Below are 68,574 nucleotides of genomic sequence, written 5' to 3'. Positions count from 1 at the left end.
CCAGCCAACAAACACATGAAGAAATGCTCAACCTCACTAATCATCAGGGAGATGCAAATCAAAACCACACTGAGATACCACCTAACTCCAGTCAGAATGGCAATTATCAACAACTCAAAAAATAACAGCTGCTGGAGAGGGTGTGGTGAAAAGGGAACACTTCTACACTGTTGGTGGGAGTGTAAACTAGTGCAACCTCTGTGGAAAGCAGTGTGGCGATTCCTAAAAGCTCTAAAAATTGACCTTCCATATGACCCTGCAATCCCCCTACTGGGAATATACCCTGAAGAACACAAATCACTCTATAAAAAAGATACCTGCACACGTATGTTTATCGCAGCATTGTTCACAATAGCAAGAACCTGGAAACAACCATGCTGCCCATCAAAAGAGGACTGGATTAAAAAAATGTGGTACATATACACGATGGAATACTACGCAGCCATAAAAAAGAACAAAATCATGAATTTCGCTGCAACCTGGATGGAACTAGAGTCTATAATACTGAGTGACCTCTCACAAAAACAAAAATCCGAATATCACATGTTCTCACTCATATAATGGACCTTGAACATCCAATGCAATACTATGAGAAAATGACGGATGGTACTGGGAAACTATGGGGGGGAGGGGGATGGGATTAACAGTAGCAAATATCTGTCGGGGGATGGGAAAACACTTCTTATCTACAGGGTGCCTGAATGAAACATCATTGTACTCCTACCCTTAACTGTACCCCACAAAACCATAAAAAAAACTACTGATTAATGAAAAAAAAAAAAAAAAGAATTAAAAAACCTTGATAATAAGCATCAGTTAAACAATTTGTGAGAATACAATTTTGACAAGATATTGAATACACATTATTGTGGTGATTAATTTTTATAGTGTGATATTCATTCCATACAAGAAAAGCATAAGGGGATTGTAAGCAAGTTCTTAATTTATAGGTATAAATTCCCCCACATGGTTGGACTAAAACAATGGTTTTACGGCAGCATGGGCCCTCCATAAGTAATGTTGAACAATTTGTTTATTCCCGATAGTAGTTGTTAATATCAGGGGTACCCATCCAATAATATGCCACCTAGTGGGGGATTGAGTGGAAGTAGTTGAGTAGGGTCGTAAATTTAGACCCCAGTCACTAATATATAGTTTTTCACCAGGTATGGAATTGTCCACTTTAGATTCTTAAGCGCATTCTCTCCACTTTGGATACCCAGTTTCTTGTTGGATGAGTATCCAGTCCTTCTCAGTATTATTTGGAGAGCAGATGGGTATATTAGATGGTGGTGAAGTTCTTGTAGCTAAACTGGGATCAACTCCTCCAGGCATCAGCATTTCAATTCACCAATATTCTCTATTATTGCTCTTGGTTGAACTATTAGTGATTAAAGACTTTAAAGTAGACATTAAACAAGAGGCTCTATAATTTTTGAAAACTGAATTATCATAAAAACATATGGGAAGTGAACAAGAATGTCCTTCATAAGAAAAATTATTATTAATAACATGTTTTGTTTGAGTATAAAGTAAAGTAGGTCCTCCCATCAATTGAGAAGAGTCAGAACATACATTAATAACCTCATTATCCCAAGTGACAGGTTGAAATGTTGGAGGGTTAGGCATATAAGCCCAGTAAGTCTTATTAGCCACAGCTGCAGAGGCTGGAGCTATTTGACTCAACATAAGAGCAATCATAGCTAAAAACAGAGTTACCGACTTGGTGGGGGTTTGTGGCGATATTACCATATCCCCTGCTTCTTCAGTCAAAAATTCCATTTGTTCCCAGGTTGGTAGTTGAGAACGATGAATGCTGAAGATGCTTCGTCTGAGTGTGGCTCATCTTGTTCAAGAAAATCTTGACTGCGGATTCCCATCCCGTTAGGAGAGGTCTCTCATCTGGCATGTTATGGTCTCTCTGTTGGTGTAACGATGCTGATGTTGCAGATCCTGCTCTGCCCATGATGAAGCCTCCTGTAGCAAAGAGAACAGCTCCTCCTGTAGGTCATTGATGGGGGCTGCTGTTCGTCCTTCATTCCTCTGAAGTGACCTGATCCTTGCCACTCGTCTTGGTCGGCGGATTAGTGGAGGCATTCCAAATGAATTGATCAGGAATCTAAATAGGAGTAGATTCATCCTGCGGAAATATGCAAGCATAGTCCCTTCCACTGGTCAATAATATATCAGGCCCTTTCCACTGGCCTGTTAGGAGAGCCTTCCATTTTACCATAGGTTTGACATTTCCTTCTGGGTTCCCGTGCCTAGTCATAGCTGAATTGCCCATAGAATCCAAATGCAAATGATTTATCACAAATAAAGCATGGTTCAAAATATGGTGGGGAGAGTTGTACTTAAACTCCCCCTCTTGTAATTTGATTATTTGATTTTTTTAAAGTTTGATGGGCTCTTTCAACTATGGGTTGGCCCTGTGGATTGTAAGGAATGCCTGTAGAGTGGGAAATGTTAAATTGGGAACAAAATTGTTGAAAAGATTTAGATGTATAAGCAGGTCCATTATCTGTTTTAAGTTGTTTTGGCATACCTCGCTGGGAAAAACAGAAAAATAAATGTTGCACCACATCCTTATAAACTTCTCCAGTTCTTGCTGAAGCTAAAATAACATGAGAGAATGTATCCACAGAAACATGCAAATATGACAGTTTTCCAAAACTGGAAAAATGTGTAACATCCATTTGCCACAAAGCATTTGGTTTTAAGCCTCAAGGGTTAACTCTTCCTAAAACAGGAACAAAGGTGGGACAAGCTTTGCAATTTTTAATGATTTGCCTAGCTGTTTCCCTAGGTAAGTGAAACTGATAACGTAAGGCAGTAGCATTTTGATGATGAATTTGGTGAGAAGATTGAGCTTTAGTGACTGCTTCAGCTTCCACTGCAATACAAATAGTAGGTTTAGTAAAATGTCAGCCAATTGATTGCCTTGGTGTAAAGGTCCCAGTAGGCCAGACTGAGATCAGCATGGCCTACAAAAACTGTTCTTTTCGATTATGGATTAAATGTTGTAACCAGAGTAATAATTCCAGAATTGTAGTTTTATTCACAGGAATAGTAGCTGTTTCAACATGAGGAAACAGCCCTTTCATGTAACACGAGTCAGTATACAGATTAAATTTAGAATTTTTCAGAGTAGTAACAGCAAACAGTACTGCTCGCAATTCTGTTTTCTGTGCTGATGCTTCTGAGGTTTCCAGCACATGAGATTCATTATTAATGATTGTTATGGCTTTCCCATTTGAAGAGCCATCAGTAAAAACCAAGGCTGCCCCTTCGAGGAGAGTCAAGGAACAATTGTGAGGAAAAATTATAGGATTCTGCTTTACAAATTGTAACAGTGGACTTTTAGGTAGATGAAACAAAATTTGTCCTCTGTAATCAGTTAGCACTACTTGCCAATCATCACTAGTTTGGAGTAAGGTCTGAAATTGAAACTTGTCATGAGGAACAATAACATTATGCACATCTTGTCCAAACAATTCAACACTTCTTTGTCTCCCCTTGGTTATTAGTAAGGCTACCAAATAAGAATAAGAAGCCAATATTTTTTTAGATGTTACCGGCAAATGGAGCCATTCCATTGGCCCTTCCTGCCACAAACACCCTGTAGGAGTGTGGGTAGTAGCTAAGATGATTAAATCCCAAGGCAAATGATAATTTAGTCTTTTAACATTTTCGGACTCAATGGTTTTTTCTACAAGGATTAAAGCTTTACTAGCTTCTGGCATTAAAGCTGTTTTAGAATTTGGAGAAGAATTTCCCTGTAATATATCAAATAGAGGCTTTAAGTCAGTTGTAGTGACTTGTAGGTATGGTCTAACCCAATTAATATCCCCCAGCAATTTTTGAAAGTCATTTAACGTTACCAAGTGATCTGCACGTAACCACAAAGGCTGGTGACTCACTATTTGTGTGTTGAAAACATGGCCAAGATATGTAAAAGGTTGATTAGTTTGAATTTTTTTGGGGGAAATTTGTAAACCACAGTCAGTTAAAGCAGTGACAGTTTTGTTAAGAATATTGTGTAAAAGACCACGATCTTCATGAGCCAGTAAAATATCATCCATATAATGAATTAAATAAAGATTAGGATATTGGCTTCTAATACCTTGCAAAGCAGCATCAACATATTTTTGACATAATGTCGGACTGGTTTTCATACCTTGTGGCAGGACTTTCCATTGGAATCTTTGAAAAGGTTGTTTTAAATTCTCTGAAGGCAAGCTAAATGCAAATCGCTTACAATCTTCAGGGCTTAAAGGTATAGTAAAAAAGCAATCCTGTTTATCAATAACTATGATGTTAAAATTAGCAGGAATGGCAGTCGGTGATGGTAACCCAGGCTGTAATGCTCCCATGGCTTCCATGGTAGCATTAATAGCTCTTAAGTCCTGTAAAAGTCTCCATTTACCTGATTTTTTCTTAATGACAAAAATAGGAGTGTTCCATGGACTAGTGGAAGGCTCTATGTGACCAGCCTCTAATTGTTGCTGAACCAGTTCTTTAGCTGCCTTAAATTTTTCCGAGGGCATGGGCCATTGTTCCACTCAAACTGGTTCATCAATTTTTACAGTTAATAGGGTCGGCAGTTCTAGGAACAATGGTCCCTAGAATAAATTTGAATAACCAATGCCAGCTTGGTTTGTCCTCTCATTAATTTGGACAGGTTCCTGTATTCCCTGTCCATCTTTACCAAGTCCCTTAAAGGGATCATAGCCCATTTGTAACATTTGCATTGAAACTTTGTCATTAGGGCTATATAAAAGCATGCCCATTTGAGTAAGGATGTCTCTTCCCCATAATGTAAAGGGGATAGATGGAATAACATATGGGCAGAAACTTCCTGAATTTTCCTCATCTTTCCAAGTTAAAATTTGAGAGTTTTTAGCTACTGATGGCACTCGACCAATGCCTATGAGTCCTGAAGGAGCCATTTTGTTGGCCAAGAAGCAGGCCAGTCTTTTCCAGCAATACAAGAAACATCGGCTCTGGTATCTAATAAGCCTTTAATTTTGACTCCCTGAATGTACAAATCTTTATAAGGTCTGGAATTAGTAACTTCCTGAACCCAAAAGGTGAAATTGCTTGAGACAAATCCAGAGTCACCTCGGGGCATATTAGTTAAAGTTTTGCCCACTTTATAATAAGGTAGGAGTAGCAATTGAGCTATTCTCTGGCCTTTGTTAAGTTGTACAGTCTTATTGGGGGGAGCAACAAGTACCTGAATTTCCCCTGTGTAGTCTGAATCCACCACTCCAGGAATAACAGAAATTCCTTGCATGGACAAGGAATTCTTTCCTAATATTACACCCACTACTCCATCCAGTAGAGGGCCCTTAACTCCTGATGGGATTGGAGTGACTGGAACATCTGGAGTTAATATTGTTGTGGTGGAGGAACAGATGTCCAGTCCTGCACTCCCTGGGGTGGCTCGGATGAGCTCTGCGATGGAACAAAAGGAACGAACGGGTTCATGGTGGCAGCTGCCCCTATTGTTACTTGGGGCCAGGGCTGGCCCTCTGGCAGTTTCCCTGAACCGGGATGGCTTGTTGTTGAATTAAAGGAGTGCCGTTCTTATGAAATTTAGATCGGCATTCTTTTGCCCAATGAAATCCTTTCTGGCATTTAGGACATAAAGATTTTGGTCGAGCAACACCAGTAGATGGCAATGGTATGCCTTGTAGGCCAGCCATTCCTTGCTTAGCCAGACAATTTCTGCTGATATGCCCAATTTGACCACAGTCAAAACAAGATTGTACAGGGATTTTTGTGCACTTATTACTGCCTTGCATACCTTGGACAATCTGAGAAAAGGATTCTCCTTTTAAGGCAGCGGCCATAGCCATGCCTTGCATAAAGGCTGGGCTCACATCAGCACACTGTCTAACATAGTCAGTGATTTGTCCAGTCTTTCTTATAGGTCTAATCAAGGCCTGACAAGTGTTGTTAGCATTCTCAAAGGCTAGTTGTTTGATTAAAATTTCTGCTGCTTCCTCACTAGAATTTACTCGGTTGATGGCAGTGGTCAATCTAGACACGAAATCCTCATAGTTTTCATCTACCTTTTGTTTTATCTCAGACAAGGAAGAAGTTTGAGTAGAATCAGCAGGCAACTTTTTCCAGGCAGTAACAGCACAATGACTTACCTGAACAAAAATATCTTTGGGTAACACTTCTTGGCTATTATTTGTAGTGTATTGTCCAGTACCTGTAAGCATATCTTTAATGATAACAAATGTACCTGGTGGACGGTTTTGATTTTGAACCATTTGAATTTGAACTTGATCCTCATATTCTGTTCTTCATAATAAATAAGCTCCTCCAGATAGACAACTTTTAGCCAATTGTTGCCAATCAGAGGTAGTCATCCACCAGGTAGTGAATTGATCTAAGATAGTAATTGTATAAGGAGCTAGAGGACCATACCATGAGCTTGCCTCTTTTAGTTCTCTTACTAACTTATATGGCAAGGGCTCCCATTGTGCCGAGACTATTCCATCAGCACCAGTAGTAAAGGACACTGGAAACATGCTGATAAACTGAAATCTCCTTCCTTCTCTGCCTCTGCTCGAGCAGCCTGTATTCCATAAAGAAAAGGATGGGCAGGGGGACTGCCGGGTGTAAGGTTTAGCTTACTTGCCTGTGCCTTATGGAGAGGGACCTGTGGATAAGGTGGATTAGTGTTATTAAGGTAATTGTTACTGTGGTAATTTGTGGCTTCATCCTCCAAACATGCGTGTCCTGTGGGGATAATATATCATAATTTGGAGGTGCAGAGGCAGCAGCAAAAGGAAAATTGTCCTCACCATCATCATCATCAGCAGACTTTTGGGAAGGAAATGTGTCATAATCATGCTGTGGATCCAATGCATCCTTAATTAGATTCCATAAAGCAAAAGCATCAGATGGTACTTTGTCAGGGCCATGGTGTGTATAATACAATTTAAGTTCTTCCCCAACCTTAGACCAAGTGTCTAAATTAACTGTTCCTTCTTCAGGAAACCATGGACACTGTTCCTGGACAAAATGTAAAAAATGGGCTAAATCATTAGAAGAGACCTTAGTTCCACATTTAGGCAAAGTATTCATTAATATACTGATAAACATTTTTCTTTCTTTGGAGTCGCTCTGGCCCATGATTATATCACGGCTCTGGCTTCACAAAAACTATGCTTAACCGTCCTTGCTCTGCTTGTCTCTACAGAGGGGTCTGCAGCACCCTGGGTAAGATCCTATCCATCCTGAAAAAGAGAAAAAAACTTACCTTCCAGGGCCTCACGTTGGGCACCACTGCTGGAGTCCTGCTCCTGCAGGGTCTGGGGTTCCTGGAGGCAAGACGGATTCGGCAACTAAAAAAAGAGATGAGGAAGAGGGGGGAGAAAGAAAGAGGACTGGACTGCTGTTCGAGTGACAGAAGACCTTTATTGAGAAATAGAGAGGGTTTTTATCCCCTAATTTTTACACAGTCAGATTCACATGCCTTCTACATGAACAGAAAGCCAGGTGCATGGGGACGTCCCTCGCCCACCAGATGTTTCTTCAAGCATGAGGAAGAACAAACCCAAAATTGTCTTTCCTTTCCTTATGCTTAGCTAATGTCCCTCAGAATTATTAATACAATTTATTAAAATATTATACCATTTTATCAATGATAGTCTATATATTTATTTTATTCTACACACTTACCTATGACTAACTTTCCTAATGATTAACAATCTATTCCTATACTTTATCCTAGCACACACAATGGAACTTAAACAAAATGACTAAAACCAGTTTTGCATAATGTGGCCCAGTCCAAAGGTCATGCTGGGCTCTCAGCACTAGGGCTCTTTGATGTCGTCTTGGAATATAATGAATGCATTTCATAATTTTTTGTTGCATGACTTTTCATCATTTTCAAAATAATTTTTCTACTCACATATGCACATACAAATATATAAATGCTCATTGGTTTTACATCAGTTAATGTACTGAATTATGCACATGGTCTTGCTGGTGTTGAACCAACTCTGCATCCTGGGAATGAATCCCATCTGGTCATGGTGAATGATCCTGGAGATGTCTTGTTGGATTCTATTTGCTAGAATCTTGTGATTTTTTTTGTGTTTGCATTTAAAAAGAAGATTGGCCTGTAATTTTTTTTCCTCATTGAGTTTTTGCCAGGTTTGAGTAACAGTATAATGTTAGCTTTACAAAATGTGCTAGGGAGAAATGTGTCATTCTCAATTTCCTGGATACTTTCTTTTTTTTAACTTTAAAGATGTGGAGTATGATTCAGGATTAGGTATACAAGTGGTCATATACAGGTGAAGTCTGGGCTTCCCCTTGATCCCCACTTCGCCCGGTTTGAGATCAGGTACTCTTATCTTATTGATGTTATGTCCCCTCCCTTCCTCCCCTGGCAGTTTCCCCCTACCGCCAATCCTTTTCTTATTGTATTATGACAAATGTTCAGAATCTGCTTATGAGTGAGAACATGCGGTACTCGGTTCTTTGTTTCTGTGATAGGTCACTGAGTATTATAGACTCTAAATCCATCCAAGTTGCTGAGAAGTCCATAATTTTATCCTTCTTTGTATCAGCTCCTTCTTGTATGTCTTGTAGAATTCAGCTGAAATGCCATCTGGTCTTGGATTTTTTTTAGTGGGAGGTTTCTTATGACTGTGTTGTTATTGGTCTGTTTAAAGTTTCAGTTTCTTCTTGTTTCAACATTGGGAGTTTGTGTGATGCCACAAATTCCTCCATTTCCTTTAGTTTTTCTAGATTATTTACATATAGATGTTCATAGTAATCTCTGATAATATTTTCAGGGTCATTGCCTTTTTTGCCTTAAAATGTTTATGTGTGTGTGTGTGTGTGTGTGTGTGTATCTCTGTTTAACAGCTGAAAAGAAAAAAAGGACATTTCAAAAATTATTTTTTATTTTTATTTTAAAGATGTGGGGTACAATTCAGGGTTAGGTATACAAATGTTGATTATGCAGGTACCCTTGTTAATGAGGTGTATCCCTCTCTCCCCTGATAGTTTCCCACTACTGTTAATCCCCTTCTTATAGTATTAGGATAATTGTTCAAGGTCTGCTGATGAGTGAGAACATATGGTACTCTGTTCTTTATTTCTGTGATAGATCATTGAGTATAACAGACTCTAAATCCATCCAAGTGGCTGCGAAGTTCATAATTTTGTTCTTCTTTATGACTGCGTAATATTCCATCGTGAATATGCACCACATTTTTTTATCCAGTTCCGTTTTGATGGGCACCATGGTTGGTTCCATGTTTTTGCTATTGTGAATAGAGCTGCAACAAACACGCATGTGCAAGTATCTTTTTTGTGGAATGATTTGCGTTCTTTTGGTTATATTCCCAATAGGGGAATTGCTGGTTATATGGAAGGTCAATTTCAAGTTCTTTCAGATGTAGCCACACTGTCCTCCAAAGAGGCTGCACTATTTTGCATTCCCACCAGCAGTGTAGAAGCGTTCCTTTTTCTCCGCATACTCACCAGCATCTGTTGTTGTTTCTTTTATTAATGATGGCCCTTCTTACTGGCATTAGGTGGTATCTCAATGTGGTTTTGATTTGCATTTCTCTGATGATTAGTAAGACTGAGTACTTTTTCATGTGTCTGTTGACTGCCCATATATCTTCTTTTGAGAAGTGTCTATTCATGTCTTTTGTTCACTTTTTAACGGGGCTGTTTGCTTTTTTTCTTTTTGGCACTTTTGAGTTCTTTATAGATCCTAGATGTTAGACCTTTGTCAGATATACAGTTGGTAAATATTTTTTTCCCATTCTGTGGGCTGTCTCCCTGCTCTCTTGATGGTTTCTTTTGGTTTGTAGGAACCCGTCAGTTTGATGAGGTCCCACTTGTCTATCTTATTTCTTATGGTATGGGCACTTAGGGTTTTAATCAGGAATCGGTTGCCAGTTCCAATTTCCATAAGGGTGTCTCCTGCATTTTCTAAGATTCTTAGAATTGAGGTCTTTGATCCATTTAGAGTTAATTTTTGTGTATGGTGATGGTAGGGGTCCTGTTTCAATCTTCTGCATATGATTAGCCAGTTTTCCCAGCACCGTTTACTGAATACATTCCCCTCTCCCCAGTGGTTATTGTTGGAGGTTTTGTCAAAGATGAGTTGGTTGAGAAATTGAGACTTTGCTTCTGGAATCTCTTTCCTGTTCCATTTGTCTATATGTCTGTTGTTATACTAACCAGGCTGTTTTGATTACTATAGCCTTATAGTAAAGTTTGAAGTTTGGAAGTGAGATACTTCCTGCTTTGTTTCTTTTGCTAAGGATTGTTTTGGCTATTTGGGGTTGCAAAGAGACACTCTTTGGAGATTGGCTAATTCAAATTATGTCTCTTGTTACTCCTTCTGGCTGAAGCAATTTTCTTTGGTTTGTTCCCTGTATCTACACACATATACATACATATATATACACATTGCACATGTACACATGCCCATACTTATATTTTAATAACCATTGAAGACAGAAAGTATAGAGGTCAAACTGTAAAGATCTTATTCTACTGGATACTTAGATTAGAGTGAGAGAGAAGCAAATTTTACAGTTCGTTTAATTATCTTGAAAATCTCATAACATAATTTGTGATTTCTAATTTATAGTGAAGTAAAATATGACATTCACGGTGAACTTTATTTTGAAATACTGTGCAGAAAATATGGAACTAAAAATCTCAGAACTGAGCTAAAAAGTATTTTGTATGAGATGAAACACTGAACTTTCTTTCACGTAAGAGAATTTGGATTGGATATTGAAGGATGAAAAAAAATGAGCACGAACAAATTTCAGTAAATTCATAAAAAGTAAAAAACTAAGGAAGGGGTGGAAGATGACTGACATAAAGACCAGAAAGCATCTGGTATATACTCATGAGGCTGGAGGGGTTTGCTCTGCAGACTGGCAGCTTGACCTTTCCTTAGACTGGGACAAAACAAAGCTCATAGAAGGGTGGTAGACTGCTTAATGACTTGGTAACTGGGGTGGTGTCTATGTCTTTTGGGTCAACCAGAGGTTTCAAGGTAAAATGCTGTAAAATGGTGGTCAGGAGTAAAAACAGTTCCATGTGGGCCAGGCTCTCTCCAGCACACGTTCTTTTACCTAAAAAGACAGAAACATCGATGATTCATTTAATTCACATTTCTGAGTTAGCACACAGAGAGGCTAAAGTCAATATGGAACAAAGAAACATATAAAAGATTCATCTGTGTTTTCTTCTATTTACACCTAAACCTGGTTTCCTTCATTCCCTCAGCACACATGTGTTTGTGCTGTATGAAAAAATCTTATCCGTATGTGTGCATAGGGACTGCTATGCTGAGGTTTGTCAGTGACATCTTTACACACACACACACACACACACACTCACAGACACACACACACACACACACACACACACACACAGAGGCATAAGACACTGCAGTATTTTCTTTTCTGACTTCCTCTGACTCAGTACTCAATAAGACATTTATTTGTACTCATCTGGATTCTAAAGTATAATCATAAACTTGTCACAAACATGTTTAAGAAAATTTTAAGAGCTATCATTGTCAGATATGCACAGAAATGTCACATACTGGCCATAAGCAATTCTTAGAGATTCTGTATTCCCACCCCTTCCATCTGGTTTCCCAAAGCTCGGCCACTACTAAGTATTCACCACTTCCCAAGAAAGACAGACAACTTCATGTTTTATCTCAGATTCTAGGCATTTTTTTTCTATTTGAAATGGCTACCTCTCTGCTCTGTCTGCTTCTAGCACCCATACACTTCTAGATTGATATAGCTTATGTGTTTCTTTTTCTATCAGGCTAGATTGATCTACTTTTTTTCCGTAATCTTCTGTTACCTGTTCAGGGTACAAAATGTAGTTCTCTTATCCATTATCCATTTTCCACAACACTTATTAATGCCTCTAATATAAATTGCATGGAATTGAAACTATTCATCTATCTCACAGACCAGACTATAAGATCTTCTGGTAAGTTCTTAGTTTTTCAATACCCTCAATAATACCTACAGTGTCAGGAGACACAAAGCAGGCCTGTGAGACACAGAAAAAGAATGGCATTCTTGAGCCATCTCATCATGCAAAAGTGAACTCCAAGATACAGGAAGAAGGATAAGGGGTAGTGCAACAGTGGCTTCTTTGAGGTCACTTCTGGGCATTGCACATAATCTTGGGACCACAATACTGAGGATGCTTTGATGCTTATTTTCTTAGACACGTAATCAGTAGCAAATCTCTTACTTCTATGTCTGTTTCAGTTTCTTCTGTGGGAAAGTTGTTCTGTCCTCGAATCTTCCTCTTCTTTCTTTTTTGAAGTGTGCTGAATATGCTCCATTTCTTCCTCTTTCCTGATCCATTCTATATATTTTTTGTCTTTTAGGTGTTTTATTTTCCAGTAAAAGAACTTTTATGGACATCATTAACCCAGGAGTTAGCGCCCTTCTGAGTTCTGAATACATCAAGGGGCTGAGATGTTAAAAAGTCAGAGTATTCATTCCTTCAACCCACCCTGCCAGGACTCAGTTTTAGCAGAGGCTGTATTCCAGCCTATATAGAGTCTTTTCTTGTCGAGGCATCCTTTCTCTACTGGCTAAAGGATTTTCCAGGTTCCAGCAACATCCTCCTTTCTTTCCTTTTTAAAAATCTTGGATGTTAAAGTCTTCCTTCTGATGTGTATTTTATCACACTTCATTACTTCCCTCGTTCTACTCACTCCTTTGGAGAAAATTCCTTTATTAAACTCTTTACTTAACCTTTTTCTGAGCACCACTTGTTTCTTTCCAGGAATCTTATAAGTGGAGAAAAGATACTCAATTGTTGTTTCTTGAAAGAAAATTTTCACTGCTCTGCTCCTACTTCCTCAAAAAATAAAAATTAAAATTAAAATTAAAATAGAGTCAGTAACTCCTCTCTCTGGGTTTCTACAGAAGCTTTAAAAATGGCATTTGTTACACTGGAGTCTCATTGCCTCTGACTTTGTCTTTCTTTCTCTTAAAGGGAATATCTATTTCTTATTCACATTTGTATCCCTGGAGTTGAGTATGAGATTGCTACCTACAAGGTCCTCAGAGAAATTTACTTGAGTGAACTGGTTGCTCACGGCAAATGAGAAAAACCTTCCTTGTGTTGAACTTCTAGGAGGAGATCTTGAGAACCTAGCGGTGGATGAGGATACGGAATCAATGAATATAGCTTCCCATTCCACGAGAAACAACTTGGATGTTGGAAGTGGTTACTCTGGTCTCCTAAAAATGGCAAAGTGTCTAGTTCAGAGGAACCTCCATGCAAATCCCTTCTTCATGTCATTTGACCCCTGATGTACAGAGAAAAAGAAAGCTTGCTTGCCTGCTGAAAAAACCATGAAGTAGTCACTCCTCTTGAAGTTGCCACTTTCATCCAGAAAGTGGCCAGGGTCAAACTGCCATGGGTTGGGAAACTCTTTCTCATCATGTAGGGCAGAAGATATATGTATTAAGATTTCCGTGCCCTGACAGAAAAAGAAACACATAAGTTAGATTATAAAGGAAGGCATGGAGCTTGAAAATGAATGAAATTTTAGGCCTAATCCTTTTGTTTCATAAGTAAGTAGATTGGGTCACTATAAAAAGGATATTTGTTGTATGTCACAGAATGAGTCAATGACTTAGTAGGTCTTAAATCATATACAGCTGAGTCCAGAGCATGATTTGCTGATGTAAGGCCATCCCTACCAATGTACAGTCTGACACCAGCAGCTACTTTGCAGAAAATCAGCAAAACTGCCTAAAGCATACTGCCTGTGACAAGTAAATTGTGGAGTAACTACTTTGGAGCTGCCCTCACAATTAAGCTATAAATACGGAAAAAAATATATGTATAAAATAACTTCTTTTTCATCACCGAAAAAGAGGAAATTCAGACATATAATGCTTTTAAAAAGGAATTAGGGCTACAATCACTGTGGATTTCTGCATGAGAACAATTTTCTTTCGCAATGCCTGACAGTAAGAGCCAAGCAACATGGTGCTCTTTTCAAGCAAGGGAAACAGAGGTCAAAATTTGGAACTTAAAATTGGTAAGGTAGCATACAGTACAGGAGAATTCTATAATGAGGATCTCAAAAGTGTACAAGACTATTTTCTTGTAAGTCCATAGCTGTTGGTTGTAGGGAATATGGAATATGTACAGGACAGAATTCTGTAAAGCTTATTAGAATAGGGTTCAGTTGAAAACTGAATATAAATATCAGATGTTGAGTGGTAATTAGAGGAGCTCAAGTTCTAACCCAGTCAGAATTGGTTGAACATCCTTGGCATCTTATATATTCTGTGGTGATACCCAAAATCTTAAAATGTTTGGCTTAAGAAACCACCCTAAGAATCATGCCCAAAGACAAAATTTTAAGTTTGATTTAATTTACAATGACAAATAATTATACTAAGCCTAACAGATTTACAAAAAACTATCAGTAATTTAACTTCTTGATAAAATAAAAGCAAACACCCTTTAATGAAAGACAACATCATCCAGACTTTCCAGAATATATGACTGAAATTTTTCAGTATGCAATAAAAGTATACTAAAAAGAAAAAATTGTGACCCATAATATGTTACAAATTAATCAATAGAAAAATGCCTTTGGTATCTTCGATGCTAGCATTATCAGACATCAAAGTAGAAATTATGAATATGTACAAATGTTTAAAGGAACAATTTTAGAGAAGTATGTGAGAAATATTTCTATAAAACAGAGATTATGAATACATCTGAAGTACTAGAAAGAAAAAATAAAAGATAAAATTATGGGAAATATCAACAGATAAATGAAAACTATAAAAGTTTAAGTCCTAGAATTGTAAATAAAAGAAACACAAGGCTACTGGGTGGGATTAATAGCATTGGAGACTATAAAAGTAAAGATTAGTGAATGTAGAGATATAGCAATAGTGTAATTGCTGAGAAGTTTTCATTGGAAGAACTCTCATACACATATACTGGAGTGCTGACAAAACATGAAGGTAATGGAGCATAGAAGACTTCTGAAAAAAAAGAGAAGCCTAGAGGATGAGTTTCCATTTTCATGGATTTATTTTGAGGGCAGGTCTCAGGCAGCAAATATTAGGTGACCTAAACTGGGCTATATACCATCAGTCTTGCTGAGTTGAAGAACCAGTGACAATATTCAGTTACAACACCTACACAGAAGCTGAAAAGAAAGGGAATAAATCCTAGAAAAGAGAGAGCCCAGAGAAGGATAGCCCTAAGTTCTCTATCTGAAGTGTTTCAAATCTCTAGCTAGCACTTGGATTAGACATGTGTGGGCCAACTCCAAATAATTCACATAAAGCTAAAAAGAACTAAACTAAGAATCTTCATTTTGAGTTCAACTCCTATCTATCGCCTTTGTCTGTTATCTATCTATCTATCTTTTCTATCTCTTTTTCTTATTTTATAGATATGGGTACAATTCAGGATTAGGTATACAAATGGTCATCATACAGGTAAAGTTTGGGCCTCCCTTTCATCCTCACTTCACATGGTTTCAGATCAGGTACTCTTATTGATATTATGTGCAACTTCCCTTCACTGGCAGTTTCTGTCTGCTGCAAATCCCTTTCTTATAGTATTATGATAAATATTCCGTGTCTGCTTATGAGTGAGAACATGTTGCACTCAGTTCTTTGATCTATCACTGAGAATTATAGACTCTAAATTCATTCAAGTTGCTGCAAAATGCATAATTTTTCCTTCTTTATGATTGTGCAATATTACATCATGTATATGTACCACATTTTTTTTTAATCCAGTTCAGTTTTTTTTCCTTTTTTTTCAATAGTCAGGTTTATTAGTCTGGCCTTATTTGAATAAGTAATGAGTTCAAGAAATAGAGCAAACCTATAAGGACAATCTCAAAACACTGCAAAATTTCTAAAGCAAAATTAAAAAGCACTGTAACTTTAATTCAGAGTAACTTTCTTCCTAATCCCCAAAGCAAATTTTTCAAGTATGCTTCATATCTTGACAATAGTCTTATTTATAAGGAGGAAGAAAGATGCAACTCACCTTTGTACACTGTAAGGCCTTTTTAAAATAGCCTCTTTGAATGGAGGTGGAATATGACCAAAGTAATCAGGATAAACCACCTCTGAATACTCGGGGACTTTGTATTTTTCACAATCTCAATATAGAGGTCTGGGTCATGGAGTGTCGGTCCATCAGGCACCTCAACTGATGCTTGTTCCACCGATGAACTAGACTCAGTATCTTCATCATCTTTGGTTTCAACTGCAGTGCAGCAAAGTTTCCCTAGCTGAACTGCTCTTCCCTCAAACAGAGTATTTTCACAAGTAGCCATATGTAAGGACAGTAAGGGGAAGACTGTAATCCTTCTTCATTTCTGCAGTAAAACCTGGAGCTGTTTGAGAAGTAATTCAGTCCAAGTCCTTCACAATATCATTGTTTAGGCCATGGCCTGATGAAATATTTTTGCTTTTATCACCTAGCTGCTCTTATCATGTTCTATCATTAACTTTAATATCTTATTGTGCGAGATCCACACAGGCAGGTTTCTTATCACCTTCATCTCCTTTAGGAGATACATTTTCCTTCATTACAACTCCTTTTCTTAAACTGACGGAACTCCCAGATACTTCCTCTCCTGCTGTAGGAACAACAATGGGACCGTGTAATTTTCCCTCAAATATTAAAATCTTTGGTGCTTTGGAGATTAAATCATAGTCCTGAAAATCATCAACAAGCTCAGGGAAAAGGTATTTATACATTTTTAGTTCTTCTATTGTCCGTTCTGGTTCCTGCTGGGGTTTTAGTTTGTTAATACCTGTTTCAATATCACCATTCTTAAAATTTTGATCTAGGTCATTTTCATTCTCAGTTTCATTTTTGGCTTCTAGATCAATATTATCATTGTCATCACTTTCATCTACTATGTCATTCACTTCAGGGAGTAAGCTGTACAGCTGAGCCACAGGGCCAGTGACAGGAATGACAGGCAACTGGAAATGGAAAGAACTTTTAATCTTTGGAAGTGGCGGACAGTTTTTCAGGAAACACTTCCTCATGATCAGACTAGAAGTATTGACAAGAGGATCAAGAGTCCTGACTGTCAAACATTCTTGCAAAGTGTTATACAGAATTTTCATCCCATTGGCATCAATAAATGCTTTTCTTCCCAATTTAATGTTTGTAACACTTTTAAAACTCTGTAAAATTCCTTTCCAAAAGAGCATGTTTCTACGCCAATTATGGCAGTGCCAATCTACATACATTGTTAAAAGCACTTGGACATATCCTCTGTCTACAGCTCTCCTGGCATTTGTTTTTGACTTTAGCAATGCAGCCAGTGTCTAAAGCAACCCTGTCAACACAATTCGTAAGACCGGGATTCTTCTTACTAAATGATCCAATGATTTTAAACATAAGTTCCACAAGTCCATTTTCCATAAAGATGTTGAATTCACAGAGTTGGCAGAATATACTCGTAAAAGCTGAAGACAAGGTAGAACCAAGAGATGATTCTGCAAATTCTGTTTGACCAAATTCAGGGTTATATTCAGAGCCCCATTAATTCTAGCCTTCACTCCACATTTTTTATCTTTTCTCTGATATCACTTTTAACTTGCTCATCCTGAGTTACTTCATCATTGCAGACAATCGGCTCAGGACAGGGCGCTGGCGGGGACTGTGCCCAGCCGCAGCACTGAACTCGGCACCCGGCTTGCGGCGGATCCCTCGCCGCCCACCGCCACTTGGTTGTCACTTTTCTTTCTTCTTTATTTCTCTCTCTGTAATATTTCCTTTTTCTCTGTTTGTGTCCTTTTCTTTCTTCTTTTTGTCTCTTTCTTCCTACTTTCCTTTTCTCTCTCTTTTTCTCTCTCTATTCCCTCTTATACCTTGTTTTGGACTCAGAGGCTGTGCAAGCATATTCACTGTAAGCTCATATTGTGTAGAGGTGGAGAATGAGTCTCAGCTGGCCCATACACCAGATACCAAACATTATGACCTGTCAATAGGTTCTAAATCCTTGCAGCTCCTCTCCTGTCCCCTAGTAAGTGCTTAAAAGCGTAAAGAGATAGCACTGTGCCTCACCTCCATTCCTACTTCATAATTAAACAAGCCCAGAGCCCTGACTCAAGGAAGGACAAAGGTAGAGCAAATGTCAGAAGTGACTGTTTCTTCATTTTCCACTGAACAATGGAATTAAAGAGAAAGAAAAGAGTTCAACTCCTTCAGATAATACAAAAAAGAAAATACCTAAGATTTTGATAACCCCAGCATATATCTAACAATAACCTAGAAAGAACATTGTCAAAAAAATTGCAAGCCAATAAGGTAATACGGACATCTTCAAACAGAGCTCTAATATTTGATCTCTAGTAAACTAAGAATTCAACACATAAAAGCCAAAATTCGGCAGGATAAGGAATATAGAGAATAAAGAACCAGAGAGATAGGAGGAAACCTAGGAAATTATCCCTTCAATGATGTGACAAGTAAGTGTATCCTAACAGAAGACATTTCTAAGAGTATAAAGTGCTACCATGTGACCAAGTCTAATTAAGGCTGGAACACACTCATTGGATTTAAAAATATAGGCGTCCTCTCTGGCCTTGATGAAAACAGTTTCACTGATTTAGCAAATATTCTTAAGAGGTTCATGAATAATAGTTTGATTAGAAAATGTTTACATGGCTTTAACAAAATTTTTCCAAGAGTTTGAATGTGAGTATATGAATAAGTTTTAGCATATGTAGGTCAGAGTTAAGGATAGGTATTTTCTAAGACGTAAGAGAATAAAAAAGGGGCAAAGCAAGATGGCTGAATAGGAACCTTCATTGATCATCTGGGAAGAAGAAACATCAATTTGAAGAATTATGCAGGCATGAAAGGATCTTTGCAAAAGCTAAGGAAATCATATATGGTATTATAGTACCCAGCTTTAGAATAAAAATAAGATGACACATTGTAGATGATGTGGCTGGGATGGACACATTGCCCACCTCTCTCCTCCCCCAAACCCATTCTACAATGCACAGAGAGAGACAAACCCTGCTTGGGAAAAAGAGGAAAGTGTGTGTAGGACTTTAAGGAGAAGACCAGTGCCAGGCCCATGACTACAGTACCTAGTACTGATCAGAAACCCATGACCCTTGATCACAGGCCACAGCCTTCTATTAGAGCATTGGGACTTGCCACAGATGTGGTAGAAATCCATGCTCCAGTGGGTCATGATCTTGCCTGCACCACCACCAGTTGTTGCAGTAGCCTCAGACCACAGGTTAACATCTGTGGCAGGAGGGTCTGTGGCATGGTCCTGGGCAGCACTGGTCCCAGCAGCCATGGGTTTCAAATGTGACCTAGTTTAATATCAGTCATGATAATCAAAAGGCTACCTTCTGGATACATCCCCAAACTCTGAGAATCATAGCTCAGATAGTGATTCCATTCACTGAAGAAAAACAGTGAAAGAGTACAGGGCTTTTGCCTTGACTTGGTACTATTCCCATCATAGTAAAATTCAACACTGGACAGAACAAAACAAGTAATGAAAGTAGAGACCCATGGCCCTGGAGGGATAATCTTGTGTTCTGGTCTGAATTTCTACCAGATTTCTGCTGCAAACATGAAGCCCTAGTGAACTTCAGTTACAGGCAGGCCATAGCAATGTTCTTGGAAGCTAGGACTTTAGGGGTATTCTAGCATTATGGAAGTTCTGGTGGCGATGGGATATTCAACTCCTAGCAGTAAAGTGCACTACCTACTTGGGGAAAGGAGAAGAGAATAAACACAAGAAATTGCCTTGAATACATTCCAGGAGGTCTTAAGAAGCCTAATGCCTGGCAGAGCCCCCAACATGCATGTTTCATGACTGGTGGCCATGGAAGAAACATCTGGAAGCACCCCAGCTCCAGGCAGGAATCAGGGTTCTCTCTGGTGCTGAGAAAATGACAACCCACCAAGTACAAACTTAAGACAAACCTAGGCATATAGTACCTTGTGTTACTGAAACAATAGCTGCAATCACAGGCTCAGTAAACACAATAGTTAGCCTGCTTAGAATCTTTGGACAAATAAACACACATACCCACACACACACATGCGTGCACATACACATGCAAACTTGCACACACACATGCACATACAGATTTCAAAGACTAGAATAAATATCTAATCCTTCAGTGCACAAGTATCATTGCATGCTTACAAGCATCAAGAGCATATAACCTCACTAAACCAAGTAATACACCAAAGTTCAAACTTAAAGGAAAGGAGCTATTTAATCCCTCAATCAGATAATTCAAAATAACTGTTTTAAGAAAACCTTTTAAAATTCAGGAAATACAAAGTACAGTTCTGTATTACAGATTATCACAGACCTTAACACATAGAATAAAATACATTCTTAGAATGAAAGAAATATCTTGGAATATCTGAAAAATCCAATGAACTAAATGAAAAATACCTTACCAGCAGAACTGATCAAGCAGAAGAAATAGTGACCTTGAAACAGGATATTTGAAAATAGGGGAGTTAAGAAACATAACAAAGAATTAAAAAAGTTTACAGAAAAGATGGAATAACAATCAAAGTGCAAATATTCAGGTTATTGGGGTTCAAGAGGGATTTAGAAGGCCAAAGGAGAAGAAAGTTTATTTGGAGATAAGAACAAAAAACTTCTCAAACTTAGAGAAAGGTACCAATATTCAGGTACAGGAAGGTCAAAGGTAACCAACAAGATTCACTCCTAAATAAGTTTACTCCAAGGTAATATTGTAATGAAGCTCTCTAAGGTCAAACATGAAGAATTGTAAAAGCAGGCTGATAAATGAAGCAACTAACACATATGGTAGTTTCAATTTGCCTAGCCGCAAAATTCTCAGCAGAAACTTTCTAGGACAGGAGGCAGTGGATGATATATATATACAACTAAAGGAAAAAAGATCCCATCAAAAATAGCGTACCACAAAAAGCTATCTTTCAAAACTGAAAAATAAAATTAAGACGTTTCTTGACAAATGAAAGATAATAGTCAGACCTATCTCGCAAGGCATGCTAAAGAAAGCTCTTCCAACTGAAAGAAGATGCTAGTGTAAAATAAGAAAGTATCTGAAGGTTGAAGCAGTTGGTACAAGTAAATGGTTAAAGCAGTTCTGAGATAAATGCAGACCATGCAATACTATGAATGCATGAAACAATTATGTATTTAGTATTAAGACTGAAATCAAAATAATTTAAAAAACCACAGTAATTTGAAAAGAGATATACAATATAAAAGTATAAAGTAGGAGGAACATCAAAAATTCCAGATGAGGAGGGAAAGGTTTCCAGTGTAGAGCTTTTTATTTTTTGTTTCTTTTTCTATCTTTAAAACCAAAGTGTGTTTATTTGTCCTTTGAATAAATTAAATTAGCAAACACAGATGACTCCCTGATTACCTGGTGGATTTAGGACAAGTTCTGTAGGACAAAACGTGCTTTCAAGTCTTCTCACTTGAGGACTACTATTATTTATTGTGAGAACATATATGTCACGAGTTGAATCTGCTTGGTTATATAAAAGGTAGGCATATGAAAAGAAGAAAACAAACAACCCCATTACGAAGTAGGCAAAAGATATGAATACACACTTCTCAAAAGAAGTCTTACCAATAGCAAACAGACATTAAAAATACTCAGCCTCACTAGTTATCAAAGAAATGCAAATTGAAACCACACTGAAATACCACCTAACTCCAGTCAGAATGGCCATCATCAGTAACTCAGAAAACAACAGATGCTGGAGAGGTTGCGGTGAAAAGGCAACACTTCTTCATTGTTGGTGGGAGTGTAAACTAATACAACCTCTGTGGAAAACAGTTTGGCAACTCCTAAAATATCTAAAAATCAACGTTCCATATGACATGGCAATCCCTCTACTGGGAATATACCTGGAGGAACTCGAATCACTCTATGAAAAAGATACTTGCACACATATGTTCATTGCAGCATTGTTCACAATAGCAGAACATGGAACCAACCATGCTGCTCATCAAAAAAGGACTGGATAAAAAAATGTGGTACATATACACAGTGGAATATTATGCAGCCATAAAGAAGGACAAAATTATGAACTTCACAGTAACCTGGATGGACTTAGAATGTATAATACTGAGTGACCTATCACCGAAACAAATAACTGAGTACCACATGTTCTCACTTATAAGTAGACTTTGAACAATTATTGTGATTCTGTAAGAAAAGGATTGGCAGTAGTGGGAAACTGCCAGAGGTGGGCAGGAGAGTGACTGGCAGTAGTGGGAATCTGCGGGGGGTTGGGTGGCACATCTCATCAATAAGCATTCATGTGTAATGAACATTTATATACCTAACCCTGAATTGTACTCCATATTTTAAAAATAAAATAAAATAAAACCAAAGTGAAATTACCATCAGCCTAGAATCACTTGTTGTAGCTGCAAGTTTTTTAAAAATCCTCTTAGTAACCACAAAGCTACAATCTAGGAGACACACCAAAATAAAAAGCGGGGAATCAAAGCACACTACTAGAGAAAATCACCAATCCACAAGGAAAGATATGGAAAGAGAAAGACAGGATTAAAAGAACCCAAATGACAACGATAGGATTAAAAGGACTACAAAAAACCCTAGAAAACAAATAAAAATGGCAGAATCAAGACTCTGAATCATGAAAAATTATCTTGAGTATACATGAATTGAGTTATCCAGCTAAAAGATATAGAGTGACAAACGTTCAAGACCCACTTATAGATGAGAACTTGTGGTATTCAGTTCTTTGTTTCTTGAAGGACAAAAATCACATGATCATCTCAATAGACATACAAAGAAGCATTTGATAAATTTCAAAATGCTTTATAATAACAACTCTTGACAAATTAGAAGGAGACATACCCAAACACAATAAAGGTAATATAGAACAAACCCCAGCTAACATCATACTGAATAGGAGAATGATGAAATCTTTTTCTCTATGATGTGGAACAAGACAAGAATTCCCACTTACACCACTTTTATTTAATATAGAATGAGAAGTCCTAGCCAGAGCAACCAGATAAGAGAAAGAAACAAAGGGCATCCAAACTGAAAAAGAGGAAGTCAAAATTGTACCTATCTGCAGGCAATACAGTCTTTTATATAGAGAAAAGCAAAGTCTTTACTAAAAAACTGTTAGAACTCATAAATTAATTTAGTAAAATTGAAGAAAACAAAATGAACAAACAAAAAGTGTAGCGTTTCTGTTCACAAATAGCAAATTATCTAAAAAAATCAATAAACAGTTCCATTTACAATAAGGACAAAAAAATATAAAATACCTTGAGATAAATTTAACCAAGGAGGTGAAGCTCTCCATAACAAATATTTTAAAACATAAAAAAAAAAATAGAGACGATACAAATAATTAAAAGTGTTTTCATGTTCATGGATTGGAATAATTAATATTGCTAAAATCTCCATACTACCCAAAGCAATGGACCTATTCACTGCATTCCTATCAAAATACCAATGGCACACTTAGCAGAATTAGATAAAACAATCTTAAAATTTGTGTGGCACCGCAGAAGTCCCCAATTAGAAAACATGATTTTCAGCAAAATTAACAAAGCTGGTGGCATCACACTACCCAGTTTCAATACATACTGCAAAAGCTATAGTAACCAAAACAGTATGGCACTGGCAAAAAACAGACACAGTGACTGATAAAATAGACTAGAAAACCCAGAAATAAATCTATAATCAACTGATTTTCTACAAAATTGTACACATAATGGGGAAAGGACAGTCTCTTCAATCAACGGTGCTGAGAAAACTAAATATTCATATGCAGAAGAATGACATTATACCCTGATCTCTCACCACATACAAAATATAACTCAAAATGGAGAAAAAATGTTTTATGTGACTCCTGAAACTATGGAAATACTTTAAGAAAACAGGTGAAAACCTTGGCAATGGCTTTGGTCTATGCAAGCATTTAAAAAATAAAAACTGAAAAGACATGGATAACAAAACAAAAACAGAAATGGATTGCAATGAACTAAGAAACTACTGCACACCAAAGGAAGGAATCAACAAAGCAAAAATACAACCTACAGAACAAGAGAATATATTTGCAAGTGATACATCTGATAAAGGATTTATAACCAAAATATATAAGGAATTCACACATCTCAACAATGACAAAAACTCAATTAAAATTAGCAAAAAACATAAATAGACATTTCAAAAAAGCCCACAAATATGCAAATTATTTGTGAAAAAATGTTCAGCATCACCAGTCATCGGGAAAATGTGAACTACAACCACAATGACCCTTCTGATTGTAGAGTGGCTACTATGAAAAAATTAAAAGATAACAAATATCAGACAGGATCTGGAGAAATCCACCCTTTACACACTGTTGGTGAGTTTTCAAATTATACTAGGTATTACGGAAATAGTGTGAAAGTTCTTCAAAACAATAAAAATAGAACTGCCATATGATCTAGCAGTCCTACTACTAGGTATATAGTCAAAGAAAATGATATCAGTAAGTCAAAAAGATAGCCACACTCTGTTGTTTATTGTCACACTATTTGGAATAGCCAATAGATGAAATCAAACTAAATGTCAGCTAACAGGAATGAAAAAAAAAAATATATATATATACACACACACACATACAATGCAATGCTATTAATTCATAAAATAAATAAAATATACAGACATGAATGAAACTGGAGGACATTATGTTAAGTGAAATAATCCAGGCACAGAAAGACAAATAAAGTGTTATCTCACTCATCTGTGAAATCTAAAAAGTGTCCCTATAGATGTAGAGAGAAGAATGGTGGTTTCCAAAGGATGGGAAAGGTAGGGGAGGGAGGAGATGGTGAAAAATTGACCAAAGGGTAGAAAATTCCAGTTAGGTTAAAAACAACAACACGTTTTGGAACTTTATTGCTTAGTCTATTATCTAGTATTAACAAGAATGCATTTTATATTTTAAAATAACTAGAAGTAAAGTTTTTTGTATACTTTTGTCACAAAAAAATGATAAATACTTATGGTGCTAAATATGCTAATTATCCTGGTTTGATCGTTACACAGTTTATGCATGTATCAAAACATCATGTTGTACTCAGTAAATATGTATAATGATTGGGTGTCAATAAAAAATTATAAAATTGAGAGTTAATTGAAGATGTTTCAAGTGCTGATGAAAAGAAACTGGAAGGGAGGGAGAGGACAAATTAAGAAGCAAAATGAAATGACTATTTAAGAAGGATTCCAGAAAAAAGTGAAATGATAGGAATTCTTCCTACAGAGGAATCCTTACATTAGATAAAAGGAGAACCTTTCTATCACAACAACAATTATGCATGAGAATTCAAAGGGTGTCGGTGTAGTTAAGTGTGTAAATCTAATGAGGGGGTTTGAGATATTTTCCTTCCAGGAACTCAGAATTTTTTGGTGAAGCAGAAGGATAGCTTGTCTAATAAAAATAAGGAACACAAGGTAACCTACAGATTTAACGCAATACCCTTTATGTTACCAGCAGCATTCTTAGACCTGGAAACAACAGCACAGTAATTCATATGGAAACATAAATGACCATGAGTAGTTAAAACAATCCTCAGCAAAAAACTGAAGTGGAAGGTATCACACTCCCAGATTTTAAACTTTATTATAAAGCTACAATAATCAAAACAGCCTGGTATTGGTACAAGAATAGGCATAAAGACCAAGGGAACAGGATAGAGATTCCAGAAGCACAAACCTCCATTTCTCAACCAAATCATCTTTGAAAAAGCCTCCACCACCAATCACTGGGGAGAGGAGAACCTATTCGGTAAATGATGCTGGGAAAACTGGCTGACCACATGCAGAAGATTAAAACAAGACCCCTACCTATCTCCATACACAAAAATCAACTCTAAATGGATCAAAGACCTAAACGTAAAACCTCAAACTATAAGAACCTTAGAAAATGCAGGAGACACTCTTATGGAATTTGGAACTGGCAACCAATTCCTGATCAAAACCCAAAGTGCCCATGCCTTAAGAGATGAGCTAGACAAGTGGGACCTCATCAAACTGACAAGCTTCTGCAAAACCAAAGAAACCATCAAGAGAGCAGGGAGACAGCCCCCAGACTGGGAAAAAATATTTGCAAATGTATATCTGACAAAGTCTTAACATCTAGGATCTACAAAGAACTCGAACATGCCAAAAAGAAAAAAACAAACAGCCCCATTGCAAAGTGGGCAGAAGATATGAATAGACACTTCTCAAAAGAAGACATATGAGCAGCCAACAGATACATGAAAAAAATGCTCAGCCTCACTAGATATGCAAATTTTAATTTGCACCTAACTCCAGTCAGGATACCACCTAACTCCAGTCAGGATGGCCATCACCAACAACTCAAAAAACAACAGATGCTGGAGAGGATTCGGCAGAAAGGGAACACTTCTACTCTGTTGGTGGGAGTGTAAACTAGTACAACCTCTGTGGAAAAAAGTGGGGCGATTCCTAAAAGATCTAAAAATCAACCTTCCATATGATCCCACAATCTCCCTACTGGGAATATACCCAGAAAAACTGAAATCACTCTATGAAAAGGATACCTGCACACATATGTTTATCGCAGCATTGTTTACAGTAGCAAGAACATGGAAGCAACTGTGCAGCTTCCATCAAAAGAGGATTGGATTAAAAAAAATGTGGTACATATACACGATGGAATATTATGCAGCCATAAAGAAGGACAAAATCATGAACTTCACAGCAACCCGGGTGAACTTAGTCTATAATACTGAGTGATGTATCACAGAAACAAAGAACTGAGTATCACATGTTCTCACTCGTAAGCGGACCTTGAACAATTATTGTAATTCTATAAGGAAAGGTTTGGCAGTAGTGGGGAACTGCTGGGGGGCAGGGAGGTGGGTGGTGACGGGGCTGGCAGCAGTAGGAATCTGCCAGGGGAGGGGGGACACACCTTATCAACAAGGGTACCTGCATAGTGAACATTTGTGTACCTAACCCTGAATTGTTCCCCACACCTTTAAAAAAAGATTAAAAAAAAAAAATAAGGTAATGGAGAGTTGGAAGTCTGAGAAGAATTGGAGGTTGAAAGTTATTGTGAAGCCTGGTGAAGCAAGTTGAATTACTTGATAAAGTAGGATCGTTGGGTACAATTGAGAACACATGTGGTACTGGTGAAAATTATACAAACACCTTTGGGGTTGATGATGATGACATCGGTTTCCTGGGCTGCCTTTTCTTCTTAAGGAGGGATCAGTAGCCCAAAGGAAGGCAGGAAGGAAAGAAACTTCTGTAATGGCCTTTTTACAAGCAAGGGAAACAGACAGTAGGGTAGGTAGGTGGGGATAGAGGATACAGGTCAATGGGAAGAGTAATAAATCATACACTGGAAAGCAGGGATGTGTACATCTGATTAGGCTAATGAAGCAAAGTGTATATCTACCAATGCACTGAAATTTCTGTGAGAGTCTAAGCACTATAGTATTTAAAAAATTGTGTTAGAGATTATAAGGAAAGAAACATGCAATCAGAGGTTGAGACACCTGAGTTATGAGTGCCTCAAGACTGTAGAAGTTTAGGCAATCTTCTACCACCGTGATGATTGATGGGCTAAGACATTGAAGAAGTATAGATAAAGTTTCTCTCACCTTTGGGATAAAATATTCTCTAAACGTAAAGTCCTGGGTTACTGCATGGGGTAGAATGATGGGGGTGAGGTCAATGTATCTCTGGATCTCATGTATGACAGCGTCCGTGTAGGGCATGTGACTTCTATCTTGCATGCAGGGGCTCCGGCATCTGCCAATCACTTGGTCAATTTCTTCCTGGACTTTAGCTGTCAGGGCAGGAATCAGAATTTATATGAAATGTGAAATACTTGTGGTACTTTTTCTTTGATCCCTTAATCATTTCCCTGTTCTGGTTGACAGTGAGGAGATGGGAAATTATGTGTCACTACCTCCTAAAGGAAATAATAAAAATGGAGATTTGTTTCTGGCATAAGTTTATTAGAGGCTTAAGTATATGCACATATAAAACGCAGTTGAACTGCAAAATTAGTTTCTCAACTCTGATTCTCTATTTTGGGTACATTGTCTTGGCAGACCTGAATGTGGGATCTTGAAGACTCTTTTATGTCCCAGTAGTTTAATCACTGTGTGTATGCAGTTTTTATTTCAAATATGTAAGTTTCAAGAGGGTGAGAACTACCCAGTGCAGTAAAATCTTAATAGAAAAATAGAATAAGACATTTCATTGATTCTGCAAAGTGGAACAAGAAGAGAGTCAATTTTTATTAATAATGTCATATCTGACTGGCTTGCTGCTATATTCATTATATTACTTCTGAATTCCAAAATATGCCTTTATGTTTGCTATTACCTTGGTTACTTAAAAAGAATTAGTTATATTTTCTTAGGACACCCAGCAATAGATGGCTGTTCCCATATAATCCTCTTTAAACAGATAAAGGACCAGAGATATGGAGAAGTCGTCCTGAGTCTGAGGTCAAACAGCAACCTATTAATAGAATCAGAATTTGAAGTCATTCGCTATTAAAATCTATAACCCATATACACAATGGAATATTATGCAGCCATAAAGAAGGACAAACACATGGACTTCACAGCAACTTAGATGGATTTAGAGTTGATTATACTTAGTGATCTATCACAGAAACAAAAAACAGAGTACTATATGTTCTCATTCATTAGCGGATCTTAAACAATTATTATAATACTATAAGAAAGAGATTGATAATAGTGGGAAACTGCCAGAGGAGAGGGGGTGGGATTGGCAGTTGAGGGAAATTGCTAGGGAAGGGAAGGGCACACCTCATCAACAAAGGTACCTGCATGATCAAGGTTTGTATACCTAACCCTGAATTGTACCCCACAACTTTAAAATAAAAAATAAAAATAGAAAAAATAGAATAAACAGAAAAGAAGACTCAAAAAAATAAAAAGCAAAAATAAAATCTATAACCCATGTTTCAGTGTACTAATATGTCATGCTACTTTGGTCAAGTGGTATTTATCAACTACCTGAAGATTATGTCTTTTTAAAAAAAAAATATTATTATTATTATTTATTCTAAAGATGTGGGGTACAACTCAGGATCAGGTATACGAACATTGATTATGCAGGTACCCTTGTTGATGAGATAAGCCCCTTCCTCCCCTAGCAGTTTCCCTCAACTGCCATCCCATCCCCATCCCCTGACAGTTTCCCACTACTGCCAATCTCTTTCTTATAGTATTAAGGAATATGCCTTTGTAATGGATGATATGAAATTCTGTGATTTGATAGTAATCAAGAAGAAAAAGTTATTTTAGACATGTTTTAAATTTCACCTTCTCATGTTGAGATGCTTGAGTTTCATGTAGAAGAGAGTGGTGGTATAAAGTGATCTGGATCTACTTATAAAATTGAAATGCTCAGGAGAATGGCAAAGTGAAGGGAGAATGTAGAAAGAAGAAAAGGGAAATATATAATGCATGGGAATTAAGATAAACTACAAATAGAAAATGAAAGTGATTGAGAAATACGACACTCAGAAGGGTTTTCATGTGCAGAAGATTTAAAAGCTGAGATTAAAATGCTTTAGACCATTTCTAGTCATAATCAAGGTAGTTCTTATAAGAGTTTGGTATGTTATTTAGCTGAGGTAGTCTCTGTCATGCGAAAGGAACAGAGAAGCACTACTCCTCACAACGTGTCTTATCAAAGGCATTTTGTGTCTATGATTATGACTTGCACCATTTTGAAGCATCTTCTCTTTATAATGGGAGAGCAAAAGGGTCTTAATAGCCAGGAAAAATTTGGTGCTGATGTTATGGATATAAGCTTCATGAAGTTTAGTCATACAGAATGTATTTGGGTAGAACTATCTTTTGACTAAAATAGTTTATCTGGACATAGAAGGCATATCAAGTGAGATCCTTGGAGAGAATGTAAGAGGCTAGTTCTTCCCAAAGCTTAAAGTTACTCTGCTACAGCACCTATCTCTACCCAAATTGAAGATATTGCACCATAGCAGGGAAAATAAAGACCTCTGCCCTTCAAACCCCCTGTTGCTGTTTAAACACTTAATTCTATTAAACAATAACCTAATTTGAGTTGAATGCAACCATGATAGGTAGATAGACTAATGAAGACAAATGTTCTTCTACCTTTTCTAAGCAGATAAATCATAGGGTGGTTATCACTGTTGTGTGCCAATTTTTACCTGGAATTTCTCCACCCATCATCTGTGATCATACCTGTGATCTCAGGGTGCTTCAGCAGGAGCAAAAGTACATATCTCAGGGTGGTGCTTGTTGTCTCTGTTCCTGCACTAAAGATATCCCATGCGGTAATGACGAAGTTGTCCATGGTAAACTCAGACTGCTTATTGTGTTTTTCCTAGAAATGACATGTTAAAGTTTTTTGAGAGATAAAAGGCTTTTCAGGTAACAGGAAAACGTTCAATATTTAATTAGTACACAGATAATTAAATCAGATATTGGAACATGCTATAGCTAAAGGTAAAGTTAGGTGAAGTGTTAGGATTCCTTCAAGTTGTTAAATTATAAGCCGAGCTATGTACTTGCAGGCCACTTTGATTTTTTTCACTTTCTCAACCACTGGAATCAATCAGTTCCTGTGTAATTTCTTCACACATAATTTTATTAAGTCATCACTGCTAGGCACTGTCAAGTCTAGACTCTACTGTCAATTTTTCTCATCAGGCCTCCAAAACTTCTCACCCTAAACAACATCACTATTTCCAATTTCATCAGTCATTAAACCCACCACTGTTCCTTAATTATAATCAAGATGACTTTTTTGAAAATTCCACACACTTTATAACTATACTTGACATTTATTTCTTGGATTTAATTTGTCCTTTCTGTTTTTATTTTTATTTTTTTATTTTTAATGTAAAGATGTGGGATACAATTCAGGCTTGGTATACAAACATTGATCATGCAGGTACCCCTGTTAATGAAGTATGCCCCTCTTTGCCCTAGTAGTTTCCTTCAACTGCCAATCCCACCCTCACCCCCACCAACAGTTTCCCATTACTGCCAATCGCTTTCTTATAGCATTATAACTGTTCAAGGTCCTCTTATGAGTTTTATTCACAATAGCAAAAATATGAACCAACCATGTTGGCCATTGAAGCTGAACTGGATAAAAAAAATGTGGTACCTATACACAATGGGATATTATGCAGCCATAAAGAATGACAAATATATGGCTTTGCAGCAACCAGGATGGATTTGGTGTCCTTTCTGTTAATCAAAGCAAGAGTTCCCTAAAAGCCTACCTCATCTGTGAAGATTTCCTAAAGGGTTTCAATGGTGAGCCATTATGGATTCCTATCCATCCCTGAGTGCTCTGCATATGGTTTATACAAGCAATATGCATCATATGCAATGATTGCCATCTTTAGGAAGGAGCATTTGTTTTAATATACTGATTTCTCAAAAAAAAAAGATCTAATCTAATCTATAAGACATTTCATCCAAAAAGATAAAGTAGCCAACGAGGGTCAAACCTTTTCCATTCTAATCAGGAAATAGTCAATGAAATCCCGAGGGTTAGAGGTGTCCAGAGATTCTTGATGTTCTTTTATTTGCTCCATAATAAACTTCTTTAGGGCAGCAACATTTTTAAATAATTTTCTGTGACTTCCTGGGAAATAATGTAAAAAAGGGACCAAATTGCAGAACTGAAAGAAGAAACAATCCTTCATTTATTTCCTCAGCAAACATTACAGGCCCTTATTACCTGTTAGACATTTTCTATGTTCTGATTGGATAGAGATAACTAAGATATGTTTCTTGCACTGGAGCACACTTGCAATTGGAAAGAAAGAGCTCTGATAATGTAGCCAGAGTGACAGTAGGCACAGGTTTCCAAATAACTTCAAAGCCACTTACATTCATTTTTAGCCATAACTCCTTACAGTTTAAGACACCAAATGAGTACTATCAGAGCTAGATATTACTAGTTGATCCCAGTTCATCCCAGTGTATCCTCCAGGTATTTATTCAGGAAATCCTCTAAAAATTTTTGTAGGCTTACCATCTTTTGTTGTAATAAAGAAAAACTACATCCAGAAGAGCAAGGAAGGACCCGAATCACTTAGCTTAATTATTTGTTAATTTAGGCCTCTTCCACTCTCAGGAATGTACCTATTTACCTGATCTATCTGGTCCTCGAGCTCAGCTACCCTGTCTTAGACAGAACCTTGATAACTTAATGTATTTGTTTTGTCTCAAGGTAATTTACTTAGGCTGGCAGCTTCATACTGAATCAAAAAATCTAGATTATAGATCGAGCTCATTCCTTGTCTTGGTGAGGCTACTTTAGAAAATATGTTCCATAGCTCTGGGTCACATTTTCCTGTTCCAAAAAATGAAAGCTTAGACTATGTATTGTCTAGGGTAATTCCTAAGTGGGACATATCACAATCTTATGATCTATACAGAATTTAGCCATACAGAATGGCTACTAACATTTTCTGATAGTGTACCATAGTAAGAACTATATCTCACATCCACACTACCTATACCTATAGAAAAAAGTGGGAAATCACTTTCCTCAAAGTAAATACTTTACTAAAAATGCAGTGCATTTATATTTTTCTGCTTTATTTTATGTTTCAAAGTTTATTTAAACGCACTAAATAGATTGGACATGGTGCTAATGGATTACAATAATAGTATGATATGCATTATTTAGGACATTATAGGTAAGACAGAGGGATGGACTATATATGAGGAATAGATGAACTGAAATATTATTACACACTCATAGAGAACCTTGATCTTACCTGTATCCAGAGGGTGCTTGCAATTGCGAGGATTTCATGAACATACTTAAGCAAGGTTAGAAATTTCTGATCATCATAGTCAAAACGCTTCTGGAAAATGATAGAGCTCATCACATTGCCGGGAACACAGGCCAGAAGGAGAGTGGGATCACAAGGAGATGCTAAAATCCATAGAAGTGAGAAGTCATTACACAATCATCATATAAATCTTAAATTGATTGTTTAAGATAATTAGAAAGGGTTGACTTTTAATATTTCTTAAGAATGGGGACTACCTGAACATGCCATCATTGCTATAAGCTACACATGGCTAAATTAAAATTTATTGTGTTTCCTAAACAAAATTGTGTAATGTAGTCCAGTTTATTTGTTAATTTTTCCCGAGACAGCTATTTGCATTATTTTCTAAAGGTTTTCATTTCAAAAGAATGCATCCAAATAAAAAATGTCATTTATAAATATCTTGGAAGCCAGACACCCTGGTTCATGCCTGCAGCCCCAGCTACTTGAGAGGCTGTTATTAGATCGATCACTAGAGACTTGAACTTCAGGTCCAGCCTTGGCAACATAGGGAGATTTTATTTCTAATATACTTTTATATTTTTTAATGGATAGACTTTAGCTCTCCGTGTGAATACTCTTTCCTGATTCCCACAGAAAACTGAGCAACCTAAGCAGGAAAGCAAGAAACTATGGAAATCTGACATTGTAATCTGCAAATGCAGCTGAAAAAATCAAGTATGCTTTCTTGTAGAAGAATGATGAAGGAAATTAGGGTTTATTCAGATATTTGAAACAAAAAGTTCATTATCATTTCAGAAACAGACTTCCTATATATATGTAAAAAAGAGTATGACTCCATTTATTGATGCGTCAGGCAGGAAGTTTGAAGCCTCACCCCTAACTTTTCTATCCAGGTCTATACAAGCTGATCAAGAGGTCTGATTGCTCCCTCCTTTGGCACAAGCAGGATGGCTAATCCACAAAGGCCCTGGCCTGCTCATAGGGATCCTCACCCCAGCCTCACCCCATGCCACCATTAAAACCTCAGGCCAATATCCTTGCCCTACCCTCTCACACCCTTTCCGGACCTGGTTGTGAGCCACCCTACTCTTCACTGAAATCAGTATTATGGAGTATTAACACTTTTTGTATCCTGTTGGTATATGTGTGTGGTAACATTAGAACCAGATTTGGGGTGAGAGGTAAGTCCCTCCTTCCTCTGTGTGGTGACAACCATAATACCACAATTCCAGAAGGAGAAAGCGAGCTGGGATCAAAAGGTAGAATTTACAAGAACAAATGGTTCTGCTTAATCTGTGAAAGAAATTTCTAACTGTTAAAGGTTTCCCATGAGGAAATGGGCTTCCCCAGGAAAGAGAGGTCCCCATAACTAGGTGGTATCAAGCATACTATGCGGAATCAAAGGTCAGTAATTTGACGAAGGTCATAGTCACCACAGGAAAAGGTGAATCGGTTAATAAGTTCTGTTTGAAATATACAATAAGTGTGCAAAATTCCTTTCCCAGATTGATGCCTCAAAATATCAAAACCTAGCCCGTGGGTTCAAGACTCACTGGGCAACTTGGTGAGAACTTGTTTCTACAATAAATAAAAAGCTAGCCGGGTTTGGTAGCGCATGCCTATAATTCTGGCTACTTGGAAGGCTGAGGTGGAAGGATTGCCAGAGCCCAGTAGGTTGAGGCTGTGGTGGCTGGGAGCATGCCACTGCACTCCGGTCTGGGCGACAGAGTGAGACTCCAACTCAGAAAAAGAAATCAGAACCTAATAAGCGTTGCTTTACTAATTATATTTCCAAAGTTAAACTAGAAACAACCTATCTGGTTAAAATAGAAAATCAGTGAAATAAACTATGGCACATCCAACATAAAAGACTACTGTACTACTAAGTTAAGAATGTTCTTGAAAACATTTGAAAGTTAAGCATAGGAAAATATTCATTCAGCATAGTATGTGTAAAAATAAATTTACAGGCTGGATTCCATGGCTCAGCCTATAATCCCAGCACTTTGGGAGGCTGAGGTGAGTGGATTGCCTGAGCCCATGGGTTAGAGACCCGCCTGGGCAACTTGGTGTGACGTCATCTCTACAATAAATCAAAAATTAGCTGGGCGTGGTAGTGCACGCCTGTAGTTCCAGCTACTTGGAAGGCTGAGGCGGAAGGATCGCCGGAGCCCAGCAGGTGGTGGCAGCGGTGGCCGGGAGCGGCCACTGCACTCCAGTCTGGGCAACAGAGTGAGACTCCAACTCAAAAAAAAAAAAACAACAAATGCAATGTCAATTTTTCATAAAGGATTTGCTGTCATTAAAGTAATAGCTTATTTAAAAATATTTAAATATTGTAGTTACGAAACCACGTGTGAATGTTATCCTGATCACACCCCTTCCTTGCCTGGTCTCCTGCTCTCCCCTTGTTCCTCCACCCTCTCCCATTCTTGCATGTGCATACACAAATTTACACACTGTAGAGATTTGTGCTGTTTCAGCTCCCTCTCTCCACACTCACACTCATCCATGGGAGTTGAAGACTTTGTGACCCCTGCATTGTTTCTCAAGAAGTTACTAAAAAAGTTACTTAATTTTTCACATGAATGTGGCCAAGATTTCTAGCTGATGACCAAAACCTATCTTCTCCTGTTCCTCCGGGGTACAGCATGAACCATCTCTTTTTTTTTTTTTTTTTTGAGTTGGAGTCGCACTCTGTCTACCAGGCTGGAGTACAGTGGCACACTCAAAGCCACCCCAGTGTCTACCTGCTGGGATCTGGCGATCCTTCCACCTCAGCCTTCCAAATAGCAGGAACTACAGGTGCAAGCTACCATGCCCGGCTAATTTTTTTTTAAATTGTAGAGATGAGATCTTGCCAAGTTATCTGGGCTGTTCTCGACTCCCTGGGCTCAGGCAATCCACTCGCCTCAGCCTCCCAAAGTGCTGGGATTATAGGCTGAGTCACTGAGTCTGGCCGTGAACCACTTTTTCTAGCTTCTCCAGCAGTTAGATGTGACCCTGTTGCTATGTGACAGCCCATGAAACGTGAGAGAAGTTTTGGGTGCCTCTTCCATGCCTGGGCTAAACAACATTTGCTCTTTTCCCCTTTTCTTCTCCTTTTACTGCCATAGAAATGAAGAACCTGGTATGACACTGGAAGCCAAATGCTGAGTACATCAAAGTACCTATCAATTTGGTGCCTGAAAAGGCTGTTTTGCCACCTACTTGACCTCTTATTACAGTTATGTGAGTAAAAAGTAAAATTCTATTCTACTGAGCCATCACAGCATTTTTAGTCTATTTATAGTAGCATTTATTTTACCCAAATGATGACTTTCAATTATATATAGAAATATGCACCATTGGTTTTTTTTAATGCTTCCACCAGACACAAGGCTTCTTCTTGAATTTGGTCCTCAAGAGTTTTCTTCCCCATCCCCATCTGCCGCAACACCATAAGGGAGAAACGCCGGGTTTGCTTCCATGTTTGCCCACTGCTGAAAACAATTCCTGTAAGGAAGAGATAGAGATAGAGATAGAGATAGAGATAGAGATAGAGACAGAGACAGAGAGAGAGAGAGAAGATAGAGATAGATAGAGAGAGAGAGAAAGAGAGAGAGAGTCATCATTCTCACTAATCTCTTATCTCAGGGATTGATACCGACACTTAAGCAGGTATGTGTAAATAGTGGTTTCAACTTCAAAAATTACCATTGAGGCCCACCTCACCACCTCCACCTTCTCTCTTAACCCAGCCTGGTATTTTGCAGTCAGGACTCTTGATTTCACACATCACTAAAGTCTTCCTCATCCACCAGAACCTCTGAACCTCAGAATTGCTCTATGAACTGTCTGTCTCTGGTTTACAAGGATGCAGAAGATCATGAAGGCAAAATGCTTGCACTATTATCTCACAGCAATAAATCGTGGTGACTCCGAGTCACAGGTTAAGTTCCAGCGCTGGCTTTTCTTACTGTAAATATATTTGAGGAGAAACAGGAGGAGGCAATTATCAAGAAAAGTGACACAGTTCTTTTTCATTGGAACGAATTTCAAAACAATCTATTCCTCAGGTAAGACCTGCAATCATTGAAGCACTTTGCTTTTACTTTTTATTTTAAAGATGTGGGGTACAATTCAGAGTTAGGTATACAAACGTTGATTATGCAGGTATTCTTATTGATGAGGAATGCCCCTCCCTCCCCTAGCAGTTTCCCTCAACTGCCAATCCCACCGCCCCCAGCAGTTTCCCACTACTGCCACATCCTTTCTTATAGTATCATGATAATTGTTCAAGGTCCGCTTATGAGTGAGAACATATAGTACTCTGTTCTTTGTTTCTGTGATAGATCACTGAGTATGATTGACTCTAAATCCATCCAAGTTGCTGCGAAGTCCATATGTTTTTCCTTCTTTAGGGCTGCATAATATTCCATTGTGTATATACACCACATTTTAAAAATTCAGTCCAGCTTCAATGGGCAGCATGGTTGGTTCTATGTTTTTGCTACTGTGAATAGAGTTGCAACAAACATGCATGTGCAGATATCTTTTTTGTAGAATGATTTGAGCTCCTCTGGGTATATTCCCAATAGGGGAATTGCTGGGTCACATGGAAAGTCAATTTCTAGTTCTTTCAGAAATCTCCACACTGTCTTCCAGAGATGTGGCACTAGTTTGCATTCCCACCAGCAGTATAGAAGTGTTCCTTTCTCTCTGTATCTTGCCAGCATCTGTTATTGTTTGCTTTATTAATGATGGTCCTTCTTACTGGGGTTAGGTGGTATCTCATTGTGGTTTTGATTTACATTTCTCTGAGGATGGATGAGGCTGAGCACTTTTTCATGTGCCTGCTGGCTGCCTGTATATCTTATTTCTAAACATGTCTATTTTTTGCCCATTTTTTAATGGGGCTGTTTTTTTTCCTTTCGGTGTGTTTGAGTTCCTTGTAGATCCTAGATGTTAAGCCTTTGTCAGATATACAGTTGGCAAGTATTTTTTTCCCATTCTGTGGGTTGTCTCCCTGCTCTCTTGATGGTTTCTTTTGCTTTGCAGAAGTTGTCAGTTTGAGGAGGTTCCACTTGTCTATCTTATTTCTTATGGTATTGGCACTTAGGGTTCTGATCAGGAATAGGTTGCCAGTTCCAATTTCCATAAGGGTGTTTCCTGCATTTTCTAAGATTCTTCTTGTTTGAGGTTTTACGTTTAGGTCTTTGATCTATTTAGAGCTAATTTTTGTGTATGGTGATCGGTAGGGGTCCTGTTTCAATCTTCTGCATGTGACCAGCCAGTTTTTCCAGCACCATTTACTGAATAGGCTCTCCTCTCCCCAGTGGTTGTTGTCAAAGATGAGTTTGTTGAGAAATTGAGGCTTTGTTTCTGGAATCTCTATCCTGTTCCCTTGGTCTATGTGCCTGTTCTTATACCAATACCAGGCTGTTTTGATTACTGTAGCCTTATAGTAAATTTTGAAGTCTGGAAGTGTGATACCTCCAGCTTTGTTTCTTTTTCTAAGGATTGTTGTGTCTATTCGTGATCGATTATGTTTCCATATGAATTTCTGTATTGTGATTTCCAGGTCTGAGAAGAATGATGTTGGTGATACAACGCGTATTGCGTTGAATCTGTAGATCATGTCAAAATCCATTGATTCATCAGAAGACCGAACAGTGTAAGCCCAAATCCAAAAACAAAAAGGAGATCACTCAAGTACTTAATAAAAAGAGCTTTTCTAATGTCAATTCCGATTCATACTTACCACATGTTTCTTCATGATCCTCTTTACTTTGTGCTTTGAATTAAATTGGTTTCAAAACTTGTATGCTTTTTTGGAATAGAAGACTGAGGGCAAGGCTAGAAATATTTGACACCTATGTTGGTTCTGTACATACTATGCAAGTTTCCTTCATAGTTTCTGGGTATCAATGAATCAAACCAGAAAGAAAAATGTTTGGTGAATAAAATAATTTAGTCATATTCCCCTTTTCTCTGTTTTGTCTGTCTCTTTCTCAAGTTCTTAACTTGTCATAATTTGAAATAAGCCTGTCTTAGAACATTAGTGGTTAGATAATTTGCTTTCCCTGACATTAATGTTTTATGAAGACACTGTGCCATATTCATAAATTTTAAATATGGCTTAATAATTCTTTATAGAGAAATTATTCAATGTTATGTGGGAATTATAAAAAGTATGTTTCATACATTTTTCTAAATGCTTATAATTTCAATTTCTTAGCCTATTTGAAGTCTTTATAACTTAGAAACCCACACAAATTCCCTAAAGAAATGCATACCTAAACCTTTGGTGAATTTTTCTATAACTGGAAAACTCCCTCTGTCAGAAAATTCTTCTCCATAATCAATCAGGGCTTCCTTGATGGCTTCGTATCCATATAATATCACAGTGGGTTTCATACCAAAATACACAGTGAACACAGGGCCATAATCTTTTGCTAGCTGTAAAAAGAACAGAAGACAGAAAAAAATGAGAATTTCAAAACTGTAATGTAGATAAGTGAGGAAAATATTTTCAGTCTTACTAAACAGACATTTTAATATTCATTTACCCATTATAAAAGTTTTCAACTTTTAGAAACAGTTTTTCTTTTTTGAGCTGGAGTCTCACTCCATCTCCCAGGCTGGAGTGCAGTGGCACACTGCTCTCAGCCACTGCAGCCTCCACCTACTGGGCTCAGATGATCCTTCTGCCTCAGCCTTCCAGGTTGCTGGAACTACGGGCATGCGCCACCATATCCAGCTAATTTTTTGATTTATTGTAGAGATGAGGTCTCACTATGTTGCTTAGGCTGGTCTTGAACCCCTGAACTCAGGCAATCCTCTCACCTTTGCCTCCCAAAGTGCTGGGGTTACAGGTTTGAGTCACCACACCCGGCTAAAAACAGTTTTTCAAAGGTTAATATATTAGTTAAATGGTAATTATCACCATATAATTAGTAATATTGTTATTATCATTATCATTAATTGGAATCTTTTTATTCAGCTCCTACTATGTGAGAAGGGATATTTTATAAATTTTGCTTCTATTATCTTATTAACTTTTTCTTCAAACCAATCATTACATCAAATTTCCCCTTTCTTCCTACGATTACAATAAATGATGTGATTTTCCTCCCATTTTTAAATGGAAACGCCATCAACTTGCCCCATGTATAGACTAAAAATTGTCCCTCATTATTCACTCTCCATATCTTCTTTCAAATACCTGGCACCTCTAAGTTTTCATAATACATGAGATCATAGCAACCTGGTCATTGACTTTTCTGAGGTTCACTTGAAGCTAGATGTGAACATGAGACTAGGTTTCCATGACTGATGTTAGCAGAAGTGATGTGTGCAGATTCCTCATTGTCACATAATAGGTCATTGCTTGTCCTTTATTTTCCCCCTAGCCAGGGGTTGAAATGATGGCATGGGGATGCCCCTACTGTGATCATGCAAATAAGGACAATAGTCAAGAAACACAAGATAGTATAACCACTTAGATTGAAGAAGACAGTTCTCTGATGACCTCATGAAGGAGAAGCAGCCATCACACTTATCTATAGATCTGTACATAACACAGAAATGAATTCCTATACTCTTTTACCCTTTGCATTGTTTGAATCTTCCTGTCATCAGCTTATTTGGTACACCAAGTTTATATAGGACCCACGGTCTTTCAACTTGTCTAATGTAGGATTTCATTTGCTACAGTGCCACTCATTCTCCATAACACAACCAGAATGATCTTTTCACAGGCAAATGTCAGCATGGCAGTCCTTTAATCATATTAATGGAATCATATTGTGCCTATTATAAAGACCAATTTTCTTAAAATCCTTTCAAGACCAGCATGACCTTACCCCTGCTTATCTGTCCAATCTAATTTTGTACCATGTTCTTACTTACTGTCTGGTTGACAAACATTTTGACTCTCTTTCCAGGGTTTTGGGAAGAGAAGAAAATCTGTCTTAGTTTCCAAACTCATCAAATGGGTTTTTTTTTTCCTGTATGTTATCTGGTTAATGCCTAATAATCTTTGAATCTCAATCCAATTTTACTTCCTTGGAGAATCCTTTGCTGACTGCTCTTCTGATACCCTCCAGCTACATGGCCTCTTTCTACCATATCTCTTCTACATAGGCTGTAATCATATGCTTACTTGTACAATTGTTTCATAAATAACTGCCTATCCTCTAGATTGTAAATTTCATAATATAGTCTTTTAAAATTTTCATTCACTATTGAAAATTTCTTGCAAACATCTAAAATAGTGCTTCACACCAAGTAGACACTGAATTATATATTAAAGACACAGAAGAAAAATCTCAAAAAGACTTTAAAACTTGCCAAAATCTGTGAATTAGTAAATTAATGAGCAAGGGATGCTAACATGGTCTCTTTGAACCCAGAGTCAAAGCACAGGAAGCTTTCAAGGGCTCTGTAACTGGCAGTCTCAGGAAAAAGACAGATTTCATATAATCCCTTCAAGGTTCATATACCTATTGCTATGTAAATAGTTTAGAGAAGAGAAGTTATTGACTCATTTATTGAGCAAATATAACAGAAACCGTGAAAGTTTAAGACAGCTTAGTTATTACCTTGAGTTCAAATCAATGTGTGCTTCAGGAAGATTTGGCAATGAAACTTTGCAAATTAGAAGTGACTTTTTCATAATTTTTTTGGATTTATAAATAAGTCAATGTTAGATCAAAATTTCCAATACAGCAGAGGAAACCTCCTTTAATGTTTTCAAAGGAGTCTTTGACAAAGAGTGTTTGAATTGCCTTTGCTCTAAAATCCAAACATCTTCCCTTCCATAAACAGTCCCCAAGGTTATTGGCGTGACCAGATCTTGAGTGGAGTGAATCATGGCTCCATCAGAGCAGCAGAGACTAAGCCCTTGGGTCTCTACAAAGCAAACACCAGCTGGAATTCAGTACTGATTTTCTGTTTGCTGTTTTGAGTCTTCCCTAAGTGCTCAGATGTAAGTGTAACATTCATGGTTAGAACATGAGCGGATGGAAAATAATTTGTGTTTAGACAGGTAATTGTCAACTGGCCGTGAATTCCATTATTTCTGACCATTAGGAATGAATAATCACTAAATGACTATTGAATGAGGAGTTCCAGGCACTGTTGCTAGATAATTTCATGGATTGAAAAAATTAATTCTGCTCTTTTTGATCATAAATACTCTCCTAATGGGAAATCAGATTCCAATGTGAGGTTACATAAAAGCTGGCTTAGGTCCACTCTTCTGTGGCTTAATGCATACTTTTTGGTGAACGGCACCTAAGAGATTGGTATCCCCTTCCTCACTCCTACAGACTCCATCTGGTAAAATCCAGTTAGGCCTACAAACCCAGCTCAAATGCCAACACTTCAGTAAGATCTTCCCTGATCATGATTCACTTGCCTTTTGTCTCCATAGTTCTTTGTGCAGCATGTTATTAAACACATCATAGCTACTTGCTCACACAACATTAATCTCCTGTACTATCCTATGAATTTCTTTAAGGCAGCTCTACGTATTATTTATCTGTTTCCTCAGTGCCTGAGTGTGATGCCTGGCAAGTCACAACGCACCTCATATCTGCCCCTTCATTTCATATTCACAAAGCTCAGAGAGGAAAGTGTGATTATTATAGCCTGGTTGAAAAACTGAGGCTCCAAGACATGGATGATTGGCCCAAAGTTCTCCACCCAGTCGCAGCTCTTAGCAGATTGCAAAATTCTCCGGACCATCTTTTGCCTCCAATAAGCTCTAAATGCCGCTTCACCAGGGCAGGGAAGACAGCTCCACAGTGTTCCAGATTTGTCTGAGTAAGAATACCTCATTTTGTGATGCCAGGAGGCATGCATGGAAGTTGTGGAAAACACCAGCCCTGATGCTCACAGCCTTGTGTCATAGGCAGTTCTCTTGATCCTTCTTATTTTTCCATTTTTCTGCCCAGAGCCTCTTGGCAGGACACCCACCATCCCTGGGGCGAAGTATGTAATAAGTCGAACATTGCTTGCATGTTTTTGACTCTCATAATCGGCCACCCGCTGAGATTCCGATATTAGTTGTGCAGCGCACACCTTGTAGTAACTGTAAATAAATCCTGATGGATATCAGAGGACTTCATCAGGCTTCTCCGGGAGCAGCGGGATGGTACTGGGCCGGCCACCCCAGAGCGGATGAGGCTGTCCTGGTGGGTGGAGCTCGTGGGGATGGCGCATCCCTGCCTCTGCGACCGGAACTCGCGGCATCCGTTTTTTTTTAATTTTTACTGAAAGCGGTTTGGTTTTACTTGAGTTTATCAAAGAATAAAGGAGATATCGTTTATACAAAAAACACATCTCCACTCGTGTTCATTGCAGCAAAATTCACAATTGAAAAGATGCAAAGTCAATCTAAATAATCATCAGTTGATCAGTGTCTAATGAAAATGTGGGGTGTGTGTGTGTGTGTGTGTGTGTGTTTGTATGTGTGTTTGTGTGTGTGTGTATACACACACACACATACATACACACCATGGGATAGTATTCAGCCATGAAAAGGAATGAAGTGATATCCTTTGCAATGACTTCTATGGAATTAGAGATCTCATGCTAAGTGAAGTAATGCAGGAATGGGAAACCAATCATCCCATGTTCTCACTTACAAGTGGGAACTAAACTACGGAACTTCAAAGGCCTACAGAATGGCATAATGGACCTTAAAGATGAAAAAAGGAGAAAGTTGGTGGTATAGGGATAAAAAAAATCTGAGTACAAGTGCACAGATGGGAGCAGAGAGTAAACTTAAAGCACAGGTTTCTTTGCCACTACTTAGTACATCAAAGTTGCCAAAAGAATCATTTGTATCCTCTTCACTTAATACAATTTTTTAAAAAGGAGACCAAAATCACAATATGCCCAGAGTATTTCTACTTTTGGCAATTTCCACAATCTTATCATGGATCTGTGAGCTTAACTAGATTCCAGGCTTGGTATGAGAGACTCTCTGTTGGGCTGCTTACTCCATGTTGACTGCCGATGAACTTAGAGAGTCACAAAGGAACTGTGAAAATATATCCATGCTAGGTGATGCAGTTACAAGGAAGTAGGTCAAAGTAAAGCCTGATTAATGCTTAATTATAGCTATATTTCAATCCAGAATTCTTGTAACTGTGTGAGAATAGCTTCTTCAATAGCCTATCCAACTGTGTCTACTTCCCTAACCATTCCTCTTGAGTTATCTGTCATCCCAAACTGCATTTAATCATTTTTGTATATTTCCTTTACTACATATTCATGCCTTCAATCATGCATTTTGAAATTTCAAAAATTGTGCTAGACATTTTCACAGCAAACATCTTGAAATTTCAAAAATTGTGCTAGACATTTTCACAGTATCTTTTGCATATTATTGCAATGTATGCAAATACTAGTATACTTAGGCTTTCTTCTGCAACATAATGTTTTGTATTCAGTATCTGTAAGAGTCATTTTTGTGTCTATGAGTACATCCAAGTAATTCACTTTATTATTATATAGAATTCTATTGTATCCATGTGCTATATAACTTATTCATCAATTCTTCTTCTATTGGTTAACATTTAAATGTTTTCAATTTCATGCACTTGCAAACATTACTGCAATAAACATTTTGAACATATAAAATACATTCATTACAAAACTGGGCTCTCAACAATATGCAATGTAAGAAAAACAAATCCTAATTTTTACAAATATTTTATATACAGTTTTTTCCTGCCTCACTGATGCAAACACATATTCTTACTAATGACTGATAATGGATCATTTGTCCAAACCACGAATAAAGTAACATGACAGACGTTTATGGAATTTAAATAAATTCTTGCATATTAATGCCGCTTACCTCTCCTGAGTGGTACCATCTCTAATTGCTACCCAAACTGAAACTACCATTCTTGAGTAAACATTTGTTTGCCTTTGATCTGCTGATTCCTCTTTTAGTAAAGATTATTAGTTCTCATTCCTTACATTCTAAAATAAGATCTGGGAGTTCACTCTCCTTTAAAACCATTAAAAAAAAAACTTGATGTTTGGGACCATATTTTATTTAGCCTTAGGGTTTTCTAATTCATTCATTATAAGCAATTAAAAGAAAATTAATTACACTTACCATGCTTAGGGATTTGCTGATGTCCTTAATATTTAACTGGAGAATATTTCCAACAATTGGGAGAGGCATGGGGCCAGGTGGAAGCTTCCTCCTAGCATGTCTTCCAGGCCACAGAGAAAAAATTATCAAACACGAAAGACAAATCAACAGGATAACGAAGAGATCCATTGATATGCTTTGCATACAAGCAATAGAAAGCTTGGAATTTGGAGATTTTATAAACACCAGGTGCAAGCTTATCACCAAACATGTAATAAGCCTTTGAACTTTGGCTAAATATATTTGATCTTTGGTATACCTTGAACTGCTGGTAGAAACAAAGTCAAAATTCACTTTAGTATTGATTAATTCTCAAGTTCCTCTTAGAAATATCAATTCTAAAGTAACTCTCAGTTCTATAAAAACAAGAACCAACTAAAACCAAAGTGGCAAAAGGAAGGAAATTATGAAGTTCAAAGCAAAAACAGATAAAATGTTTGAATAATTATAAATTAAGATATTAGTGACCCAGCAAATTTCTTTCTTAATATTTTTCTAAGTTCTGGCCTGAATGTTTCCTATTAAAGCTATCTCATGTAGGTATTTTAATTTGAAAGGTAATATAGTTTGTATATTTAATAGTAAGGAGGAAAATGTAACCAAAATTAATATTCTTTTTCTATACATATTGGTTACCTGAAGATTGCTTTCAGAGGAAACCCAGCCTTTTCCTAATTTTAGTACTTAATTCCTCTTTTTAATTTAAGTAATCTTTCTAATTCTAAAGCTGTGTTCTTTTTGAATACCATGCATGGGGGTTAAACTGAAGTTAAAACAATTTGCAATAAAAATATCAGCTTAAATCATTTAATCATTTCAAGTGCATTCTGTGTCCTTTTAAATAAGTTTGATAAATTTGAGAGAATTGTGTTTTCATTAAGTTTTGCATATTTTATGCCAAGTAAATTCCCTTTTTTATATGATCAAAGGAAGGTTATGATGAAATGATTAGTTTGTTTACATTCACTTGTGGCAATTACATGGAATTTGAATTTTGTCATGTTTGGGTTTGTTTATTCCTGTGAATGATGGTACAGTTAGATGAGATTTTCTGTTACGGTACCCAAACTCACCACTGGGTCCTCTTTAATCTTTGAAGGTTTCAATAAAAATTGTTCACTCAAAAAAAAGCAAAAAACAAATAAAATAGAGACTTATAAATTTTAAAAGATCAGCAAAACATAGTTTTTAATTTGAGAAAATGAAATTGACAAGTTTTGGTTAGAATAGCAAAAACAAAAGAAGTCACAAATAAATAAACTCAGTTAAAAGGAACACATTACAATGAACACTGCAGTAATGCGAAGGATCATAAGAAGCTATTATGAACAACTATATGCCAACAGATTTGATAATATAGGAGAAATGCATGCATTCCTAAACACAAAACTGCCAAAATTAAACTATAAATAAATAGAAAATCTAAATAAATAAAGAGTGATGAAATTGAATCAGAAATATAAATCTTCTGCCAAAAAAGTCTAGGACTTGATAATTTGACAGAAAATTTCTAAAAAACATGTAAATAAATACTAATACTAATGTTTCTCCAACTAGTTCAGAAAATGGAAGAGTTGGCTATATTTTCAAATGTGTTTTACAAGGCAATTACTATCCTGATCCCAACATCAGACAAGAGCACAACAATGAAAAAATAACAATGAAAACTGCAGGCCAATATCCCTGATGAACATATATACAAATAAATCTTATCAAAATGTTGGCAATACACATACAACAGCACACGGAAAATATCATTCACTATTATCAAGCAATAAATCATATAAGCAAAATTTAAGGTAGGCAAAATAATACATTTGATACACCACATTAACAAAAAGACAAAAACCACATAATCATTTCAATAGATGGAGAAAAACATTTGACAAAGTTCAATATCTTTTCTTGATAAAAACTCCCAAGGTTTTTATAACATATACACCTCAACACAATACAGGCCTCGTTTGACAACTCTACAACTAACATCATTCTGAATGACAAAAAATATAAAAGGTTTTCCTCTAAGTTCAGGAATAAGACAAAATGCTTACTTTCTCCATTTCTCTTCAACATAATATGGAAGTTCTAGTCAGAACTATCAGGCAAGAGAAAGAAATAAAAGCATCCAGACTGGAAAGGAGAAAGTCAAATTGTCCCTGTTTGAAGATGACATGATCTTATATGCATAAAAGGTTAAAGACTCCACCAAAAAAAAAAAAAAATTAGAACTAATAAAGTCAGTAAAGCTATAGGCTATAAAATCAATATACAATTTACAAAAATCATTAGTATCCATTTGCTATTAACAACCAATCTGAAAAATATCAAGAAAACAATTAATTCTATTTACAATGGCAACCAAAAACAATGAAATACCTAGCAATAAACTTAACCAAGGAGAAGACAGTTCTCTCCAGTGAAAACTATAAAACTTTGATACACAAAATTGAAGAAGATACTAATAAACAAAAAAGACATCCTATATTCATGAATTGGAAGTATTAATAATGTAAAAAGATGAAGTTGTCCAAAGTTGCCCAAAGGTTATGCAATTCTTATGAAAAGACCATTGACAATCTTTATGGATAATGAAAACTAAAACTTATGTGGAACCACCAAGGACCTGGAATAGGAATGCAATCTTTTGCAAAAATAGCAAAGCTAGAGGCATTATACAACCTTATTTCAAAATATACTACAAATTTATAGTAAACAAAACAGCATGCTACTATCACAACAGATAGATAGATAGATAGATAGATAGATAGATAGATAGATATCTCAATGGAACCAAACAGAGAACCAAGAAATAAATTCACACAACTACAGGCAACAAAGATGCCAAGCATACATTGGGATAAAGATAATACTTCAATAAATGGTACTGAGCAAACTGGATATCCAAATGCAGAGAGAGAGAAAGCGAGAGAGAGAGAGAGAGAGAGAGAAAGGGAAACAACCCTGTCTTTCGTATTACACAAAAAACAACTCAAAAATGAATTGAACTAAATACTTGCATGTAAAACCTCAAACTTTACAACTATTAGAAAGAAATAGAAGAAACACTTCACAACACATGGCTGTGAAAGGATTTTAAAAATATGACCTCAAAATCAAGGACAATAAAGGGAAAAATAGACAAATGAGATGCCCTTAAACTAAAAACCTTCTGCATGACAAAAGAAACTGTTAATATAATGAAAAGATACTTTGAAAAACAGGGGAAAATATTTATAATCTATACATCTGACAAGGGAATAATATTCAGAACCTGTAAGGAACTTAAATATTTCAACTGCAAAAAATAAAATGACCTGATTAAAAATGGGAAAAGACCTGAATAGACATTTCTTAAAAGAAGACATATGAAAAAGTGCTCAACATAAAACGCCATCTCTGAAATGCCAATAAAACCTACGATGGGATACCATTTCACTCTGGTCAGAATGACTATTATCACAATGACAAAAGAAAATAAGTCAGAATTGCTATTTTCATAATGACAACAGAAAACAAGTCTTGGTCAGGATGTAGATAAAAAGAAACCACTTACACTTGTTGGTGTGATTGTAAACTGGTATAACCAGTATGGAAAACAGTATAAAGTTTTCTCAAAAAATTAAAAAAGATGTATCGTATAATCCAGCCATCCCACTACTGGGTATATATTAAAAAATGAAACCAATATATCAAAGAGAGACTGCACTCCTGAATTTATTGCCACACTATTTACAAGACATAGGAACAAACCAAGTGTTTAACGTTAGATAAATGGATTAAGAATATGTCAATGTAAGTATATATACACAATGAAGCACTCTTCAGCCATTAAAAAAACAAAGGCTGTCAATTTCGGCGACATGGATAAAACTGGAAGATATCATCTTAAATAAAATATGCTAGACACACACAGAAAGTGTGGTCTCACCCATATATAGAATCAAAGAAAAAAAGATTAAACTTTTTGAGTTTAAATAATGATTGACACATGGTAGTAAAGATTAAAAATATTTTCATAAGAAAACAGGGATTAAAATTCTAGAGGGTGTCAACAAATATTCAAGCTAGCAAAGAATAAAGATGTCAGAATTCTGAGAGGTGGATGTGTTACTCTCATAATAAGGCTATTGATACTGATTCTCAACTTTGATTATATAGATAGATACAAAAATTACAATATAAAATGTGTTATTAACAACTTTAAGCATACCACTAAAAGATAACATATTTGTTTTTAGTAGTGGCAAACTAAAATGGAATGAAGGAAACAGGATCACTTCATCTATTGACAATATAAGAATATTTTTTTTATAAAGCATCAGATATAAATCACCAGATGAAGGACTATGATGATTAATTTTCTGTAAAGACTGGTGAACATTTAAAAGGAACACTGTTTGAATATACTGCTCAATGACCACTAGGGGAAAAAAAAACATGAAGACTAAAGGCAAATTCTGGGCACCCAATCTATGTACAAAATAACAATGATGAAAATTAGAAAGTTAAGTGGTCTAGAATAGTTCTGGATTTGTCATCATGGCTAAAAATGTTTCCATCATGCAAAAATCCAAAATTTGGGAGGAGGGGGGAATATTTAAGTAACTTAATTTCATCATATAGCTATATCAATATGCTACAAACATAGAACCAACATCACAAGATTGAACAAAGAAATATCTTAGTGGCTCTTTCGTATCAGTTAGTTTATATAATTTTGTCAGATACACCAGATACACTCTATAAGACACTTTCATCTTCAAAAACACTGTGTAAGAGCAATGCTTATGCTTGAATGACCCTGAGAAGTTTCAGACTCCTCACTGTCCAGTTACTAAAGTTTAAAGCTGGAATTGGAACTCAGGAGGACAGCTGACACATCTCATCTGCCAATATTAATTTAAGAGAGAAGCAGTAGGTGCCTAAGCAACAGAAGCCGCAGGGGAAGGAGTCTCCAGAATAGGGGCCATGCACATGTCGAGTCCAACACAGGACTACCAATGTTCCTTAGTCATCTCGACTGCTGGTGATGCCTGTGCTCAGTCTGACAGCAGGAAAGGTCAGTCTCAGAGGCAGTCAATAGGAAGGTCCTGAGAGTCAAGAGCTTTCCTCCATAACTTCTGTTACTGAGGAGAAACAAGATTTTATAAAATCAGCTGGTATATGAGCTTTTATTTTTTAACTTGTAATTTTTTTGTTTTAAAGATATAGGGTACAATTCAGGGTTAGTCATACAAATGTTCATTATGCAGGTACCCTTGTTGATGAGGTGTGCCCCTCTTTCCTCAGGCAGATTTCCACTACTGCCAATCCTGTCTCTCCGCCCTCCGCACCCCTGCAGTTTCCTGTTACTGCCATTTCTTTTCTTATAGTATTATCATAGTTGTTGAAAGTCTGCTTATGAGTGAGACCATGTGATACTCAGTTCTTTGTTTCTGTGAAAGATCACTCAGTATTATAGATTCTAAGTCCATCCAGGTTGCTATGAAGTTTATGATTTTGTTCTTTGTTATGATTTTGTGGTCTGAGAAGGGGCATGGCAGGGTTTCAATCTTGTGAAATTTGTTTATGCTTGATTTATGGGCAAGGATGTGGTTGATCTTTGATCATGTTCCATGTGGTGATGAGTAAAATGTATATTCTTTGGTTGTTGATAGAGTGTTCTGTAGGTATCAATTAAGTTCATTTGGTCAAGTGTCATGTTGAGGTACCAGATCTTCTAGTTGATTTTTTGTCTTGATGATCTGTTGGGAGCTGGCCATGGGGACCCACTGAGCATTAGGGATCAGGAAGGGCCATTGACCCGAGACCACTAGGATGCATTCGGAGCTGTTGACCCCATTTCCTCTCCCTTTTCTGCCTAGCACTACAGTCAGAAAAACTCTTGCAAGCTCAAGCATATAACTCTGAGACCAGTACAAACACAAACTAACTTCAGAAGCTCATTGTTCCCATTTTCCCACAGACTGCGGTTTTGGTTTTCATACTTACAGTTCAAACTTGGGTCATATCGAGGAGCCTTAGTGTTGGCCACAGGCTTTTTATATGTGATCTTAAGATTATAGCAATATAAGTTTTAGAAAATAGGTTATAAAGATAAGTTTTTAGGTAGCCATTTTGTTAAAAGAATGCGGTCAGCCTACTTCAGGTTAGGTCCACCCCGAACTTTGGAGTGGGCCACATTCCATACATTCTGGGATAGGCCCCCTCAGGTTGTAAGAGTGATCATTTAAGTTTCAATAGGATTGTTTAGCTTGGTATTAGTATAAATTAGCGTAGAATGAAAAAGGTTTATAGGATAGGTTAGTCATAGATTAAGGTTAGCGCTTGTAATGGGTTTTTTAGGTTATCTATTATAGAAATATTGTGCTTTAGGAAGGTATTGTTTCATTGCCTTTGAGGAACATTAACCAAGCATGAGGAGCAGAAAGACAATTTTGGGTTTGTTCTTCCTCATGCCTGAAGGAACATCTGGTGGGTGGGGGACGCCCCTCATGCACCTGACATTGTGTTCATGTGAAAGACGTGTGAGAATGACTTTGCAGAATTGGGGGTAAAAGCCCACTGTAAACCTTCAATAAATGGCTTCTGCTTATCCTGAACAGTAGTCCAGTCCCTTTCTTTTCCCCCAGTCCCTTTTTTTCTTCTCCCTAGTCGCCTACTCTGTCTCACCTCCAGGAACATCGTAGTGATTTTGAAAAATAAAATCAATTTCTTCCCTTTATTCATATATAATAATTCTTAAATATATAGAGTACTGTGGATCTTGTGGCTTTTTTAAAGAATATTTTAGTATTTAAATCTCACAGTCAACCCATGTGAGAGGTAGATTTGTTTTTTCCATTCATTTTACAGATGAGAAAAGGGAAAATGAAAATTGAAGAGATTTATCCAAATTTCCACTGTTAAGGTAAGGTAAACATGCCAACTCTGGTTGCAAAACTTGTAAATTCTGCATTGGGATGAATTTCAATTCAACTAAGTCCACAAATATTTATTTATTAAGTAATTTTACTTATCTTGCACTCTCAGTTTGGCCTTAAACAAATCATTTAAAATTAAACAGATACTGTGTCAAGAATTTTCCAATGGATAAATAGAAATGAAAGTTCAGAAAAGTTTGTCCCTTTGTAATCTTTAGTATTGGGGGAAAGCAGGATTTTTAAAATGTTTATTCCAAAGAAATGCAGTGGTTAACTGTCCAATTGCAAACACTACCTTAGGACACTTCTAGTCTGAAAGAATAGCAGATTTTAAAATTATATTATTATTGTCTCTCCCTCTTCCTCTTCTCTCTCTCTCTCTCTCTGTCTCTCTGTCTCTCTGTCTCATTCTCTCTCTCATCTTCAGGAAGGATAATCATTTTGCCTTTAAACTTGTGTCTTTGCTCTGCTATGAGCCTCTGTGAAGGTGCAGCTTCCATTAGAGAGGAAGCTGATCTTTTCACACTCTACAGAAGTAAATATAAGCTATAATAGATCTTAGAAATCTTCCAGTGAAATTCCTTATTTCCTTGTTTTGGGGCAATAAAACAATGTTCCAAAGAATAAAAAAACTGCATATCATCCCATAGTACTAGTTGAAATGTATTTATTTTCTCAAATATATTTTAAATTACCTAAGTGAAGAAAAGTTAAACATGGTGTTAAGTAGGAAACACTCACTTTAAAATTTTAATTCTCTTATGCAAAAACATGGAATGTCTGAAATTTTATGAAATGCATGATGTTGAGCAAATCTCTGTCCAGTGCCATGAAGAATATAGGGTTAGGGTACAGCATGCTTTTCTTATAACACTCAGTCTGAATTCAAAAAGATCCTGGACTAGGAATTCAAGTATAATCTCTTTTCTTTACTCTTGTTGACCACGAAAAGCCTTAATAAAAGTATATGAGAATATGAGAGTTCAGATCTACTTTTCAAGGTGCACTGGCCTCAGAGTCTAATTGCTGAGGAGATGTATTAGAGCTCTACAGAGAACAGAAACAATCAGATTTTATATATATGCATATATAAATGAATATATATATTATATACATGAAGAGGTTTGTTATGGGAAGAGTCTCACATACCCATGGAGGCTAAGTCCCACAGTATGCCATCTGCAAACTAGAGAACCAGGATGCCAGTAACCTAATTTCAACTGAGTCCAAAGACCTGAGAACCAAAAGTTCTAATGTCATAAAAGGTGTTGCCCCAGCTCAGGCACTCAGTGGATGATATCCAGTCCACATTGGTGAGGGTGGATCCTCTTTATTCAGTCTACCAATTTGAATAGTAATCTCTTTCAGAGATAGCCTCACAGAGACATCTAGTAATAATCTTTTACCAGTAATCTCGGCAATTCTTAGCTCAGTCAAGTAGACATAAAGTTAACCATCACAGTATGTACAGGACAGGCATAAGTACATGTTAAAAGTAAATTGTAAAAAATGACACAACTATCATCAAGATGAAGTCATATCTCAGGATCACAGACTGTGCTTCTCACTTACCAGGGCATCAACCTGAAAACACGGCTGCTAGTGCCTGTACCACACTCTTCCCATCTACATCTAAATTTGCAACCATCAACCATAAGACCACAATTCATGCTCTGCTGTCTCTTATTTTCTTAATTGTCACAACGGCCTCTTCTTGTTGAGTGAGAGTGACTTCACTAGCTGGGCTCAGTGGCTCAGCCTGTAACCCCATGCCTTGGGAGTTTGAGGTGAGTGGATTACCTAAGCCCGTGGGTTTGAGACCCACCTGGGCAACCTGGTGAGACCTCATCTCTACAATCAATCCAAAAAATTAGTTGGGCGTGGTAGGGCGTGGTAGTGCGTTCCAGCTACTTGGAAGGCTGAGGCAGAAGGATCACCGAAGCCCAGCAGGTCGAGGCTGCAGTGGCCAGGAGCAGCCACTGCACTCCTGTCTGGGTGACAGAGTGAGACTCTAACTCAAAAAAAGAAAGAAAGAAAGAAAGTAACTTCATTAATTCAAAGTAGATTGATGTAGAATTGCAAAAGTGGGAATAAATCTGGCAAATTAGCAGCCAATGCTGTGTTTAGCATGCATATATTATTCAGAGAGAATCTATATTTAAGTAAAAGCATAAGGAAAAGTAACTTCATAGCCCTACAAGATTAAAATTTCTATTAGATTACTTGCATACCTAGTTCAGTTATGAAGAATCCATATTTTTTTACTTTTTAAATCTAAAATTGTATTTTGAGATAATCATATATACATATAGCAGGTATCAGAACTAACACAAAGAAACCTCTTGTGCACTTTATCCAGTTTCTACCAATAGTAACATCTTGCAAAACTATAGCACAATATCACAACTGGAATATTGAAATTGACACAGGGATAATGCAAAAACAATTCCATTCCATCACCCCGAAGATTTCTCATGCAGCCTCTTTTAGCCATACTCACATTCCTCTATCTGCACAATTCACCCTATTCTTAACCCCTAATCTTTTTCCACTTTAATAATTTTGTCATACTAAGAATGCTATATAAATGAAATTATACATTACCTCATCTTTTGGATAATCTTTTTTCATTCATCATAATTTTTTGTGATTCTGGAAACAAAACCTCAATTTCTCAATGAACTCATCTTTGACAAAGCCTCCAACAACAACCACTGGGGAGAGGAGAACCTATTCAGCAAATGGTGCTGGGAAAACTGGCTGATCACACACACATGATTAAAACAGGACCCCTACTGAGTTAATATTATGCAGCCATCAAGAAGGACAAACATATGAACTTCGCAGCAACTTGGATGGATTTCGAGTCGATCATACTCAGTGATCTATCACAGAAACAAAGAAGAGAGTACCATACTCAAAAATTAACTCTAAATGGATCAAAGACCTATATGTAAAACCTCAAATTATAAGAATCTTAGAAAATGCAGGAGACAACTTACGGAAATTGGAACTGGCAACCAGTTCCTATTCAGAACCCTAAATGACCATACCTTAAGAAATAAGATGGACAAGTGGGACCTCTTCAAACTGATGAGCTTCTGCAAAACAAAAGAAATCATCAAGAGAGCAGGGAGACAGCCCACAGAATAGGAAAAGCTATTTACCAACTGTATATCTGACAAAGGCCTAACATCTAGGGTCTACAAGGAACTCAAATGTGCTGAGAGGAAAAAACAAACAGCCCCATTAAAAAGTGAGCAAAAGACATCAATAGGCACTTCTCAAAAGAAGATATACAGGCAGCCAACAGACACATGAAAAGGTGTTCAGCCAAACTCATCATCTGAGAAATGCAAATAAAAACCACCTTGAGATACCAACCTAACCCCAGTAAGAATGGCCATCATTAATAAAACAAACAACAAGAGATGCTGGCGAGGATGTGGAGAAAAAGGAATGCTTCTACACTGCTGGTGGGAATGCAAACTAGTGCAACATCTTTGAAGACAGTGTGGTGATTCCTGAAAGAACTGGCAATTGCCCTTCCATATGACCCAGCAATTCCCCTATTGTGAATATACCTTGAGGATCTCAAATCATTCTACAAAAAGATACCTAATTTTCCACATTATTGCCAAGTATATACAATGGGTAAAATATAGTCTCTTCAATTAATGATGCTAGCTGGGCTTGGTGGCTCAGCCTGTAATCCCGCACCTTTGGGAGGCTGAGGTGAGTGGATTGCCTGAGCCCGCAGGTTCAAGACCCGCCTGGGCAGTGAGACCTCATCTCCACAATAAATCAAAATGAGCAGGGCATGGTAGCGCGCGCCTGTAGTTCCAGCTACTTGGAAGGCTGAGGCGAAAGAATCGCCGGAGCCCAGGCTACGGTGGCTGGGAGCAGCCACTGCACTCCAGTCTGGGTGACAGAGTGAGACTCCAACTCAAAAAAAAAAAAAAATTGATGATGCTAAGAAAGCTGGATATCCATAAGCAAGAGAATGACATTAGATTCTTATTTCTACCATATACAGAAATTAACTCAAAGTGGATTTTAAAAACTTTTTATGCAACCCCTGAAACTATGAGAAAATAAAAGTAAAAAAGGTGAAAACCTTGGCAATGACATTGGTCTCTGCAAGTGGTGTTTTTTGTTTTGTTTTTTTTATAAAACCTCAAAATACATGGATAATAAAGCAAAAATAGAGAAATAAATTGCATCATACTAAGAAACTTCTTCACAGCAAAAGAAGGAATCAACAGCGCAAAAATGCAACCTATGGAATAAGAAAATAAATTTGCAAATGACACATCTGATAGGGGATTAATATTCCAAACATACAAGGAATTCACACATCTCAACAACAACAAAAAACTCAATTAAAATTAGCAAAAGATGAGCATAGACATTTCTAAAAAAATATTCAAGTGATATGTGAAAAAATTATTAGCACTACCAGTCATCAGGGAAATGTGATTCAAAACCACAATGATCATTCTGATTGCACCCAGAGTGATTAGTATGAAAAAACTAAAAGATAACAAATGTTAGTCAGGATGTGGAGAAATAGATCCCTTAAACACTGTTGGTGAGATTGCAAATTATCCCAGGCATGATGGAACATAGTATGAAAGTTCTTTTAAAAATTAAAAAGAGAATGACCATATCATCTGGCAATCCTGAAACTGGGTATATAGTCAAAGAAAATGATCTCAGTATGTGCATAGCTACACTCCTATGTTTACTGTCACACTATTCAGAATAGCCAACATACACAGTTAAACTAAATGTCAACTGACAGGTGAATGGGAAGAAAATGAGGTATATATACACAGAGCAATACCATTTAGTCATAAAAATAAATGAAATATGCTGCAGCATTAATGAGCCTGGAGGACATTATGTTAAAGTGAATTAATTCAGCCACAGAGAGACAAAAATGCAGTAATCACACTCATCTGTGAAATCTAAAAAGTGTCCCTATGGAAGTACAGAAAAGAGTAGTGGTTTCCAAAGGTTGAGGAGAATAGGAGAAGGTAGGGATGGTGAGAAGTTGGCCAAGGAGTATAAAATCTACAGTTAGATAAAGGCAACAAGTTTTAGTGTTTTATTGCTTAGTAGACTGACTAGAGTTAACAATAATGCATATTTGAATGTAACTAGAAGTGAAGTCTTTGTATGCTCTTATCACAAAGAATAATAAATATTTAATGTGCTGGATTTGCTAATTACCCTGGTTTGATTATTACACAATTTATACATATATCAAAACATCATGTTGCACCCCATAAATATGTACAATTATTGCAAAATGAGAGAGAATTGAGGTTGTTCAAAGTGCTGATAAGAATGACCTGGGAGGAAGAGAGAATGAATTTTAAGAAGCACAATGAAATGATTATTTGAGAAGTATTCTTGAAAAAGTGAAAAAGAAAACAAACAACAGCAGATGCTGGTGAGGATGTGGAGAAAAAGGAACACTACTACACTGCTGGTGAGAATGCAAACTAGTGCAACCTCTTTGGAAGATAGTGTGATGATTTCTGAAAGAACTAGAAATTGATATTCCATATGACCCAGCAATTCCCCTATTGGGAATATACTCGGAGGAACTCAAATTATTTTACAAAATAGATACCTGCACATGTATGTTTGTTGCAGCTCTATTCACAATAGCAAAACCACAGAATCAACCGTGTTGTCCATCGAGGCTGGACTGGATTAAAAACAAGAGGTACATATACACAATGGAATATTATGTAGTCATAAAGAAGAACAAATATATGGACTTTGCAGCAACTTGGATGGATTTGGAGTTGATTATACTCAGTGATTTATCACAGAAACAAAGAACAAAATTCCATATGTTCTCACTCATAAGTGAACCTTGAACAATTATAATGCTATAAGAAAGCAATTAGCAGTAGCGGGAAACTGTCAGGGGAAGGGGCGTGGGATTGGCAGTTGAGGGAAACTTCTAGGGGCGGGAGGGGCATACCTCATCAACAAGGGTAGCTGCATGATCAATGTTTATATACCTAACCCTGAATTGTACCCCACATCTTTATAATAAACATTTTTTTTTAAAGTGAAAAGGAAAGGATCCTTTCCATAGACAGAATGGTTTAATATTAGATAAAAAGAGAGCCTTTTTATCATAACAACAAACATGAAAGAGAATTTAAAGGGTGTAGATGTACACAGTGTGTGAATCTAAGGGAGGAGAACTGAGGAATTTTCTCTCCAATAACTGAATTTTTCTGTCAAGGGGAAGGACGGGTTGCCGAGTAAATAATGTAATAGAGAGTTGGAAGTCTGAGGAGAGTTGGAGGTTGAAAGTTATTGTGGAATATGGTGAAGCAAGTTGAATTGGTTTATAAAGCAGGACTCTTGGGTATGATTGAGAATACATGTAGTATTGGTGAAAATTATACAAACAATTATAGTTGATGATGATAATATCAACTTCCTGGGCTACCTGATCTTTTGAACAGGGATCAGTGGCCCAAAGGCTGACAGAGAGAAAGGAGACTTGTATTGGGTTTTTTTTTTTTTACAAGAATGTGGGATCTTGAAGACTTCATTACATCCCAGTTTTTTAATCACCATGCATATGTCAGTTTTTACTTTATATTTGTGAGTTCCACGAGTGTGAGAACTACCCAGTGCAGTAAATGATTAATAACTAGAAAAATAGAATAAGAAATTTCATTGATTCTGCAAAGAAAAACAAGGAGAAAGTCAACTTATATTTAGAATTTATTATCTGGCAGACATCCTACAATATTCATTATATTACTTTATAATTCCTAAAATATGCTCTATGTTGGATTATTACCTTGTGTACTTACAAATAATTAATTATATTTCCTTAGGACACCCAGGAATATGTAGTTATTACCATATTATTCTCCTTAAGCAGACAAGAGACCAGAGATATGGTGAGATAGTTATGAGTCTGAGGTCATACCGCTACTGATTAATAACATTAGAATCTGAAGTCACCTGCTGTTAAATAAATAACCCACATTTCAATGTAGCAATGCCATGTTGCTACTTTGGTCAAATGGTATTTATCAGCTACCTGAAGTTTATGTCTTTGTAATGGATAGTGTGAAAATTCTGTGGTTTGATAACAATCAAGAAGAAAATGTTTTTTCAAACATGTTTTAATTTCACTTTCTCCTGTTGAGAAGCTGGAGCTTCATCTAGAAGACAGTGGTGATATTAAATGAGCAGGAACTACTTATAAGGCTAGGTGTGGTGGCCCACACTTGTAATCCCAGCACTTCAGAAGGTTGAGGCGAGAGGATTCCCCGAGGTCAGAGGGTTGAGACCAGCCTGGGCAACTTGGCAAGATCTCGTCTCTAAAATAATTAATTAATTAGATAGATAGATAGATAGATAGATAGATAGCTGGGAGTGATGGTGTGCACCTTTGGTTCCAGCTACTTGGAAGGCTGAGGCGAAAGGATTGCCTGAGTCCAGCAGGTCGAGGCTGTGGTGGCTGTGAGTGTGCCACTGCATTCCATCTTGGGTGACCAAGTGAAACTCTGACTCAAAACAAACAAACAAACAAATGAAAAATTGAAATGTTTATTAAAACTGAAATGTTCAGTAAAATGGCAAAATGAGAGATGAATGTGGAAGGAAGAAAAGAGTAATGTATATGTACAGGACTTAAGAACTATAAATGTAAAATAAAAATGAAAATGACTGGGAAATACGAAACATGAAGGACTTTTGCATGTGCACAAGATTTAAAGAATGTGAGAAAAATGTTGTAAACTATTTCAAGTCATAATCAATGTAGATCTTATAAGTGTTAGGGAAGTTATTTGGTTGAGAGAATTTGTGTCATGTGAAAGAAATACAGGAGCACTACTACTCACGATGTGTAATAGAAAAGAAATTCTGAGGCTATGCTTATAAACGGCACCATTTGGAAGTGTCTTGTCTTTATAATGGGATGGCAAATGGGCCTTAAATAACCGGGAAAAAATTGGTGCTAAGGTCATGGAGATAAGCTTCATAAGGTATAATCACACAAATATGTCTCAGTATATCAAATCATGTAATATATTATAGTAATGAAGAAAACATCTTTTTATATGAAGACTCAGTCAAAATAAGAGACGGAAAACTGGAAAAGTTGTCTCTAAAAGAGAAGTCATGTTACTGAGGGAAAAAATGTGTTTAGCCAAAAGGGCATATTAGAAATTTTTAAAAATTTGGATATAGAATACTATAAGAAAGGGATTCGCAGTAGTGGAAAATTGCCAGGGGAGGGGAGGTGCTATTGGCAGTTGAGGGAAACGGCCAGGAGAGGAAGGGACACACCTCATCAGCAAGGGTCCCTGCATAATGAACATTTGTATATCTAACCCTGAATTGTACCCCACATTTTTAAAATTAAAAAAAAGGGAAAAAATTGAATATCTCTGAGCAAAGGCGTCTTTTTGATGGAGCAAATTTGTTGGGTGAATCACCAGATTGCAAATGCATTTGAGTAGAAGTATTTTTGACTCGAATTATCTACTCAGACATGGAAAGCATTTCAAGTAAGATCTTTTGATGGAATAAAAGAGGCTAGTTCTTCTCATATCCTAATAAAACTCTATTAATGCATCTGTCTCCGCCCAAATCAAGAATATTGCACCATAGTAGGGAGAACAATGACTTCTGCCCTTCAAATCTCTGTCATTGTTTAAATATTTTATTCTGTTAAACTACAATCTAATTTGAATTAAATCCATCCATTATGGATAGTTGTACTAATGATGAGAAATATTCTTGTACCTTTTCTAGGCTAGTAAAGTGAGGGGTGATTATCAGTGTTGTCTGCCAATTTCTAGCTGGAGTTTCACCCTGCCCATCTATGCTCATACCTGTGATCTCAGGGTTTGTCAGTAGGAGCAAAAGTTCTATCTCAGGGTGGTGCTTGTTTTCTTTGTTCCTGCACTAAAAATATCACTTATGGTAATGACCAAGTTGCAGTGGTAAATTTAGACTGTTTAATGTGTTTTTCCTAGTAATGATAAGTCAGGATTATCTGATAAATAAAAATAATTTCAGGTAACGGTAAATTATTCAATATAACATCAGTACCTGCAAAGTTAAGCCAGACATTAGAGTGTGCTGTAGCTGAAAATAAAGTTAGATGAATTGTTAGGATTACACCAAACCGTTAAACTATAACCAGAGCTGCAAGCTTCCAAGTCCTTTGTTATTCCTCACGTTCTCAGCCACTAGAGTCAATCAGTTCCTTTATAATTTCTTTAAACATAATTTTATTAAGTCATCACTGCTAATCATTTTTAATTCTAGCCTTTACTATCTATTTTATCATGTTCAAATATCTCATTTAGGCCTCCAGGACAAGCCACCCTCAAAATACATTGCTATTTCCAGCCCCCTTAGTCATTGCACCCACTATGGTTCCTCAATTACAACCAAGATCAACTCTGAAAATTTTGCACTTATCATTCTAAGGACCTTTTTTAACCTTCCCGCTAACCAAAGCCAGAATTTCTTCCAAGACTACCTCATTTGTGAAGATTTCCTGAAAGATTTCTAAAGGCAAGACTTTCTGTATCCTATCTATTTCTGTTTCTCATTTGTTAGATTTTATTTTGTATTCAATGATATATATTATCATCAGTATGAAATGTATGTGGGTGTGTTTGTGTGTGTAAAACACTCAATATGGTTTGCATAAACAATAGATTGCACAGGCAATGGATGCATCTTTAGAAAGGAGTTTTTGTGTTAATAACCCAGTTCCTCTATGAAAATCAAAGCAAATCTCTGAATCACATTACCCACAAAAATGAAGTAGCAAATCAGGCTTACTTTTTCCTTTTCCATTTTAATCAAGAAGCAGTCAATAGGTCCTGAGGGTTATTGATGTCTAAAGATTCTTGATTTTTTTTTTACTTGATCCAAAATAAAATTTTCTAGGGCATCAAAGTTTTTAAATAAATTATTGTGACTTCCTGGGAGACAATATCAAAAGGGGAACACATTGTAGAGCTGAAAAAAGGAAGAATCCTTCACTAATATCCTCAGCAAATATTTACAGGGCATTATGTGTCAGACACTTGCTATGTGCTGATTTTATTCAGATGAACAAGACATGCTTCCTGCACTGAAATATACTTGGATCTGGAAGGATAAAGTTGCCAGAGTTACAGTGTATACAGGACACAAAGTCATTTCAAAGCTACTCTCGTCATTCCCTAACTCTCCAAGACACCAAACTAATCAGACATCAGAGCTAGAACCCAGTGTTCATACTAGGTTACCCTACACATTTTTCTCAGAGAATCCCCTAAAAATTTATGAAGGCTCATACTCTTTTGTTGTAACAAAGAAACAGTACAAATTTAAAAATGGACAAAGGACATGAATAGATACTTCTCAAAAGAAGACATATGAATAGCCAACAGACACATGAAAAAGTGCTCAGCCTCACTCATCATCAGAGAAATGCAAATCAAAACCACACTGAGATACTGCCTAACTCCAGTAAGAATGGCCATCATTAATAAAACAAACAAACAAACAAAAACCAGCAGATGCAGGAGAGAAGGCAGAGAAAAGGGAACACTTCTATTGTTGGTAGGAATGCAAACCAGTTCAACCTCTATAGAAAACGGAGTGGTGATTTCTAAAAGAACTAAAGATTGACCATCCAAATGACCCAGCAATCCCCATACTGGGAATACCTGGAGGACCTTAGATCACTCTACCAAAAAGATACCTGCACACTCATGGTTATTGCAGCTCTATTTACAATAGCAAAAACATGGAACCAGCCATGCTGCCCAACAAACTGCACTGGATAAAAAAACATGGTACACATATATATATGATGGAATATCATGCAGTCATAAGGAAGAACAAAATTATGGACTTTGCAGCAACTTGGACGGACTTAGAGTCTATGTTACTCAGTGATTTATTACAGAAACAAAGAACTGAGTATCACATGTTCTCACTCATAAGCAGACCCTAAACATTTGCATAATACTATAAGAAAGGGATTGACAGTAGCTGGAAACTGCCAGGGGAGTGAGGTTGGGGGGGCACATAATGTCAATAAGGCTGTCTCATCTCAAACTAGGAGGAGTAGGGACCAACGGGAGGCACAAATTTAACTGTACGCTGACCACTTGTATACATAATCCTGAATTGTGCTCCACATCTTTAAAATAAAAAATTTAAATACATAAGAAAATGAATAAAACAAATTTTTTAAAAAGAAAGAAAGATTAGGGAAGGGCCCAAATCACTTAGAGTATTGTTATTTTGTAAAATTAGGCCTTTCCACACTTAGGAATGTGCATATTTACCTGAGTTATCCAGTCCTAGAGATACCCACCTTGAGGTAGTACTTCAATAACTTAATACCCTTGGCTTACACCAAAGCGATTTATTCAGGCTGGTAGCTTGACATGGAATCAAGAAATCTAGATGATACATTGAGCTCATTCACTGTCTTGGTGAGACTACTTTGGAAGGACGCTGAATAGCTATGGGTCATAGCAAGACCCCTGTGCAAAAATATGAGAGGGTAGATTACTTGTTCTCTATGGTTCCTCCCAGGTGGGACATATCATGATCTTATAATCTATACAAATTTTAGTTGCAAATTGTTGTACAACATAGGTTACTAACATTTTCTGATAATGTACTATAGTAAGAAATATATTTCACATCAACATCCCCATATCTACAGATATTAAAAATGAGAAAATCGATTTCTCAAAAAAAGTACTTAACTATAAATGAAGCACTCAGATATTATACTTTATGGATTATTCTACTTTATTTGAGGTTTTAATTCAATTTAAACACATTAAATTGATTGCATAACTCACTCATGGGTTAAAATAATAGTTTGGTAAGTATTACTTGTCTATTTTTAAATAAAGCAGTGGGTGTCAGTTAAGCATGAGAAATAAATTAGGTAGAACATTATTACCCATTCTTAGAGAACTTGGACCTTATCTGTACCCAGATAGTGCCTACAGTTGCAAGATTTTCATAAAAATACTTAAGCAAAATTTGAAATTTTTGATCACCATAGTCAAAATGATCTTGGAAAATGATAGAGCTGATTACACAGCAGGGAACACAGGCCAGAAGGAAAGTAGGATCACAGGGAGATGCTAATATCAATAGGAGTGAGAAGTTAGTACACAATTTTCGTATAAATCTTGAATCGACTGCTAAATAGAATTGGAAAGGGTTAACTTTTAACATTTTTTTAAGAATAGGAATTATCTGAATGTATAAACTTTGCATGCCTAAAATTGATTGTGTTTCCAACTGCCGGTGGGGGGAGGGAGGGGAGCACCTCATCAACAAGGGTACCTACATCATGAACCTGACCCTGAATTGTACCCCACATCTTTGAAATAAAAAATTTTATTGTGTTTCCCAACCAAAACTTTCTAATCTAGTCCAGTTTTTTGTTTACTATACCTCCAAATAGTCTATTTGCATCATTTTCTAAGCTTTTAAAAATTCACCTGAAGGAATACAAATAAAAAGATGCCATTAAGAAATTTTTGAATGCCAGGCATGGTGTTAGGCCTCTGTAGTCCTAGCTAATTGGGAGGATAAAAGTGGGAGGATTGCTTGTGCTCAGGAGTTTCAGTCAAGCAGGGCAGCATAGCAAGACCCCATATATATAAAAATTATACATATTAGCTCTTAGTGTGAATATTTCCTTATGATTACCACAGAGAACTTAGTAACCCAATAAGTAAGAAACTGAGAAAACTTGAAATGTTCTTTCTTGCAGAAGAGAAAAATGAGAGAAATTGAGTTTATTATATTCAGATACTTGACAAAACACGTTGCAATTTGGAAATAGGCTTCATATATGTCATAAAGTGTATGACTCCATTTTTTGATGTTTGATTACTGGAAGTTTTGAAGCCTCACCTCCACCACTTCCTTTTCTAACCATATCTGCAGAAACTGATCAAGAAGCCCAAGGGCTCCCTCTTTTGGCAGACTTAGGAAGTCTAAGCCACACAGTCTCTGGCCTGCAGGTAGGATTCCTCATCCCAGTCCCACACCCTAACCACCACAAATACCTCAGGCCATTATTTTTTTTCCTGCTCTTTCACATTATTTTTGGATTTGTTTGAGAGTCACTATGCTCTTCACTGAAAGTGGAATTATAGAATACTTAAAATTTTGTATCTGATTGGTGTGTGTGTGTGTGTGTGTGTGTGTGTGTGTGTGTGTGTGTGTATGTATATGTGTAATCATTAGTATCAGTATCTCAACTAGATTTGGGGTGAGAGGTAGTTCCTGGATATCTCTGTCTGTGGACAAACACAATGCTTTAATTCCAGAAGGAAAAAGCAAGCTGAGATTAAAAATTAGTTGTTCCAAGGAGAAACAGTTCTACTCACCCTGTGAAAGAAACTTCCATTAGAGTTATTGAAAGGAACCTCCAATAGTTAGAGTTATCCAATGATGAAATGGGCTTCCCCAAGAGAGTAAGTTACATATAACTAGGTGGAATTGAGCAGAATCTGAGGAATCATAGAACAGGAAGTTAAGTGAAGGTCATAGTCACCATGGGAAAGTTGAACGGGTTAATAGTAATTTCTGTTTTCAAATATAAAATATGTGACCAAAATCCTTTCCCAGATAATCCATATCAAAACACCAAAACCTAATATTCTTTACTTTACTAATTCTATTTCTTTTTTTTTTAAATCAATATTTTTTATTGTGATGTAATGGGGTACAGTTAAGGGTTAGGTATACAAATATGCTTCATTTAGGACCCCTTGTTGATAACAGGTGTCTCCCCATGCCCAGACAGATGTTTACTACCATTAGTCCCACGCCACTTCCCCTCCCCCCATAGATTCCCCCACCACTGTCAGTCATTTTCTTATGGTAGTGCGTTGGATGATTAAGGTCCACTATATAAGTGAGAACATGTGATACTCAGATCTTCTGAGAGGTCACTCAGTATTATAGACTCTAGTTCCATCCAGGTTGCTGTGAAATTCATGATTTTGTTCTTTTTTATGGCTGAATAGTATTCCATCGTGTATATGTACCACATGTTAAAAAATCCAGTCCTCTACTGATGAACAGCATGGTTGCTTCCAGGTTCTTGCTGTTGTGAACAACACTGCGATAAACATTCCTGTGCAGGTATCTTTTTTATAGAGTGATTTGAGTTCTTCAGGGTATATCTCAGTAGGGGGATTGTAGGGTCATATGGGAGGTTGATGTTTAGAGTTTTTAGGAATTTCCATACTACTTTCCACAGAGGTTGCACTAGTTTACACTCCCACCAACAGTGTAGAAGTGCTCCCTTTTCACCACACCCTCTCCAACAACTGTTATTTTTTGAGTTATTGATAATTACAATTCTGACTGGAGTTAGGTGGTATCTCAGTGTGGTTTGATTTGCATCTCCCAGATGATTAGTGAGGTTGAGCATTTCTTCATGTGTTTGTTGGCTGCTCAGATGTCTTCCTTTGTGAAGTGTCTGTTCATATTTTTTGCCAATTTTATAATGGTGTTTTTTTTTTTTCTTTTCAGCACGTTTGAGCTCCTTGTAGAGCCAAGATGTTAAGCCTGTGTCAGACCTGGAGTTGGCTAATACTTTTTCCCAGTCTGTAAGTTGTCTCCCTGCTCTCTTGATGGTTTTTTTGGCTTTGCAGAAGCTTGTCAGTTTAATGAGGTCCCACTTGTCTATTTTATCCCTTATGGCCTGTGGGTTTCGCGTTTTGTTCATATATTGGATGGCAGTTCCAATTTCCAAGAGGGAATGTCCTTCATTTTCTAAGGTTCTTTTGGTTTGAGGTTTTACATTTAGGTCTCTGATCCATTTGGAGTTAATTTTTGTATATGGGGATAGATAGGGGTCCTGTTTCAATCTTCTGCATGTGGTCAGCCAGTTTTCCCAGCACCATTTACTGAATAGGTTCTCCTCTCCCCAGTGGTAGATGGTGGAGTCTTTGTCGAAGATGAGTTGGTTGAGAAATTGAGGTTTTGCTTCTGGAATCTCAATTCTATTCCATTGGTCTATATGTCTGTTCCTGTACCAATACCAAGCTGTTTTGATGATTGTAGCTTTATAGTAAAGTTTGAAGTCTGGTAATGTGAGACCGCTTGCTTTGTTTTTTTTTGCTTAGGATTGTTTTGGCTATTCTTGGTCGTTTGTAATTTTCATATGAATTCCTGTGTTGATTTTTCTAGGTCTGAGAAGAATGTTGCTGGTAATTTGATAGTTATTGCATTGAATCTGTAGATTGCCTTAGGTAAGATGGACATCTTCACAATGTTGATTCTTCCAATCCATGAGCATGGGATATTTTTCCACTTGTTCATGTCATCTTTGATTTCTTTGAGCAGTGTTTGGTAGTTTTCATTGTAAAGGTCTTTCACGTCTCTGGTTAGGAAGATGCCAAGGTATTTCATTTTTGTGTGTGGCTATTTTGAATGGAATTGTGCTTTTTATTTGGGTTTCTGTTTGTTTATTATTGGTGTAAAGAAATGCGATTGTCTTTTGCATATTTATTTTATATCCTGAGACTTTGCTGAAGGCTTTAATCAGTGTAAGGAGGTTTTTGACAGATTCTCTTGGGTTTTCAAGGTACACGATCATGTCATCTGCAAAGAGAGATAATTTGACTTCCTCTTTTCCTATTTGGATACTCCTGATTGCCTCCTCTTCTCTGATTGCTCGAGCCAGGACTTCCAATACTATGTTGAACACGAAGGGTGAGAATGGGCATCCTTGTCTTCTTCCAGTTTTCAGGGGAAATGGTTCCAACTTTTGTCTGTTTAGGAGTATGCTGGCTGTGGGTTTCTCGTAGATGGCTTTTACTACTTTGAGGTATGTTCCCTGCATGCCTAGATGTTCAAGGGTTTTTATCAAGAAGGAGTGCTGGATTTTATCAAAAGCTTTTTCTATATCTAATGACATAATCATGTGGTTTTTGTTTTGACAACTGTTGATGTATTTAATTACATTTATTGCTTTATGAATGTTGAACCAGGCTTGCATCCCAGGGATGAAGCCTAATTGATCATGATGGATGATTTTTGAGATGTGTTGTTGAATCCGGTTTGTTAGGATCTTATTGAGAATTTTAGCATCTATGCTCATCAAAGATATTGGCCTATAGTTCTCTTTCTTTGTTGGATCTTTACCTGGATTGGGTATCAATGTGATGTTAGCTTCATAAAATGATTTGGGGAGGGTTCCATCTTTCTCAATCACCTGAAATGCCTTCAGTAGGATTGGAATCAGGTCCCCCTTAAATGTCTTGTAGAATTCTGCTGGAAAACCATCTGGTCCAGGGCTTTTTTTTTTTTTTGTAGGTAGTTGTCTTATTACATACTCAATTTCCTTGATTGTTATTGGTCTATTTAGGGTCTCAATTTCTTCTTGTTTCAACCTAGGCAGGTTGTGTGATGACAGAAAATCCTCCATTTCCTTGAGGTTTTCAAGTTTGTTTCCATACAAGTGTACATAGTAGTCTCTAATGATCTTTT

The 68,574-nt window shown here is 37.0% G+C and overlaps 1 protein-coding gene across 1 annotated transcript; it reads right to left on the bottom strand.

The window, feature by feature from the left end:
- Positions 1-10,962: 10,962 nt before the first annotated feature.
- On the bottom strand, positions 10,963-45,229 carry LOC103254835 (cytochrome P450 2C3-like). Its single transcript, XM_008052832.1, has 9 exons — positions 45,062-45,229; positions 39,219-39,381; positions 36,286-36,435; positions 32,917-33,077; positions 31,636-31,809; positions 30,356-30,497; positions 27,743-27,930; positions 13,399-13,540; positions 10,963-11,144 (listed from the first exon to the last, which is right to left on the bottom strand). Exons 1-9 carry the CDS (start codon positions 45,227-45,229, stop codon positions 10,963-10,965), a joined length of 1,470 nt encoding a protein of 489 aa, XP_008051023.1.
- Positions 45,230-68,574: the final 23,345 nt, after the last annotated feature.

Source organism: Carlito syrichta, unplaced genomic scaffold, assembly GCF_000164805.1.
Source record: "Carlito syrichta isolate Samal-C Ts95f unplaced genomic scaffold, Tarsius_syrichta-2.0.1 Scaffold287538, whole genome shotgun sequence".
Lineage (NCBI taxonomy): Eukaryota > Metazoa > Chordata > Mammalia > Primates > Tarsiidae > Carlito > Carlito syrichta.
The sequence above is the reverse complement of the archived record's forward strand: the minus strand, read 5'-3'. Positions and strand labels throughout refer to the sequence as shown.

Coding starts and splice junctions, on each gene's coding strand:
- LOC103254835 (XM_008052832.1), bottom strand. CDS start 45,229: ATGGATCTCTTCGTTATCCTGTTGATTTGTCTTTCGTGTTTGATAATT. Junction 39,382..45,061: donor TCAGCAAATCCCTAAGCATG/GTAAGTGTAATT, acceptor TTCTTTTTACAG/CTAGCAAAAGATTATGGCCC. Junction 13,541..27,742: donor GAGAATATTTTATCCCAAAG/GTGAGAGAAACT, acceptor TTTTTCTGTCAG/GGCACGGAAATCTTAATACA.